Here is a 72,089-nt window from a genome sequence, read left to right on the forward strand (position 1 = left end):
TGACCCTCAACTAAGACCATAAGAGTAGAGGGAAAAGAAAAGGCATGACAAAACACTATTCATGGATTACAGTCATGATTAAGTGCTTAGTTGAGCACTGGAGTTTAGAGAAGAAAATGTATAATAATGCCCAGGTTTCCAGCTTGAGTTATTTAGGAGAAGGGGAAGCTCTCAATAAGTTGATGGCAAGCAAGACGTATGCTATTATTATACTATATTATACTATACCTAAGGACAACCAAGTGAATATAAGTGTCTAAAGCTGAGAGAAAGTATTAGGACTAGAAATATTGGTCTGAGCATCTTCTATAATACAGATAAGAGGTGAAAACATTGAGAATACACAATGGCAACTAGAATGATTATATGTATGTACATATTTTTCTAAGTTCATGGATGTAGTTGAACTCTCAAAAGAGGGTATTGGATCTACTCGACAGGTTCAGAGCCCATTAAGTTATTAACATTCCTGAGAAGGTTATTAAGTTATTAGAGGCAAACCAGAGAGCACTTGGTAGGATTACAGTTTAACTTTCCCACACACACAAAAAAAGCAGACAAGCAAACAAACTGGGAAGGAGAGAAAGAAGGAAGGAAGGAAGGAAGGGAGGAAGGGAGGGAGGGAGGGAGGGAAAAGAGCAGGAGGAGCCCTCTCCCATTCCAACTACATTTCTCTACACCATTTCCAATTCAAAAGATTTCTGTTTATCCCAATGGTCACATTTTCTAAAAAGTACTCACAAGCTTGCTCTAGCTATATTAGGTTGATCTTCTTCTGATAGTAGCTATAGCTACTCATACTTTAGAAACAGCAACACAAAGTGGATTGTTCTAAAGATGGAGTCCCTTCATGTCTGAACTGAATTACTGCCAGATACTCCTTTATGTGACAAATACTTATGAAACACTGCGTGCCAGTTATTGTTCTAAATACTTTGTGAAAACTAACTTATGTAATTATTGTGGTAATTTTTTTAATAACTGGAACTATTCTTTCCGTGCCTATATACACATCCCATTACAAGTGCTTTGATCATCCTCACAATTACAGGTGGTTTCTATCCTCATCTCTTTGAAAGTGGACCACCTTGATTTGCTTTGATCACTTTAATCCAAGAAAAATGATATTTTGTGACATCAAGGTCTGGACTTCCAACAACCTTGCAATTCAACATCTGCTTTTGCCTCTTGTTTCCTGACATTGCTTATGGAAAAATCAAGGAGGTAAGCCTTCTCTCCAGGGGGAGGAGCAGTGCTTGAACTTGAACTTGGGGCTCAGGGCTTTGCACTCTCAATTAACGTTCTTGCTCATGGCTGGTTCTCTACCATTTGAACCATATCTCTAAATTAATTGGTTAATTGGAGACCGAGTCCTATAGATTCTTCTGCCCAGGCTGGCTTTGAACTGTTCTTCCAAGTTTCCACCTCCTGAATACCTAGGGTTACAGGTGTGAGTCTCAGACCCCCAACTGAGGCAGGCTTTCTTAAGAATAAGAAAGCATATGAAGAGGAAGCCAGCCAACAGATAGCATCAACTCTCAGACACAGGAGGGAACCAGTCTGTGGTCACCAGAAATGTACAAGCGAGAATGATTGGTTTCTGTACCCAAAAGGGGGTGGGGAAGTCCAGGAGTGTGGCCTAGTGGTAGAGTGCCTGCCTAGCATACATGAGGTACTGGGTTCAATTCCAAGGTACATACACAGAAAAAGCCGGAAGTAGTGCTGTGGTCCAAGTAGTAGATCAAGAGCCTTGAGAAAGCCCAAGGACAGTGCCAGTAATCATCTAAAGTATCTGGTCCTGGCACAAACTTCTAGCCCACATAATCATATGCTTGTAAATGTTTATTAAAGACTCTAACATTTGAGGTAACATTTTGAAATGTTATAAAACTGATATAATTAGCCATTATTATTTATATGTCAATTTCATATCAATGTTTTATTTCAAACTTCAGAACTATGCTCTAAATTAGACTAATATACTTTTCTTTATTATATCTTTCTTTAGTTTGGTACTACAGCTTAGTACACTCATAAAGACAATGAGATTCTTTCCAATTTCTTCTACACCATAAAACAATTTAAATAGAATTACCCATTTCTTTTTTTTGTGCCAGGCCTGGAATTTAAGGCCTAAGCACTGTCCTTGGGCTTTCTTAAGGCTAGAGCTCTACCACTTGAGCCACAGCACCATTTTTGGCTTTTTCTATGTATGTGGTACTAAGGAATCAAACCCAGGTCTTCATACATGCTAGGCAAGCACTCTACAAGTAGGCCAAACCACTGGCCCAGAATTATCCAGTTCTTAAAGATTCATTAGTACATATCCATAAAATTAGCTAGGCTTTAAGGCCTCATTTACTATAGTTGTCTTACTCACTTTCAATCTATTATCTTTGTCTGCTAATCAATCCATTTTACTACTATTTAGCTATTTGCATTTTAATCTGTTGAAATGTCGCACATATTGATATTTGCACTGACAGAAAATCTGAAGCTATGACCTTTGTCTTGTTTGATAACTGTCATAACAGCCACAAAAATAATTCAAGGTACAGTCATATTTCAAATTACTTTGCTGACAATAAGAGCTTAATCTTGATGTCGGTGGCATGCTATTTTACAATCTACCAGTAGGTGGAACTCTGATATTAAACCCAAAGTAATCTGTTTAATATTACCTCATTTCCCTAATTGCTTCTCATCTCCTATGTTGAAAGGATAAATTCTACCTAAAATCCAACCACTTGAATAAAAAGAAAATAAGTCAAAAAATATATTCATGTATTTCAAGTGAAAATATTTTTGTATGTAGAAGACTTATTTATCTACCATAAAGTAAACACAGCGTAATACTGCAGATTAAAATATAATGCCCATGTCAAGACAAGACAACTAAAAGCATAGTCAGAATATGGTTGTGCAGGAACATAACTAAATCTTGTACATTTCTGAATAGAAATTTAGACCACTAACTACTTAAATTCAGTAGTCTGAAACTTCCCCTGATTTTTAGGAAATTTACCTCCAGTGGGATATTCTAAAAATTCAAGTTAAAATATTTTAAACACATACATATGAATACAGAAAAAGATAGAATACTATTAATACTTTGATATTGACTCTGAATTGTGAGAACAATGGCTTTATATTTTGTGTCTTCTTTTTAAAACATTCAAATTTATATTTCAAATTCCTTCAAGAATCCTGATTTGTTTTCATCATCAAAGGAATAATATTTTTCAGAATATCATTGGCACTATTCTTATTATGTAGTTAGATAATAATAAATGAACATTAAATTAATGAATGATAATGCAATGACCTTTTATTTAAAATCTTCCAGGAGCTGGGTTCCCGTGGATCACAGCTGTAACCCTAGCTACTCAGGAGGCTAAGATCTGAAGAAGATGGTTCAAAGCCAGCCCAAACAGACAAATCCAAGACCATTGCCTCCAAATAACCAACAAAAAGCCAGAAGTGGGGGTATAGAGATGTAGCTAAAGTGATAGCGTGCGGCCATGAGCAAAAAAAAAAACAAGTCAAGTGTGTGAGGCCCTGAGTTCAAGTCCCACTATCAGAACATACAAAAACAAACTTGCCATGGCATCCAGTGACTTTTTTTGTCACTTGGACAAAATACTGGAAAGCAGAACTTCCTATCTGCATGGCAGACAGGAAAGAGAGTGGAATAGTAACATAATGGAAGTAGGACAAGCTATAGCCTCCACAACAGGCCCCAGGTAACCTGTGTCCTCCAAACAGGCCCCATCTCCCATTGTTTCACTGGATTCCAACAGTCTGTTGAAATGTTACATCTGTTAGTGGATTAAACCATTCATGAGGTTAGGATCCTCACATGTCATCACTTTGATAATGCCCTCACACACACACACACACACACACACACACACACACACACACACACACACACTCAGATGTGCTTTGCTAATCTCCCAAGTGTGTCTCAGGTCCATGAAGCTGGTCATTAAGATTAATCAAGATTAATTATGAGATATATTTTTCATCAAAATATATAATTGCAGGCCTCAAGGGAGAAAAGAGACATTGAAAGAAGAGCAGGATGCTAAGGAAAAGGATAATGACCAGAGGTTCAGTATTGGAACGGTAGTAAATCGTCTTTGTCTCTTTTTTTCTTAATATGGTGATTCATCCATTGGAAGGCTGAATGAATTTGTTCATTCCTACTGCCTTCTGGATGGAAGGAGATTTCTGTGGGTGGGAAGAAGGAAGGCTCTAGAATCAGGGGAGTAGCTGACTCTTGAGAGAGAACCAGAAGGTATGCCAGCATGAATCTGTGAGCCGTGATAGCCCTTTAGACAGCAGAATTTGTAGTTGCTCACTTAGCCAGACTGAAAAGACTAAAATGGATGAGGATAGCTTTTATCCCTTTGATGAACATTTTATTAAGACATGTTACTATTTACAAGCCCTTGGTCAGAGTTACCATCAAATTGAATTTTATGTCACCATTTTTTTTTGTTTCTTTGTGCATACACTCTGGTTTCTTGTGAGAAACAAGATGTCTTGGGGCCTGGGCTCTAAGCCCTGGGCTAATGGGAATAAAATGAGATTTTACAGGCCAGTGGGTCAGTTCTAAGAAAAGATGAAAAGTAAAAAAATTCAGAGGACACAAATCAAGGAAGGACAATCAATTCACACAACTTCAGTAGAGAGGTTGCTGGGCAATGAACGGCACCGTAATTAGCATGATGCTTTTAGTTCCATGATTTTATTTACTTCTTTCGGAGGGTAACTTGCATAAAATTCACAAGGGTTTTTTTGTTTTTGTTTTTGGGGGATTTTTTGCCAGTCCTGGACCTTGAACTCAGGACCTGAGCACTGTCCTTGGCCTTGCTCAAGGCCAGAGCTCTACTACTTGAGCCACAGCACCACTTCTGGCTTTTTTTCTGTGTATATGGTACTAAGAATTGAACCTGGGTCTTTGTGCATGCTAGGCAAGGACTCTACCACTAGGTCAAACTCCCAGCCCAGAATTCACAAGGTGTAAGCAGAGATGTTGACAATTTTTGAATATAGCCGCCTAGTGCTGCATTACCACAATCCTGTCATACAACAACTATATCATCTATATCTACATCTATACCATCTCTGAAGAGTGGGTGACACCATTGTTAGTACCTTCCCCTGGAGCTCATGATTCAGACAGTGACAGAACATGTTCCCTACAGAAAGCTGTGACAAACAAAGGGTGCCAGAGAAATGATACAGGATTTGAACTTGAGACTATTCTGATAACCTAGGCTATCAGGTTATCATACACACAGAGTCCAGGGAAGTTGAAGCTCAGAATCAAGAAACAAGATGGGAGGACAAAGTAAAAACAAACAAAACAAAAAACTTGGACAACACAGAAGAAATGGGAATGCGCAAGAAAAAAGGAAGGCCAAGTGTAAGTATGCACTGGTATTTTTTTTTATTTTTCTAAAATAATCCAAATAGAGAGAATGATAAGGGGAGATTATACAGCAAAAGCAACTAGGATTATCAGGGTGCAAAGGAAGATAAATGAAAGGGGGCAGATCTCTCACTTACTCTTAGTGAAGCCCTAAGTTTTTCTATCGCCCATGTGATATTTTAAAAATACCGAACATTTGTATTAGAAACCTAGTAGTTCTCAATCTTTGGGATATGTGTATTTGTGTGTGTGTGGCATGTGTGTGTGTGTGTGTAGATGCACACACCCCTGACACCCTTTCAAATACCAAAATTTTAATCATACTTGAAAGAACTAATCTTCTCCACGGGGTTCATCAGGTTCAGTCGACATACAGCGAGCAGGGGTGGAGTGGAGAAAGGTCTGCTGCCTGGCTTCTCCAGCACTGGCATGTCACAGACTCCAAGGCGAAGGACAGCACAGCCCAGTTCCTTCCTTTGACATCAGCATGCCTCAAACCACTGCAGCCTGTTCCACCTGGTGCTTCCTCCTCCTGACCAGGTGATCACAGCAGATCTGAACTTCGTTACTTCATCCACAATCATTTGTTCCCTGAGAAAGCTTACAGTCCAGGGAGACCTGGGCATGGAAGTGACTCCTCACTTCTGGTCATGCCAATTTTCCCTCTTTTGACATCTCGTTTCTCCCACATGGAATTTCTGGGCAACATGAGAATCACCCATCACCTCTGTCCTCTCCTAGCAGCTTCCTAACTCCACTCATCAGTTTGATTCCTATCTTGGCCCTGTTCTTACATGAGAAAATCAGGTGAGTCATGGGTGCAAAGGTATTTCTGGAGTTATCCATCTTCCTCTAGAGTGCTTAGAGTACCTACAATTCTGCTGAACAGTGGCCTTTAGCCAGGGTAAGTTTGCTCCCAAGAACATTTAACAATGGGTAGAGTCATACTTGGTTGTTTACAACTCAGAGATGAGGAGAAGCTTCTGGTATCTTGAGGATAAAGGCCTGAGATGCCATTAAGTACCTTACAATGCCAAAACAGTCCCCTACAATGAAGAACTACTGAGCTCAAATTAACAGCAATGACAAGGCTGAAAACAATGAGATAAAAGATACTATGCCAGGCAGGCAAAGGGAAATATTTTGAGGCAGTTGGCATATTCTAGTTTATTTCTGTGGGCCTACCGTAGCTCCCACAACAACAGCACAGTCAAGAATCCACCATTGTTGCTTTTTGGTATAAACAGGTCACCTTTGAATTACTGACAGTGTCTCAAGTCCCCCTTTCCTGAATGTCAGAGTCATCCAGACATGGACAATACCACATCCCAGCTGCTTCTACTCCTCTGAGACACAGGCACACAAGCTCCTCGTGATAGCTCATGTTTTAGCAGACAGGACCAACACCTGCCTCTAGTGCCAAGCTATGTCTCGAGGATGCCAGTTTTCTAAGTGTATGGTTCAAATCACATTATGTGTGCCTGTTTCAAGGGAGCATGATGTGTTTCTATTCTAGAAACAGAAAAGGTATACTATTACAATAAATATCCTTAATAGATATGGCCCTAAAACGGAAAGTGATGTATTTTGCAAATATATTCATACTAAAACTGAGAAAGAATGGCAAGTCAGTTCTTGACCCTGAGCTAATGATACACATTTGCACTACAAACCTGTGGCAAAAAATCCTGACAGCACCATTTGCTGTTTACATGAAAATGGACTTCAAAGACAGCACTCTGTTCCAGTTCATTCTATGGAAAGAGATTTCTAGCAGAAGGTGATTATACCTCTGATTACCTGTGCCTATTGTAATGGCAGTTCCAGCTAAAGCTTTTATAGAATTTAATAATTGTCTTTTGTTAATCAGGATAATAGTGCAGAGGGCTGGCGGCACACGTGAAGCAGCCGGCACAATACCCACAAGTAAGTGGCCAGGATAATTGAAACACAGACTAAATCCACTGGACTTTTGTAATGAAATAAACTATGAATAGAAGAATAAAATCTCATCAATGGCTGGATGTGTATTGTTACTTGGAAGCTTTTCGCAGCTACCACCACCATCAGATCAGAGTAGATGCTAACATGCACTACTTTAAATAATTATTGGATGATTTTTTTCTCATTGTTTATCATTCAGACCATTCTGAACACCACCCCACTTGATGTCATAATTAGTTCTCTGATAAACCTTTTGCAAAGTGAATGATTCTGCTTTTGTAGTGGCATAGGTGTGGAAATGAGGTACTAAAAGAAGGGGAAACAAGTCAGTCTCCATATTACATGCCTGGAAATTAAGTTGTCTTTGAGTATTGATTATGAATGTCACAAATCATATTTTTCACATGTCCTTGAAAATTATGAAATTGATAACAGATACAGGCATGGGACATTACCATTAAACAGATTTAGAACCATTATAGATTGGGGATCCCATTAAAACTTCCATTAATAAGAGCACCACAGATGGTAACTGAGAAAAGCATAGATAAGTAAATAAATTTACCTCTTTTTATCATGAGATGCAGATTTATTCTTGACAGAACTATTTTCAAAGACAAGATAAATAAAAAAAATTCATTAAATATGAGTGGTACTGATTGAAACATTAACCCTGAGACAAGGCTAGAGAAGTAATATATTCTGTCAGCTTGTATCACAGAGTGAAGGCTAAATGTCAGAGAAAGTAAAGAATGTTCTTGAGTTCATACAACTAAGAAACAGAAAGTTATTTTCAAATAGTTAAGAGGAATGGGATGAACTTTTAGTAAATTGGTGTTAAAGAACTTGGAACATACAGTAAGAAGCACCACAAAAGGCATTCAAAATGAACTCAAATTTATCATTTATTTGGTCCTCAAGTAAAGTGTTCTTACCACTTCAAGGTCTTCTTTTCTGATCTTGAAACTTCATTCATCCTGCCTGCCCCTATTTTGAACATATTATATTTTTCTCCTATTTAAAAATCTTAATTGCTTCATCTAGCTTACTGATCATAGATTAACTTCTTAGGTTCCATCCAGCCCTGACCCACGCCTGCTTACTTGTCATCAGCCACTCCATCCTTTGAGATCCTTGCTGAATCCAGAAAGCACCAAATATCATTTCAATACCACCTATGCGAACACTTGCCCATCATCTCTCTATCCCTCCATCCCAAGGACAAATTCCAATACAGGCCTCTGGCCTGCTCTCCACTCTCTCTCATCCACAGAAGACATTACTAGTTTTCTATCACATTCTTCCAAATGAAACCAGACTCACCTCCGAAGGGGAAGTCTCAACAAAGACGGACAGACTGCCTTGAAACAGCTGGGTCATTTCACTACAGGCCCAGTGATCACCTCCAATATTTTGTGGTCATCTCCTCTGTCCATTTTCCCTGTGGTTCATATCATTTTGCCTTTTAATATCATGATTGGGAAGATATAGAGAGAAATTCAGGTGTTTATCCACTACACTTGCCCGAGCCACAGTGTCGTGATCAGATTACAGTCTCTTCAAAATGTCTTTCTTCCTCTTTGTACAGTCAGGGCTGTGGTTGTTTTGTATAAACATCTAGTCATAAGCCTTCCCTCTCCAAAGAAGGAAAATAACAAAATAAAATAACTTTCTGACCTATCTTTTGGTCAGAATATGTGTGTGCCCTCCAAAAATTGATGTTAAAATTTAATCTCCAATACAACAATAATGAGAGGTAGGGCCTTTAGAAAAAAAGCGAAAAAGTTGTGAGAGTTCCTCCCTCATGGAGGTCATTTAGTGTCTGATAAAAGGGCTGGAGGGGCAAGTTGTCTCCTTGTGTTCTTTTCTGCTCTATAGAAACATAGCAACAAGTGCACTCGGAAGATGAGAACAGAATCACTGTCACTTTTATCTTCCCTGACTCTATGAGGTGTCATTTTCTCAGAAATAAATTTTAGTTGTTTATAAATCACCCAGCATAGGACACCTTGTTACAGCAGAACAAATGAACTAAGACAATCTCCATCTCTTTTTAAATCCGGTAGATTTCACTCCATTTGAAATTTCGTTTTCAGGGAAAATGCCTTTTCCCCCACTTTGAAAGATCTAGAGTTAAGATCTGAATCTAATATAGAACAAGCTATTGATGTTGTTCCATCTTTTATCTCTGTTCTGCATTAACAAAAATAAAAATTAGAAAACACTACTTTATTCTAGGCTATTTTAATCATAGCTGGAGAGTTATAAAACAGTAAGAAAGATGGAGATAAAGGAAATCCATAGATAAAATTGCCAAATTGTATTCTACTAAAAGTAAATGTGTTTGAATTGTGTGGGGGTATCCAACTGATTTCTTTACACAAGCAGATACATTAATGGTCCTGACAAGATTCTAAATCAAAATAATGACCAAAAACATCAGACAAAGACAGCAGGGTTCCTGAACGAAGCCAGGTAGAACAGACCAGTCATGCAATTTGGAAAGAAAGTACATAGAAGCAAGCCACCCTCAATGCTTCTTCCTCAGATCTTAGGCAGACCAGTACACTCCAGACTGCCCACTCAGCAAACAAACATAAAGAGGCCAGCTAGCCAACTGACTGACTCAGTCAACTGATGCTGGCATTCTACTAGGACTTGTTGCTCAGGGAAGAACTTAAGATTGTCTAATGAATAACAAGTCAGTGGGCTATGATTTATTTTCATGAGACTATGAATGGGTGTTTCTCTCTTGTGAGAATCTCGGGAGGGTGGGGGCTGTTTTTGTTTGTTTGTTTGTTTGTTTGTTTTAAGTTCCTGGCTACTTCATACAGAACATACAACATTGGACAGTTTCATTCACCTTGTCATGTGTGGAGACTTATCTTGAAAATGGCCTCCTCAAAGGCCCATGAGGATGAAACAAATACCCATGAAAGCACCTTACATAGCTTCTATCCCGAATGGTACTATTTTCTCTTCTACTAGAAGAGGGTTTGAATGAATAAAACAATGCAATCTAAAATTAGTATTCCCCTCACATTCAGCTCCATCCCTAGTATGTCCCCATTTGCTATTCCATGCGCTAGTTCCTCACAATACTAATTAGGTCACATTAAATGTTCTGTAATTGACCATGGCGCTTGTTCAGGTTTACATTTTCACCCAGAAAAAGCTGAAAAGTACATTATGAACCAGTCACTTGACAATTCAATTGTCATTGTAACATCTGACATAAACCAATAAAATATTATTATAATTATTATTAGTGAACAACTCTAAAATTCTCATACTTTTTATATGGAAATGAAATGTATATATGACATTATATGATTATATTATCTGAATTATTAATATTCCTCTTGTTCTGGGAAAGTCCTATCAGCTCTGAATAAGAAATTAGATAATATTTTATCTATATTTTATTTAAAATTATTCATGATATTCTTTTCTATTTAATAGAAATGAGATACAAAAACATGAATAAAAAGGCAAGCATAAAAGCACTTGGAACAAATGTGGCACTGAGATATCCTATTTACTGGAAAATGTCAACAACCCAGCAGGAAAAATCAGACAAGAAATTAACAAATAGTTAACAAAAGTATACATAAAGTTTGATTTAAAAGAACTGAAACTTGTCCATTCAGTCAAAAAAAGAGACAGATTTAAAACTAAAAGGTGTAAGTTGGATGCCAGTAGCTCACATATGTCATTCTAGCTACTCAGGAGGCTGAGATCTGAGAATCTCTGTTTCAAACCAGCTTTGACAAGAAAATCTGTGAGACTCTTATCTCCAGTTAACAACAAAATCCCAAGTAGCAGGATGGCTCACATGGTAGACAGAGCACCAGCCTATTTTTCCGTAGCTAAAAAGCTAAGGGACATACGCATATAACTGTAACTCCTCTGTACTTTGCCTTGCCAATAAAATTAAATTTAAAGGATTCAACCACTAAGGAAAGAAGTATGGCAGTTCCTCAAAAACTAAACATAGAGCTCTCCTATGACCCATCAATTTCCCTTGCCATTTACCCAAATGTCCAGAAACAAGTACATACTAAACCTACTAGCACAGCGATGTTCATTGCAGCACTAATTATGGAACCAACCCAGATGCTCCTCAGTAGATGATTGGATCAAGAAGATGTGGTACTTATACACAAGGGAATTCTATGATGCCATCAGAAAGAATGAAATTGCCCCATTTGTAAGAAAATGGAAAGACTTGGGAAAAATCTTAGTAAACCGGACCCAAAGGAGCATAAGTTTCATGGCTTCTCTCATTTGCAATAATTAGTACATTTCTAGGACTCTCCTAGCAGAGGATTACAATAGCGCAAAACTGATATACATAGGGTCATATAGGATGAAACTAAATGAAAGGATCTCCAGGATATGAAAACAAGAGCTTTATCTTGTGTGGTTGTTGTTCTTAATGTACTATGTTAGTTCTCTTCTCTTTTGTTGCCTTTAGGTCAATCTCATATTGTTACTGTATCTGACCTTGTTACCTGGTATATTGTAGATACATTTATTTGTTTATTTGAAATAGGGAAGGGAAGGGGGAAAACAAGATGATTGGGAGGGGGTGGGGGATATAAATGGGAACAAAAAAACATAAGAGGGAGTATCAATGTGTGAGAAGTAATGCACCTACTATGTGGTAAATTTAACTGTAACTCCTCTATGCATTATCCCGGCAATAAAATTATTTTTAAAAATCCAAGGGACAGTGCTCAGGCATTTAAATTCAAGCCCATGACTGGCACAAAAATAATTTGGAAGTTAATATTTCTGAACAACCGAGATAACAATAATTTTATTTACGTGTTTTGATTTTCTGGTGAGACTGGAAGTGTCAAGCATACTTCCCTGAATATAAAGTCACACAACTCTGATAAATTGGCTTATCAATATATATAACTACTTCAAATGCATCCTAAAACAATAATCCAAGCTATGGAAAAGGCTACTTGCATTTACATGAGATTCCCACTATTGTTTAAAATAATACAGAATGAGAAATAACTTAAATATTAAATAATAGACAATATAACAACTGGCTCTTACATTATTACTAACATTTAATTTTGCCAGAAATTAGAAAATCTAATGCAGTTGCTTAATCTTGTAATCCTAGCCACTGGTGAGATGACAATCAGAGGATCACCTTCAAGCCATAATGGACATAAAAGGTTTGGCAAGCTCCATTTGAATGGCAAGACTTTTTTTTCCAACTGCAAGAGAAACACAAAGAGGAAGACTGGAGTCCAGAGTAACAGATTATATATTCTATGCTGAAAAGATCCAACACATACAAAAATAAAGATTGGCAGAATGGCTCCAATAATAAGAGCACCAGGAAGTACCATGACCTGAATCCAAACCTCAGAACTGCTACTCACTAGGCACTATGTTGAAAATGAATTCTACACCTTCTGGGGGAAAGGGTTTAGGAGGAAAAATCTGGGAGAAAAGGAGGGAACATGTGACACTGTTCAAAAAGAATGTAACTGTAACCCCTCTGTACATGACCTTTACATTAAAAATTTAAAGAAAACAAATTAACAGAGAAAGATGAAAGATGATAACCCATAAAGGATTAATGAGAAAAGAAAACCTTTTGGCTATATATTTGCTTTCATTAGCAACAAATTTCTAAGGTATTTACACAGTAAAAATATGACATTAATTAAATTGTGGTTATAAATTAGCATATATAGCATGTTAATTTATTATTTTAATATATATTATTTATTATTTTAGGCTTTACTTTCCAACTTTACTATAATTAATTGGTATTCTTTTTGAAATCCACATCTAATAAATTATCTTGAAGTATAGACAGGAAAAATGGTAGCTAGCCATAGTATGCCAATGATTATTTTAGAGTGTTGAGAGATACCTTCTTGGTATTTTTTAAAATATCAATCAAAGAATCATCAGTGATTATGCTGAAGCATAGACAAGGGTGCCAACAGTCCGACAGTCTCCTGAAAGTAGCCAACGGCCCCTCCAGCCCTGGCCAGCCCCACTTGTGCACGCTTACTGGGAGGGCCCACTTCCTTTCCCAGAGGGGAAAGGCAAATAACTGCATTAGCCCACTCTATTCTTAGAGCAGAAGCAATGTCTTTTGTACATTCCTAAAAGCAAGAAGCAAGAGGATCTAATGTTTCCAAATAAACTAGCCAGTCAAAACTTGAGGTTATTTATTGGAATATCAAAATGTCCAAAAGCCAGCAATGAAAATGCTTCAGTATTTGGTACTCAATCAAAAATTGCCATATATGAATATAAGGGTTAAATTCAATTAATTGAAACTCAGAACTGTAATAGATAGTAAAATGTGCAGACAAGGACACTTACAGTTACTATAATCTAAACAGAACCAGTTTTATGAACTTGATACCTGCACAGTGAGATAAAACACCATGCTTAGATGGTCTCTGCTCCTGATTAAGTGCCACAAAGATACCACCTTGAAATATTTTTTAAGTTTTTGAATGACAGAGCTCATATTGCCAATTTGAACTACCTGTAAATTGTGTCGCTGAGCCTTTTTTGGCATGTCCAAACTACTTAGAGGCATGGAAGCTAATTTCCAACTCACAAATTAAACTTTTTTTTTTTGCCAGTCCTGGGCTTGAGCTCAGGGCCTGAGCACTGTCCTTGGACTTTCTCAAGGTTAGAGCTCTACCACTTGAGCCTCAGCACCACTTCTGGCTTTTTTGTATGTATGTGGTACCAAGGAATCGAACCTGGGTCTTCGTGCATGCTAGGCAAGCACTTTAACCCACTAGGCCAAACTCCTGGCCCCAAATTAAACTTTTTTAAATTGAAACTTAATGTGTGAGATTAAAAATAAGACAGGTATAAATAACATTAGAGTCAATCATGTAAAATAATAAAGAAGTTAATAATATGACAATGAAAAAAATCAGAAAAATAGCTGTAGGATGATTGCATAAAATTAAAAGGAGAAAACTTTAAAAGTGTAATGAAAACAATATTCACACAGACCCAAGGACAACAAACTCCAAGTTCAAAAACATAAGAAAAACTGCAAAAAAAAGTCATAATTGAATTTCTCAAAGCAAGCAATAAAGAGCAAATCATAAAATCAAATGAAGACACATTCAATACAGTGAAGCACGGATAAGAATAATAGTAGATTTCTCTACTAGAGACATCATTTTCTTCTAGAAACAACATCAGCAAAATGATAATAGCACAACTTGGGATTTAAAGGACTGTAGTTCAAAGCCTGCCCAGGCAGAAACTCTATGATACTCCATCTCCGATTTTTAAAGAACTGAAAGAAGATAAGCTGTTAACTTAGAATTCAATATTCTCTGAAAATACTTTTCAAAAATTAAAGTAAAATAAAGGATTTTTCAGACATTATTGTACTGAAAGAACTCGAAACCAATACACCTGAATTACAAGTAATATTAAGGGAATTTCTTTGATAAGAAGGAAAATGATACCATATGGGAACATGGATTTAAACAAAGTAATGAAGCATAGCAGGAATAGAAATATAGAGGTAAATATATAGTATTTTATTCCAGTTATTCTAATGTTCGTTAAAAGTTAATTGCTAAACCAAAACACAGAATGGAAGAAAGACTGACTCTTCAATAAATGGTGCTAGCAGAATTGTTCATACACTTGCAGAAAACTGAAGTTAGATCCTGCACCAGAATCAATTCCAAATGGATCAAAGACCTCAACATAAGACCAAATAACCTGAAAATATTCAGGAAGATATAGGAGAAACACTAGGGCTCCTTGGTACATGTCAAAACTTCCTAAGACCCAGAAACACAATGGGTTATATCAAACTGAAGAGTTTAGCATGGCAAAGGATAAAGGTAGCACTATGAATAGGTAGCCCACAGACCGGGAGAAGATCTTTGCTAGCTATAAATCAAACAAGGACCTCATATCTAAAATATATTCAAAAATAGCTCAAAAGATTAAAACCCCCAAATTCTCAAAAAACCATCAACCCAGTCCGAGAACATAGCCTAGTGGTAGATTGTTTGCCTAGCATTCAGGAAGCCCTGTGTTCAATTCCTCAGTACCACATACACAAGCTGGAAGTAGTGCTGTGGCTCAAGTGGTAGAACACTAGACTTGAGAAAGCTCAAGGAGAGTGCCCAGTCCGTAAGTTCAAACCTCAATTCTGGCAAAGAAAGAAAGAAAAACAGAAAGAGAGAAAGAGAGAGAGACAGAAAAAAGGAAGGAAGGAAAGAAAGAGAGAAAGAGAGAGAAAGGAAGAGAAAGAAGGAAGGAAGGAAGGAAGGAAGGAAGGAAGGAAGGAAGGAAGGAAGGAAGGAAGGAAGGAAGGGAAAGAAAGAAAGAGAGAGAGAGAGAGAGAGAGAGAGAGAAAGGAAGGAAGGAAGGAAGGAAGGAAGGAAGGAAGGAAGGAAGGAAGAAAGAAAGAAAGAAAGAAAGAAAGAAAGAAAGAAAGAAAGAAAGAGAAACAACAGCCACATTAATAAGTGGGCTAACTGTTCACCAATGGACTCATGAAGAAATATTCAAATCCCTAGCCATATAAGAAATGCAAATCAAAACGACTTTGAGATTTCACCTCACCTCAGTTAGAATAGCCATTATCTAGAAATCTAATAATAACAGATGCTGGCAGCAATGTGGCCAAAGGGAAATGCTACTACACTGTTGGTGAGAATGTAAACTTGTTCAACTACTCTGGAAAGCAGTATGGTGGTTCCTCAAAAAACTAAACATAGGCCTCCCCTTGAGCCAGCAATTCCACTTCTGGGCATTTACCCAAATGGTCATAAACGAGCCTTCATTAAAGCCACCAGCACAACCAAGTTCATTGTAGCTTTTTTTTTTTTTTTACCAGAGCTAAGATATAGAATCAGCCCAGATGCTGTTTAATGAATGAATGGACCAAGAAGATGTGTTATATATACACAATGGAATTCTATGCTTCCATCAGAAAGAATGACATTGCTTATTCATAAGGAAATGGGAAGAGTTGGAAAAATATATATTAAGTGAATAAGCCAGATCCAAAGAAACAAAGGCTACATGGTTTCCCTCACTTGTAATCATTAGAATATGTCTAGGATATTTTTAGGAGAAGATCATAATTGCTCAATAGTGCATATGATCATATAAAATATATGCATATGACCATATAAAATGATGCTTATTGAAATGAACTCCAAGAAATGGAAACAAGAGGGAATATTGTTTCCAGTTATGTCTTTTTGTATCTTTTCCTTTATTCCCCAATGTTGTGGTTATTTATTTTTTTGCCAGTCCTGGAGTTTGAACTCCAGGCCTCAGCACTATCCTGGGGCTTTTCTCAAGGCTAGAGCTCTACCACTTGAGCCACAGCACCACTTTTGGCTTTTTCTATGTATGTGGTAGCAAGGAATCAAACGTGGGCCTCTGTGCATGCTAGGTAAACACTCTATCACTAGGCTAAATTCCCAGCCCCAATTTTTTTATTTCTTTTTTTAAGCTACTATAAGACTTCATTACATCTGATACTTTCTTGACACAGAAACCTTCTACAAACACATGTGCTTCAAAGAGTAGTTAAGGTTACTCAAATCTTCCCTTTTACCCAGAGGCAAAAGTACTCTAGCCAAAATTGTGCCCTCTTAAAATTAGCTCATGTCTCAAAAACAATATTTTATAAGCCCCATTGACTTTGATAAAAATGAAGGATGAACAATTTGTACCTAAGAAAAAGCAGGCAAATAACCATGTCTTTTACCCCCTTGTTGGGTTTTTACAAATGTTAAGTGGAAAAACAAATCCCTCCTAGTTATTTTGTAACACTTTGTTAAAGAGGTTTCTTCTTACTTCTATGACATCACCATCATCATAATCCATAATAGTTAAAATAAAATCTTGAGCTACTATGGGAAAATAAAAAGTTCTGTTCAAGCACAAATGTCACTCTCCTTAGGTAAACAGTGAGTAATTTTAATTCTTTTCAACTTATTAAATTAACTTCAGCTGTTATATAAACATGATTGATGGAAACCCATGAAACTAAATTGTTTAAAAAGAATGTGAGCCCTAAAACCTAATCTCAGTCATAAGCCCAGGTAATGATGATAAATAATATAAAAAATGCTCCAGACTAATGAGAATATTAATAATGGTAGTCAAGCTGTTTTATAAGTGAGTTGTATGGCTAGGAGTATAGCTCAGTGAAAAAAGCACATGCTCATATATAGAAAAGTTGAAAGTGGTGCTGTGGCTCAAGTGACAGAGCACTAGCCTTGAGGAAAAAGTCCAAGGACAGTGCTCAGGCCCTGAGTTCAAGCCCCAGGACTGGCAAAAATTTAAAAAACAATGTTATTGGTTTCCCAGGTGACAGAACAAACAGGAGCAACTCTGTTCTAATTATAACATGGTTTTTTTAAATTATTTTTATTTTTAAGATTAGTTATCCAGAAACACAATCCTTGCTGACAGTTAAAAGGGGTTCCTTAATTTTCAATGTAAGGTTGCAAAATACATGTTCACAAAGTATAGCTGAATTCTTCTGTCCTCTTTTTCAAAAATATCGACCAAGTGGCTACTTTATAAACCATGAGGAAAGACAATTTTCCAAAAAGCCAACCAAACCAGAAAACAAGGTATCAAGCTAAAATGATCACCCAAAATACAGTGGATGCAAAAAACAGTAAGAAGCCAAATTCCCATGAGTTATTAGAGAAGACCTTTAAAAAAAAACATTCAGAAAGGACTAGAACTATAGTGCTGTGTACAGATTCAAACCCAGGTACTGAAAGAACATATAGCATTTTCAGCTTGGTTCAGAATTTCTAGGCTTTCTCCTATTTCAGCAAAAACATGCAGCTGGAATTAAAACTGTCCTTAACAAGGCAATGAGAGAAAGGGAGAAAGTGTGGAATAAGAAAAAGACAAATTTTAAGTCTAAGCTCTATATTGGCTCAGAAGAATTTTAACCCTTTCCCACTTTACTCAGGAAAGTGGGAAAGGGTTAAAATTCTTCTGAGCCAATATCATTAAGTAGTAGAATTGGCTCACAAACCATGGATTATGTACACCACTCATGAATAATCAAGTGAGATAGTGTCGTGGTATTAAAAACATTTTTAAAACCATTACAAATATCTATTCCGAAAAAGTTGAAATGACACCGGCCATCCAATCAGTTACAGAGTAGATGGCTCCTTCCAAACAGAGCATTGCAGAAACTAAGGCTGGAAGAAATGTGAGTGGCATGAAAGAGATGGAGCTCTTGGTACAATGTTCTCAAGGCTTTCATCCACCTCAGCTGTGAATAATGAGCACCAAACAGAATGTCTCAGAGAGATACCTTTCTGACACTGCTCTAAGTTTGACCCTTCTCCCTACCTAAGGCTTGGAAAAGAAAATAAATACTTTTCAACTATTCAGAGCTCTGGGCACATTTAATATCCTGTAGTTTTTCCCTTTCTGAATCTTTGGTTTATAATTTTATCAATTTATGTTACATGGAAGAATATATGAATGTGCCTTAATCAGTAGTCCCAATGAAAATATAAACCTTGTTCTTTCTTATCTTCTTCACAGCAGGAGTAAATGCATGTCACTCTAATATCCTGCAAGGTTACTCTGTGTACTTGACAGAAGATTAGGGCAAACCATTCCACTTCCATATGCAGAAGTGAACTAGTCTTCAATCTCATCTTCCCATACACCTCCATTAACATCCACAGCATGGAAAAACCTGTTGAAGCATGGGGAATCAGGATCTGTGAAATGTTTGTATGGATTTGCCCTGAACAGAGAACCCATACAAATCCAACAGAAATACTGCATACAGCCAGTACACATCATCTTGTTACATCCATCTAGTTTCTCTATGGGAGTCCTACAGCAGGGGCAGCTCTTTGAGTTCTTTTCCAGCCACTCCTTACTTTCCATTTCTTCCAGAGCCTTCTGAATCACCCTCTTACCATACCTCTGTTCCAAAAATCTTTTATTGGCTTCATCTGCTTGCAGGTATTCATTTCTTAAGTCTATTAATTGCTCTGTAGTCACCGTACATGGAGAGATATCATGGTAGGTCAATCTACACAAGATACAGAAGGCAAAATTGCAGCTGGAGCAGATAGCCATAGTTCAGCCAGGCTCCTGCATCACAGGAAGCTGGCAACAAGGGCAGGGACAAAAATATGGAATGCTTCACGAATTTGATGTCATCCTTGCACAGGGGCCATGCTAATCTTCTCTGTATCGTTCCAATTTTTAGTATATGTGCTGCCGAAGCGAGCACCCAATTTTTTTATTTCTATACACTTTGTCTTGTGTATAAGTTTACCTGATTTGGGGAATGAGGGGGAATTACAGAAAGGATGGGACAGAGGTTAAACCAATTCAACAGTGATACCCACTAGACACCATATTGGAAATGTACTTTACAACTTGATGGGGAGAGGAGTCAGGGGGAGGGAAGTGGGAGAAAATGGAGGAGGTAACACTTCACAAAGTAATATACTCATTACCTGATTTATGTAACTGTCCTCCCTCTGTACATCACCTTTACAATAAAATTTAAGTTAAAAAACTTAGAATAACTGAACGAAAACTAAACAAAATAACGTAATTAATTGCTGCCAGAAGTTGGTACTCGTTCCATAATCCTTCCTACTCAGTAAGCTGAGATACGAGGATTATGATTTGAAGGCAATGTGGGCAGAAAAGTTCCTGAGGCACTTATCTTCAATTAGCAGATGTGGAGGTTTGAACAAGAAGGCTAAGGGAGAGCATAAGGCCTTGAATTCAAGCCCCAGATCTAACATAAAAAACAATAGATAATTTTTTAAAAAATAACTATGTAGCATTGAGTTTTGTTAACATTCATAGGTACATGCTGTCTTACAACAATAGCACAAGATTAGGAAGGAGGAAATGAAAGTATGCTATTGTCAGATTCTTGTGCTACATGTGAGGTTGCATAGGTCACTTGAAGGTTGATAGTGATAAGAAAAAAAAAGAGCTCTAGAGCAATTATTAACATTACACAGGATGATACCAAATAAGTCACAAAGAAGATAAAGCTGATGCATTAAAAATAATCATTTAATACAAAGGAAAAGAGTTAAAAAAGGAGTGAAAAAGTAGCAAGAAATACCTGGAACAAATAGAAAACAAATACCAGGCTGAGTGTTGGTGTCTCATGCCTGTAATCTGATATTTCCAAGGGGCTAGGAAAGAAAAGTGTATGGGAGTCCATCTCCATTTAACCAGCACCAAAGCTAGGCTGGACATGTGGCTCAAGTGATACAGTGAAGATAGGCCCTGAGATCAAACTCCAACACTAGAGAAAAAAAGAATTTTAAGTTTATTTATCATATAAATAATTACATGAAATTTAAATAAATAGTCTAAATTCCAATTAAAAGTAGAAATTATCAAATTTGATTTTAAGACATAATTACATGCTTCCTATAAAAAAAACTCCAACACAATGATACAATTAAGTTAAAAGAAAAACCATGAAAAATTATACATCATGATGATTATAACCCAAGTCAATATCAATCAAGGTAAGTTCCAGAATAAAGAATATTTCCAAGACTAAGGAGGGTTCTTTCATGATGATAAAATAATCAACTGATTTTAAGAAGATATATAAATTTCAGATATTTAGGCAGCTGACAATAGTTTCAAAGCGCATGCAGCACAAACATACAATTACTTTTTCTCATTACTTGATAGAATAAAATAATCAGTAAAAGAAGAAAACTCTTATCAAACAACTTGACCTGACTTACATTCATAAAACAACTACCAAACAATAGCAGAATACACATTCTTTTCTAGTGCATTCAGAAATTTTGCTATGATAAGCCTTATTCAGGGTCATAATACCAATCTCCTAAAACATAAAAAAGTTCAAATAAAATAAAATATGTCCTCTACTAACAATAGAATTGAATTACGAAGTTATAATAAGAGAATATTTACAAACCCACAAACATTTAGAAGCTAAATAATATACTTCTAAGTAACCCCTTGCATCAAAGAAAAATAAAAAGGAAACTTAGAAAATATTTTAAACTAAACAGCAATGAAAACACAATGAATCAGACTTGATAGAAACCACTGAAGTAAATATAGAGGAAATTTTAGGACAAAACCACCTACAATAGAAAGAAAAGTCTCATCTCCTATCTTAAGCAACTACAAGAGTAAGAACATACTAAAATCAAATAAGGGGGCAATTGTTAAGTCAGAGCAGAAATCAGTGACACCTAAAACAAAATACAATATAGAAAAATAATAAAGCCAATAGCTGCTTCCTGAGAAATATATTTTTAAAAATTAATAAACTTACTCCAGACTTATCAGCAACAAAAGAGAGAAAACATAAATGAGAGAGATGAAATCACTACAACTTCTATGAGTTTCACAAAAAAAAAAAAAAAGAATAAAACAATAGAATTGTCCCTCAGCTGGGCACAGTGGCTTACGTCTGTAATCCTGTCTATTCAGGAGGCTGAGATCTGAGGATCAAGGTTAAAAGCCAGCCTGGAACAAAAGAACCTGAGACTCTTATCTCCAGTTAACCTCTAGAAAATGGGAAGAAGGACTTGGCTCAAGGGCAGGGCAGTAGCCTTGAGCTGAAGAGCTCAGGGGCAGCGCCCAGGCCCAGAGTTCAAGCCCCATGACCCCCCAAAAAGAAAAATTGTCCCTCAATCCATGGACAACGGACACAAAAATGTGAAGGTGCCTGATGCTCTCATATAAAAGCTATGGCCAATGTGTAAGAAATAATGCTCCTATTATCTGGCAAATGTAACATTACAGTTTTTTAAAAGCTATGGCATTTGCATTACTATATGCAAATTACACTGAATACATTAAATAAGTCTGTTCGTGTTTAGTACAAACACAGGAATGTGTGTGTGTGTGTGTGTGTGTGTGTGTGTACAATTCTGCTTGTATACACTTCTAAATTACTTATAAGACCTAATTTAGAATAATCACTATGTGGAACGGTTTTGATAATACGTTTTATGAGAAACAACAAGGAAACAAGTCAGAGGGTTCACATGTGTCATCCTAGCTACTCAAGAGATGGAGCGGAAATCAGGGAGACTGGAGTTTTAGCCAGACCTGATAAATAGTAAAACCTCACACCAATCGGTAATTGGATATGGCTCATGTCCATCAGACCATGTAGAAAGGAAGCATAAATAGTAGGACTTCAGTTCAGGCCAGGCCAGGAAAAATGTGAGACCCTGTCCCAAAAAATAATGAGGAATGGAGCCAAGCCTCAAGTGGTTGAGCACTTATCTAATATGGACAAGTTCCTTAACTCAAACTTCAGTATCACCAATAATAATAATAATAAAATACCTTTGTTTTAATTTTTCCTTGCTATCCATATTATTTATGAAGCATTTAAATACTTTGCCTATTTTTTAATTAGGTTGTTATATTCTTAATGAGTTTGGAAAGTTTTTTATTTTAGATATAAGTCTTTCATTAGATCCATGATTTTCAAACATATTCATTCATTCTGTTTTGTTTTAGAGTTGATAGTTTTATACTTAGGTCAATCATTCAATCTGAGTTAATCACATGATATTAAGTATGTACAGATACGGATTGAAGTTCATTTTTTGCATGCTGATACCCAGTTGTTCTATTTTTTTTTCATTGAGAGGACTATTCTTTCACAATCTTAGAATAGGAGATTTTTTAGATATGGCCCTCAAAGCGTGATCCAAAAGAGAACAAAAAAAATGGGTGACTAAACTTGATCAAAATTAAGAGCATCTGCTCTTTAAAGATTCTGTCAAGATAATAAAAAGAAAAACCATGAAACGGGAGGATCTCTTAAGCACATCAAGCTTTTTTATATATAAATTTAATTTTATTGTCAGGGTTATGTACAGAGGGGTTACCATTGCATATGTGACGTTATAAGTACATTTCTTCTCAAACATTGTGGCCCCTTCTTGCTCACAGGCTTTGCTCACATTCATAACTGAGCCAATCTTTGTCCAGCAAGCTCCTTCTTATAATGGTTAAAGATGGCTAAGTGCCATCTTTCCAAAAAGATAGTGCTTCCCCTTTTGAACTTTCAATTCAAATGGCCCCCGTCATTCTCTACCATAGAATTCCACTATATTTTATTAGTAATACCATTCACTAACAGACTTTCGTTTTTACAAGTTTCTACGTAATATTTGCTATTTCTGTCTCCCTCACGGTCTCTTTTTTACTAAGGTCAGTGAAAACAAAACAGTATCTCTCTTAACTACCATTTTGGCAGATGTGTCAGTGACCAATGTCCTCTCAATTAAATAAATTCATAATGTGAATAAATAATCTAAGCTAGAAGCATATATAGAGACATATACCCACAATTGAAGTCATCAGCGGATACCTGACAACTGAAGTACACACACACACACACACACACACACACACACACACACACACATATACACACACACCATATTTGAAGGTTATCAGCAGATGCCTGCTAATTGAATATGAGTTAGAATTCTCAAAAAAAGTGTAAATTGAGAATAAATGCTAAGAAAAAATACAAAATTGCCAACATTGGTATCAGGGGCAAGAGATGAAAAAGAGCCAGTGGAGGAACTTGTGAGGGAAAGGAAGGAAGGAAGGAAGGAAGGAAGGAAAGAAGGAAGGAAGGAAGGAAGGAGAAAAATAGCTCCTCCCCCCACTAAAAAAAACACACCAGGAAGTTGGGTTCCAGAAACCAGAATGTAGAAAACCAAGGTATGATCTAAAATGTCAAATTCCATGGAGCAAATAGGACAGAGCCTCTTTGAAGAAAATGCGCTGCTAGATATAGACAGGGATCCCCTGGGAAGAATGCCAACTATTTCAGGGAGATAATAGTAATCTGAATACGTGATAAAGTTTCACTTTCAGTACAATGGAGAGAAGGGATGGAAACATTTACTCAAAGCAGCCATCTAGTCATTGCGGGAGAAGAAAACATCAAAAATAGGTGACAGTTGTTTTCGGTACTGCTGTTACTCTATAATTTTAAGTTATTTCATTTTCTCCCATAAAATAAACAGCACCTAAAGCAATCATGAACTCGGGGGCCATCAAAGATTTTGGGTGACTCCATGTATAGTTGTATAGCCTAATTAGCCACTCTTAGACCCTCCTGGGGATATTACGACAGCCAAAGGAGATAACATGTATGGAAGCGTGCTGCCTGCTATAAAGGAAATATAAATGGAAAGTGTTATTAAGGCTCTGCTTGGTTCAGTGATTCCTTCAGGGATCTAGAAGCCTGGGTCTGACTGTCTTCGCTGAATAGAGTTGCTTGGCACATAGAGCAGGCAGAGTCGGGAGCTTCTTGTTATCAGTGCCCTAAATAAAATCACAATCTCTAGTGAAGAATTCAAAATAGCTATGCCTGCCAGGCTTGTCTGCTTTGCTGCTTCTCTTGAGATTTGGAGTGAGAGTTGTTTTATTGGCCACAGGGCATACTAAGGTAATAAAAAAAAAAAAAGTCAAAGGAAAAGTCACCCATCAGTTAATTACATCGTCTTTGTTCAAGCACTAATTCGAGTTAATTCTGTGGTCTAGCACATTTTTATGATGGAAAGAATATGTTTGCTCCTGTCTTACAAAGTTCAAATTACCTTCACCTAGTGCTGCATGCTGGCACACCTCTGCCATCCGCTACTGTGGAGACTGAAATCAGAAGGATCCCAGTTCAGAGCCATCTGGGACTCTTTCTTAACCAATTGCGGATCATAGTGCTGCACATCTGCCATCCAAGCCACGTGAAAGGCTGGAATCAGGAAGATCACAGCTCTGAGCCAGCTTAGTCCTTAGCATCCAAAGAAACTAAGAACCATATTGCACTCCAGTCATCCCAGCTGCAGCAGGAATTCTAAAATAGGAGAATTTATTCCAGGTATTAGTCCCAGGCAAAAATCAAGATGTTATCTCAAAAAAATAACCACTGCAAAAAAAAAAAAAAAAAAAAAGGAATGGAGGCAGAGAAGTACAAGGCCCAGAGTTCAAACACCAGTACTACCAATATATATGCCTGAACCTTCGATCGGGTAAATCTTCACCAAATCACTTCACCTTTCCCTTTTCTGTTTCTTCAACTACAAAGCAGTGTTGATAGCACCTTCACACAGGACTGCATTCTTTTATTAGCAGTTACATTCATCAGGTAGTAGGTGCATTAGTTCTTGCACATTGATACCCCCGACTGTTATCAGAAGTGAATGTCAGATTGAAATGGTGCAACTCCGTGCTCAGTAAATTCATCTCTGTAATAAGAGCAGGAAACACCATGGCAAAGTCTGTGGACATAACTGAGATCCTAAAATGAAGACAAATCCCCCAAGCACTCTATTAGTTTACGGGAAGGCCAAATTGCATTGCACCTACAATGGTGAAAAAGTAGCTTTCAAGAAACACTTGACCAGGGAGAAAACGGACTTGAAAGACAAAAATTGCTTTCTCATAAAGAGGACGCAAACCCCCGTGCTATATACAAGGCTACTATGAGAGAGGATGGATGTAAAAATGAGGTACAAAGGTAAGTGAGACGAGAAAGGCAAAATGATTTTTGTCCTTTGCTGCTAATGCTAGGAGCGTGGTATCTGGACATTTTGGCAGCATGTCCAGCTTTCTGTGGAACAGTTGGGTTGGTTGGCTAGTTGGTGGTAATCTTGCAAATATTGGTGGCAGTAGAAATCGTATTTGGAAAAGTATAAATTCATTCTACTTGATTATTTAGACCAAAGTTAAAAGGAGATCTAGCATGAATGTGAGCATGTTTCTGGAATTCTATGTGGAATTGGAGGGACTGTACACCAATGGAATTCTGAAATGAGGTCAACTTCTGGCAGGTCACACGGCTAACTCTATTAAGTCACTGTTCTGTGATCATCTCCATATGTGCCATCCTTCTGCTGGGTAAATTTGTGCTTGGTCCAAAGATGTTATGAAAACGTAAAAATTTGGTCTATTAACAATCACATAACGTTGTAAAAATGAAGGTAACCACAGTTTAGTTAAAAACCTGAGAACAAATTACCACTGTTCCTAGAGTTTATTGTAAAAATTAGCTTAGTTCTCCTAACAAAAATCATTTAAGGGGTGGAGGAACATCTGACATTGGAATGCTTGAGCCTTGATTGCATCCTGAGTCAGGAAAAACAATGAAATAACCCAAAGATGATCTGAAGACAATGGAGGATATTAAAATACCAAATAGATTATTTCATGGAATTATTCTTCATTTCTTAAGGATGCCCATTTATTTTAAGTTATTCAGATGAATTTCCTTAGTAAGAGGAATGTCACTGAGTCTGCAAGAAGTTCACAAAATAGTCTAGAAAAATGTATGAGGGAAGGTTTACATAGAAAAAGATCCAGAGAGATACAGAGAGAGAAGAGATACAGAGGGAAACCAGGAAGACACAAAGAAGGAAAGAAACAAAGAGAAAGAGAAACAAAGAGAATGGCAATTGTTTTTAAGTTATGGGCCTGACATGGAGTTCTGTGGTAGAGCACTTTCTCACTATGTTCAAGGCCCCAGATTCCATCCCTAGCATTGTAAAAGAAAATATTAACAATTGTTGAATTCAAGTTAGTGTAGGTATTCTTTCTATTCCTTGAACTTTATGTATTTACAATTTTCTCAAAAATTGGTTGAGCAAATAATTATTCTTCCTTCATTCAGTCTAACTTTAACCCGAAATAGAATGATAAGGATTATAAGAAATCTGACTTAAAGACAAATAGAAAGCAATAACAATAATAACAAAAACTTTTGACATGAATTCTAAGTACCACTATGCTGCCATCAGAAAGAATGACATCGTCCCTTTTGTAAGGAAATGAAAAGACTTGGAAAATATTATATTAAATGAAGTAAGCCAGACTCAAAGAAACATAGGCTCCATGGTTACCCTCTTTTGTAATAATTAGTACATATCTAGGATTCTCCTAGCAGAGGATTACAGTAGCGCAAAAGCTATGAACATATGGTCATACAGGATGAGACTAAATGAAATGAACTCTACATATGGAGACAGGTGGTTTATCTTTGTGATTGTTATTCTCATTATACTATATGAAGTTGTTTCTTTTCTCAATTTTTCCCCTTGTGGTTTATCTGATGTGGTTACTATATCTAACTTTGTTACCTGGTATATTGTATATACATTTATTTTTTTATTTGAAATAGATAAGGGAAGTAGAAAAATAAGATGATTAGAAGGGGGGAGGGAAAATGTGACAAAAGCATGAGAAGGGGTATCAATGTTCGAGAAGTAATGTACCCACTATTTGATGAATGTAACTGTAACCCCTCTATATACTACCCTTACAATAAAATGCAATTAAAAAAAAAAAAGAATTCTGGGCCAGGAGTTTGGCCTAGTGGTAGAATGTTTCCCTAGCATGCACAAAGTCTGGGGTTCAATTCCTCGGTACCACATACATAGGGGAAAAAAAGCCGGAAGTGGTGCTGTGGCTCAAGTGTAGAGCTCTAGCCTTGAGAAAGTCCAAGGACAGTCCTCAAGGCCTGAGCTCAAACCCAGGACTGGCACACAAAAAAAGAATTCTAACTATCAGACAACATCTGGAATTTGATATTGTGAATCACTTATCTTCCCTGGGCTATACTGACATCTGTCTGCGATACACTTGTCATTGACAAGAGTTTGATAATGAATCCTAAAGTCAATATAGCCATGTATCTGTGTGCACCTGCATGGGTTTTCTGCTAGTAGTTTACTGGTAGTTTTTCTATAAAATCACCATTAGCTAGTTAGAACATTCCATCAGCATTAAACCAACAGACAGTGGTCTCTTTTTCAAAGAAAAAATTTAGTCACATATAACTATTGTTTAGTAAGAAAGCAAAATTCATCAGCTTTCCAATGAAAGTTGGAACTCAATCAAACCATATAATGAAGAAATTTGTGAACAACGAAGCATAAAGTGGAAAGAAAAGAAAGAAAACAGTGTTCACCACTGAATACTTTTGTTCTGGCACATACACTCAGAGGTATAGCAGTGTAATAGCCGGGATGTAGATCATAATGTGTTGGTTTCTGCTCATTTTCCTTTAAACATGTAATCCTTCTCTGCCTAGCAATCAATGCTCTGTGTATAGATGTACTGGTTTTATACACTACCCATAAAATTATATTTCAAACTACTCCAAGTTAGCTAAAGCCACAAAGATCCGTTCTCTGAATTCTCTTCACTGTAGAAAATGAATTTCTACAGATATAAAGAGTTTTTTTCCCCAAATAAAACCTGCTGGTCTGTTAAAGAAAAAAGAAAGAAACAGAGTAGGTCTTTGGAGTGAGGCCACAGAAAGTCAAAAAAGAGTGATACTTCATGATAATTTTGCAAGCTTCTCTACCTTCACAATGAAATGTGTAAATTTGTACAATTGTCTTATATAAATTGTCATGCTGTGAAATAATTCAAATTTTGTTTTAGATTTCCACAGTGAGCAAGCAAAGTTACCATACTCTCTTTTTAAAATACAAGTAATTGAAACAGGGTAACATGATCTTTAATAAGTTAATATTTGCAAACAATTTTTAAGTAATCAAAGATAAATCTCATGGATAAAAGCACAACCATAGCATAGCAAAAACATCTGGAACTTCTATAGGTCTGCTCATAAAAATAGCACGTTGTGTATAGAAATGAACCAATGAGATATCAGAGTAAAAATTCACATGAGTGAATGAGACAGAGGGAACAGTGGGCACTGAATGAAAGGAAATGTATGCGTTACCTGATTCGTGTAACTATCACCCCTCTCTTTACACTACCTTTGTAACAATAAAGTAACTTTTTAAAAAATATATTATGAAAATGACAGTAGGATACAATCCAGGCTTTAAAGGCACCTGGAAATAGACATCATGCCTGGAACCCCAATTTTCCTGTGTCTACATAAATATGCACGCTGCACATTAACTCACTCAGGACCACTATTGCCCAGGAAATATCAGCATCTTAATAACACATGCTTAATATTTCAATAATACTCCTAATAAGTCCAAAAAAATCATAATGATGAGAAGGGCCACAGAATGGAATGATCTGATCAAAAAGTTGTGAATTCCCTTTCAGATATTGTTCAAAAAAATTCAACAACTTCTTAATTTTTTCATATCTTTTATTGTAATTAATAGAAGAATTACATGATATTTGCCAGATAGATGGTGCATTAATTCCCATACATTGATACTCTTTCACATGTCTTGGTCCCCATTTCCCTCCCCCCCCACCTCCACCCCTCATCTTGTTTTCCCCCTTCCCTATCCAATTTCAAATAACCAAATACAAATATATCCGATATATCAGGTAACAAAGTGAGATACTGTAACAATATGAGATAAACAAGGGACAGCAAAAGAGATGAGAGATAACATAGTACATTAAGGACAACAATCATTCATTATATGGCTTATGTTTCTATATCCTAGAGATCCTTTCATTCAGCGTCCTACTATATGGCCTTTTGTATCAAGGTTTTGCTCTATTGCAAATCTCTGCTAGTAGAGCCCAAGGTTTCTACTGATTATGACAAATGAGGGAAACCATTGAGCCTAAGTTCCTTTCAGTCTGGCTTACTTCACTTAATATGATCTTTTCTAAGTCTTTCCATTTCCTAACAAATGGGGCAATGTCATTCTTTCTGACAGCAGCATAGAATTCCATAGTGTACAAATACCACATCTGTTGATCCACTCATCAACTGAGGGACATCTGGGTTGGTTCCATATCTTTGCTATGGTAAATAGTGCTGCAGTGAACATTGTTGTGCTGGTGGATTTAGTATGTCCTTGTTTCTGGATGATTGGATAAATGCCAAGTAGTGGAATTGCTGGGTCATAGGGGAAAGAACAGCGCAGGAGGAATTTCAATACCAAACTGTAGACTCTATTACAGAGCTATAATTCTCAAAACAGCTTGGTATTGGCACAAGAACAGGCCTGAAGACCAATGGAATAGAACTGAAGACCCAGATATTAAACCACAGACCTATGGCCACCTAATCTTTGACAAGGGAGCCAAAAAAAAAATAGAATGGAAGAAAGATAGCCTCTTCAACAAATGGTGCTGGCAGAACTGGTTAAGCACATGCAGAAAACTAAAGTTGGATCCTTCTTTGTCACCCTGTACTAGAATTCACTCCAAATGGATCAAAGACCTGGAGGTAAAAGCCGACACTCTGAAAACTTTACAAGAAGGAATAGGAGATACACTAGACCTCCTTGGCACAGGTCGAAACTTTCTTTATAAGGATCAAGAATCACAACAAATCAGAGAAAGGCTGGATAAGTGGGACTGCATTAAACTGCAGAGCTTTTGTATGGCAAAGACATAGCTAGTAAATTAATCAGGAAGCCTACAGAGTAGGAGAAGATATTCACCAACCATACAACAAAGGCCTCATATCTAAAATATATCAACAGCTCAAAAAATTGAATCAATCCAAAACTAATCTCCAAAGTATCAACCATCCCATTAAAAAATGGGCCAAAGACCTAAAGAGAGTCTTCTCTGAAGAAGAAACAAAAATGGCCTATAGACACATGAAGAAATGCTCAACATCTCTGATCATAAAAGAAATGCAAATCAAAACAACTCTAAGATTCCACCTCACTCCAGTTAGAATGGCCAGGATCAAGAAAACTAACAACAACAGATGCTGGAGGGGATGTGGCCAGGAGGGATCACTACTACACTGTTGGTGGAAGTGCAAACTCATTCAACCACTGTGGAAAGCAGTACGGCAGTTCCTCAAAAGACTAAACAACTTCTTAATTTTAAAGTCCTACTGTATTGATAAGCACCATCCACAGTTGATCAGATCCCTTAAAATTCTGAAGGTCAATTACTCTATGTTCTAATACACTTGAAGATATGAACAGATGGATTTTTGTGGCCTTGAGAAGATATTTACATTTCACTTTTAGGAGATACAAGGATACAAGTTATTTCAATTTTTAACTTTTGGCTTTCTTCTGGAAAAAATATATCTTCTATTAAAAGCCCTTCGTACTAATTGTACACATTTGGGGAAAATATATTTTCTTATTTCACAATTATAACATATAATGGTAATATAAGAAGTACCAAATTTGATGAATTATAATGTGATTGGCAGATGATGATCTAAGTGGATGTAAACAGGCTCACAGTTGAATTAAACAAATGGAACAAAAACAGCAGGGCTGCTGTTTGTGCAAGGTGACTATTCACCTTCGGATCTATTAGATCTCCTCCCAAATACTGCAAGACAGTGCCTACATCCCAACCTAATAACTATTTCCAAAGTTGCTTTGCCTGGGTAGTATCAGCATTGTTCATGTTAATATTTCCAGAATTCTCATTTTCCAGATTAAAAGTTTCACAAGAGGCCTGCAGAGAGTCAAGAAGGATAAAGATACGTACACTAGTTTTTAATAAGTGTCTTAGCATAATCTGAGGTCAGCCTGTATTCAGACTCCACAGAGATCAATTGCTTGAAAATAAAGATTTTTGCTTTCCATTTTATTTTGCCTACCATCAGGGTGAAGAACAAACCACTCAACCCATATAAATTATTGGCCCACAAGACAAGGATTCTACTGACCATTCTGGTATAATTCTGCTTCCATCTGGGTTTTTTTTCTCTTTTTGTTTTGTTTTGTTTTGCTTTTTCCAGCTGGGTTTTGATAGCCACAATATGCTCCAGCAATTTTTCCTCATGTGAATAATGATTTAGAATTTAATATCTCAAGTCTTGTAAGTTTTCTTTCTGTTTAACCTTTCTTTCCATTTTTTCATAGAACTCATTTATTCGTTAAAGTTGAAATAACATAATTATTCAAAATTGCCATTTTTTCATGACTTTAATATAGCAAGATTAAAAATACATGAACTCTTAACAAACCATAATATTTTACCATAAAATTTTACACTTAACAACTCAGTGACATTATCTCAAAAACAAATTTTATGCATATTATTACTGTCATAGCTCTTCATTTCAAACTTCTATACTAAAGTTAAAACCAAGAATTTCCATGTGTCACTGTTAATGAAGGGTTTGAAAAAAAAGTATTTATTTGTATTTTAACTTCATGAGTTGGTTGTCACATGTTATGTGTATAAACAAATATTGAATATTAATTTCTTATCTCTTTCATAACCATTACTCCTGTCTTAAGAATTCTTAATAGACTTATTACTATCTGGAAGCTATATTTTCAAGTAATTTAAGACATTAAATAGTGTGCACTAACCATATCTAAAAGTCACTTTAAATGATAACATGATATCATTCAAATCATACACATACATGCATAAAATTCATTTACACAATAACCATATGTTGCTTGAGAATGATTTAATTCCTTACTAGCACTAGAAAAGGATTTTTGAGTGTCTGTTACTCAAGGGTAGAAAACAGTAATAAAAATTGTAGAGCATAGTGACATTCAGACATTAACTACCAGACAATAACAAGGCTGACTGTGGAGCCAAACTGTTGTTGAACAATTATCCCCTTAAGCTGAGTCACAGGTTAAGAATTTATATTCTAGTTTTAACAACAGAAGATACAGAATTTTTGCTTCTTCCCTGAGAAATTTGAACACCGGTATAAGTGTTGAAATATCAGAAAGTAATAATTTTTAAAATAATTTCATGTTTAACATATGTGTGTTTTAAGGTATCAATAAACATAAAAGACATAGGTGAGTTTAATGTCACCTGTTATTATTTTTCACCTGTTATTTCAATCTCTATCTCTCAAATATCCCATAAGAAATTATTTCTAGTAGATGCCCTCAGAATCATATAAAGACAGGAATATATAAAACTCAAAACTAAAATTATTATCATGAAAACATCTGACATACATTATGAAATCCTGACTATTCAATTATTTAAAAGATCATATATTTAGACCTATAGATAATTTGTAGTTTTTTTAATAACTTACTTTTGAATTGCAGGTTTAAAGCAACATTGAACTTATTTTGATAAAAGAGTCTAAGTATAAATAATCTCATTCACTCATATAAATATTATTTCAACATAAAAGCACAAAATTACATTAGATTTTTAGAAACCAATCATTTATTCAATCAAAATTCTGTCTGTGTCCTGCAGATTTGTTTAAGGAGATAGTATTTATTGCAATGATCTGCCACCACTCAAGATATTTTGGAATAAGCTTTGCTCATCTGATAACAGCAAGTCTCAGACTCCTGAGAGGATTTCAGCAGGAAAAATACATTTAGTTTTGACATTCAAATGGGACAAAAATGTTAACAAATCCATATTCATTTTAATATTAAGAAAGGTATCATTGATTAGGCATTTCCTATAGTTTCTAAAGATGCTTCTATGAATATTTTCACATATTTGCATAATTAGAATAAGTTTTCAGCTTTACACCTTGTATATCAAATGTGGAGCCCCTTTTTCAAACAATTACTTCCCATTCAAATAAATGCCTAAAAACATTCATATACTAAGATTTATTTATTGGTTTATTCCATAACTGTGACATTGTCTAAATATTAAAACATTTTTTCATAATAAAGATGAGCTAATCAAAAAGTGGATAATTAGATGAAATTAGAATTTCTCAATTTTAACACCATGAATGTTTGTGGCTGGTTTTGTAATGAGGACTGCTCTGCAGAAATTGGAAATTTCCTTCCAACCTCAAGAGCACAAAACATAATAAAATACAAATTTTACAATTAAATAAATATAAAGAATTAATGGCATAATTTCTCCATTTACGCTAATCTACAAAGAAAACTTGGTAATTAAATGATATGGTGAACATGCTTAAAATTTATCAGAAGGCACAGCCTCATAACATAGGCTGCTGTTAATACACCTATACACAGGTACAAATACAATGTTTGTATAAGTCTGTAAATCTATTCATCCTCTTAGCAAATAATGTCTTAAAGTATAACCATTTTGCATCTATTCAGCAACCTTTAAACTTCAAAAAATGGAGTGCTTTGCCATGTTGACAGATTAATTTTTAGATGATCTCCATGATGGGAAAATATGCAAACATATATAGTGATATTTACATAGAATCCTTTTGTGACTTTAAACTCATCAATCACCTTAAGCTATTTTCTTTCTTTGCAACATCCAAGTTTCTATATAAGTATTATCTATTCATATCTATCACTATGTCAGGAACTTGACTCAATCAAGTAAAACTCACATTTCTCAACCAATTTTACCTAAATATAACATACCAAACACAAAAATAACTTGTGACCAATTAACATTAAACCACTATTCAATACCCAACTATAGTATTATGGAGGAATAAAGAAAAAAAAGTAAAATCACTACTGTTAACAAATACCTCAACAATTTTTCTTTCTTTCTTTTAAATCAACTTACCTCATTTTTGAATTAGCCAATATAATATGTCCATAAGTTACCTTGCAGTTAACTACTAAGTTAAGACTAACCACAGGCTCAGGGTAGACTTTCAGATTATTAAGAAAACATTACTACTAAAAACTCTTATCACGAATGAACGGAAGATTCACAATGGTTAGAATTTTCTATTAACTGAAGAACATCATAAAGCATAAGTTATTAGTAGTATAATATTATGAATCATAACTGTCCCTAAATAAACCTGAAGGCCTGTCATTAAATTGAAATGATATCCTCCTAAATTGATAAAATTAATGTACTATTTTAAGTCACAAATGTTTAACCATAAAGAGGCCTCTTGGCTGTGCTCTTTTTCTTTTAATTAAATTAAAAAGTCTCTTCTGTAGTTACTGATGTGTGAACAAATCTCCATAGAGAATTATTTAAATGAAGAGCAAAGCATCTAGACACAGTCAGATGTGCCTATTTAAAGATACTATACATTCATTCATTAGGGAAGTATTCTAATATACAATCAAAAGTAAAGCATGCCATAGGTAATTATTAGTGGCTCAGCTGTCAGTTAGCCAAATCAACTAAAAGACCAATTATTCTAAGAATACCAGGAAGGCTCATGCTAACCTTAGGTTGTTTTGAGAAAGTTATGGCTCCTTTGCAATATAATAATTTCCCAGCAAGATCATTAGGAACATAGCCTCGTGTGTTACAAATTATTGCCAAATTTTTCACATTTAAAGAGAAATATAATAACTTTAAAATGCACGATGTTGAAAGAAAAAGAATTTTCAGAATATTTATTTTCCTCCAGTCTTATCACCAACCTAACTCCAGAAATTCAACTTAAAAATCATATCCATGGTTGACTTGTGAGTATGAAAATGAAATTTCAATTATAGACTGGAATAATAAATTAAGAAAACTAAAATAGCTAGTCATTAGTGGCTCATACCCATAATCCTAACAACTCAGGAGGCTGAGACCTGGAGAAATTCAATTTAGAGTTAATCCGGGAAGGCAAATCTAGGAGGCTCCTCCATCTAAATCCATCCTGAACTAACCAGGAAAATGGCAAACTGGAAGTGTAGCTCAAATGGTAGAGCATGAGGTAGAAGCAAAAAAAAAAGATGCATGGAAGAATGAGGCTCTGAGTTCAAGCCCTGGTACTGACCCCCCAAAAATTATCTTAAGAACCGTTTTCTTTAATTTGGAAAAACAATGAACAAATCATATATAGAGAAGGCCTCAGAATTGATTTAGAAGTAGGAAATGTGCCTACAAACTAAGATAATGTATTTGTAAATATAATCTCTTCAATTCAAGATGCCAAAATTGTACAGCATTAGTGATATATCAAATGTTTCCTTAGTCTCTGGTATATTGTATTTCTAGCTACTCTCTGCCAGTACTCAGCACCAAGTTGTCCAGAAAATCCACCTGGGGTTTCTGGCCACCACTGCCCTTGGTACTTCTCACCATCCGTAACCAAGCTGCCCCTGTGGAAGGGCCCTAACTGCAAGCACGGTGGCCTAATCGTTGTTCTGGCCCCAGAACAAAGCTCTTAATAAGTACATTGTGACTCAACTCAAATAAATACTCCAAAATGCGTAATGTTCTACTCTTCTGAGACCTCACTGTGCCTGAGAGTTATCTGAAATCTAAAACATTTACGCCCAGCATGTGTCAGTCAGAAGTCCTATGCTTCACAGGCTGGGATATGTATTATTTAAAGTCTTTCCAAATGCTGGGTAAGGGGGAATTTTAAATTGTACAATTCAAAAACAGTTAATCTGAACATTTTAATGGCAAGGTTTTTTTGTTTGATTTTACTTTTGCATTAGATGTAAATGCATTTTTATTGTATTTTATTGTTGGGACAACAAATAGAGGGGTTACAGTTACATTCGTCAGGTAGTGGGTACATTACTTCTTGAACATCGATACCCCTTCTCATGTTTTTATACCACTTTCCCTTCCCTCCCACCCCCAATCGGTTTGCTTTTCCCCTTCCCTTCCCTATTTAAAATAAACAAATAAATGCATATACAATATACCAGGTGATAAAGTCAGATACAGTAACCACATGAGGTAAACCATAAGGGGAAAAAAAGAAAAGAAATAACTTCACATAGTGCATTATGAACAACAATCACAAAGATAAACCTCTTGTTTCTATATCCTAGAGTTCATTTCACTTAGCCTCATCCTATGTGACTATAGTACATAGCTTTTGAACTATTATGATCCTCTGCTAGGAGAATCCTGAACATACTAATTATTACAAATAAGGAAGCAATAGAGCCTATGTTTCTTTGGGTCTGGTTTATTTTACTTAAAATGATATTTTCCAAGTCTTTTCATTCCCTTACAAATGAGGTGATGTCATTCTTTCTGATGGCAGCATAGAATTCCATTGTGTATAAATACCACATCTTTTTGATACATTCATCTACTGATGAGTTTTTAATACTATAAAATGTTTTTCTTTAATCTTCCAATGTAATTGTACTATGTAGTAAGGGTGGAGGGTGGCTAGGGACAGTATGTGAATAATCAATGTTATGGCTTCTCCTACAATCTATTTTTGTTTAATGAACAGAAAGGAGAGGAAAGAGGAAACTTCACAGTCATTTCTAACAGGATTCCCAAACTGTGTACCTATTCTTTCTTCCTTGCTCCCCCTCCCAAAAAAAGGTAAATTAATTTCTGGAAGATCTAAATATTAAAGTATTTAAGTATCTTAAGAATATTATAAATAATTAGCAATACAGAAGCCCTTTTAACTTGTTTCCAAGAATTATTTGACTACTTTGTTATAAAAGAATGCTTCCTCCTCAGAAGAGTTTCAATGCTGGCCTAGCATTCATGAAGCCCTGGGTTCAATTCCTTGGTCCATCAGTACTTCATTGGGAATGTTTCTGCAACAATTCCCTTGACTCTGTGTGTGTATTAACTGTCACTAACGAAATAGTGTTTATACACTAAACCAAAGTAATGTCAACATGAAAGTTTTCACACTTTATATAGTTTATCACCTTAAATCAAGCCATTCATATAGAAGTTTTTCCATTTTTTTATTTTGTCCAGGTGTCGATTAGATGAAAACCTCAAGGTTGAATGATAGTGTGATAAAACCTGGACATCCTTGAATTCTGTGCTGCATTTGAGAATTGCAGAATTGTGTTCCCTTAATCCAGGTTGCTGACCATTGTATTCTTTCTTTCATTCTGAATCGCATGTCAATAGTTACCAAAAGAGGAAAACTGGAAACCTCATGATAACCCCATTTTTCTCCAGCTTTTATTCTGAAACTTGCTTGATAGTGCCATCAATGTTAGTGTGGTTATTTATTGGAAGAAAAATTATAACATTGCAACATTAAAGGATCCTGCCTAGTGTTTTGGTTAACTGCAATGGACCAACTCAATCCTAAAACTTTTAAGTCACTTGAAATCTGTATTTCCTCCCAATTTCATCATAAGCAATTATGAACACATATTCATAACATTAAGTAGGGAACCAGTACCAGGTAATTTTAGTGCTAAATGATTATTAGATAAGTCTTACTGAGAAAATATTTAGATGCAACTCTGCTATTTTGATAGGTTCTACTATATGGATAGATGAATTTTACTGAGTAGACAATATAGTTAAGAGAAAGATATTATGTGCTCACCTATTTACATACATACATATGCACATACATACACACACTATATATATGCATATATGTATACATATATCTATATTAAGGTAACTAACAAAATTTTTCAATTTTTAATATACTAATATTAGTGTCATTTTAAATGTCCTAGTGCTGTTTATGTATATAATGTTAACATCTTTCTTTTTTAGAATGTTAGGCAAATCCTAGGTCATCATTTTAACTACAATTGGTTGATTTACAAAAGGTAGAGGATACCAGAAAAGATAACCACTGCTCAACTCATTACTGAATTAAAAAACCTCAGTGAGTTTGACTTGATTTTTAAATGTTGTAGATCTTAGATCTCACCTCATTTAAATAAAATACACACTATGAGAAATCAGCTCTGAGCCTCATATCTTACCATATTCCCAGTGCCTACTTGAGGAATTTGATTCCATTGGCATCTTGACTACTGAACCCCAACAGAGTCTGAGGATACTATTTCTACCAATAAAAGAACAGGAAACTCAAGCAATGTGTGTGTTCTCTAAAGTAATGAGTTTGTTCTTATTAAAATTATGTTCAATAATATTAAACTAGAGTATCTGCATGTGGATAGGAAAGGAAAAACAACAGTCATAATTTTTTTCACAATATTTTATACTTACCCCCACCACACACACACCACAAAAACAGGTAAGTAGAATTTTTTTATGTAATAGTAGTAAAGTCCTTGAACACACTCAGCTATTCTATCTTAAATATTATTTTAGTACATGAGACCTAATCGACCCAAGTAAAAAGATAAATATCCTTATGATTATCATATGAATGGGAATTTTTCAAGTGGCAAACCTTTTATACAACTTTCAATATTTCACATACATAGTTACAAAGGCCATCAGCCTACAAGAGAGAAATATTTTTTTCTTAAAGTGATACACATTTCACAATGTCTGGCTCCAAATACGAAGGCACAAGTCCAGCTTGCTCCCAAAAGGCCATGTCATTCTTATACAATTTAATCAGCAGCTATGCCGAGGAAAGCAACACTGTGTTTCCCTGATCATTTTAATGAGGACCCCTGGCTATTCAGTCATTGAAATATAATTGACTTGCTCTCCTCTCATTTTCCTAATAGACACTCCAACCTAGACCACGTTGATTCGGCTACAAGAAATGTCAGGAAGAATTGGAACTTTGCTGAATGGCCCCATTAAAACTGAAAACATGCCACCCTGTCTTTTACATGAGCTGCAATCATTTTGTGTTGGTCTCATTATGGAATGCAAGATGCAAATGTTCCAGTAGCCTCCTCACCAAACTTGCAAGAACCAAGAAAATGAGCACATCAAAAATACCTCTGCCATCCATTTTCTTTTTCTTACAATCCCATTTTATTTGCCCAATGTTTTATAAAACAAACAATAGGAATAATAAGTATAGATGTTACAAGTTGTTACTGACTTTAGTAAAATCACAATGAGAGACTGGTCTTTCCACCTAACAGTTTATTTTCATAAATTTTTCTTTCACTGAAACATTAAGGATTATATAAATGTCATTCATAATCTTGGGAACAAATGACCCCTGGAAATTGTGGATTTTATTTTCTGGAGCTTTCAAATTTGTTAATTAAATTTGAATAGTCAAAAACTATTTGCTAATGTGAAACTTTAAAATATGAACTTAAAACATATCTGCCATTAGAAGTTAATAATTTTATAAAGCTAAAGAAATCTAAGTATCATGTTATTAGGTGTGTTTCTTCTTGACAGGAACTATTCAGCTTTAAAGTGTTGTTTACTTGGTTAAATGATCATCATTCCTTTCATTCTATATCAGACAAGGTGAACTTCTACTCTTTATCATAAGGAGAAAGGGATTCTCTTACAACACTGTATATTTGGGGGAATTTGGGGGAAGGTTTCAGGATATTTACTAGTTTAATGGGCATTCCTTTTGAAGCAGCACGTCCTCATCCATAAATACAGCCTCTAGTTGAACAAAGGCATATAGACTCCTATACATACATATGAGTATGTGTAGATGTGTGTGCTACACATACTCATATGTATGTAGCACACACATCTACACAAATGTCGGTATACACAAATATATACACATGCTTGTTAAGCTCCAGTTCACATTTGTAAAAAGAAATCACGCAGAAAATGAAATAGAGTTGCCAGTTTGTGCTCAGTCTAAAGTCAGGTGCCGGGACCCAAGTCTGTAATGTTGGCTATTCAGGAGCTAATCTCTGAGGATCATGGTTCAAAGCCACTCTAGGCAAAAAAAAAGCCCATGAAACACTTACTGTCAATTAACCACCAAAGGACCAGAAGTAAAGCTGTGGCTGAGAAAATCATAAGAACAACGTTCAGGACAGCAAACACACACACACACATACACACACACACACACACAAGCACACACAAATCAGAAGAAAAGAAAACAATAATAACCGTTCATAAAACTATACTTGTAGAGATTGAATTTGTCTTTCTGTTGCTTAAACGTCATGGGACTTGACCTCTGGACCTGGATGCTGTCCCTGAGCTATTCAGCTCAAGGCTTCAAGGCTACCACCCTATGCCTAGAGCCACAGCAACACTTCCAGTTTTCTGGTGGCTAATGGAAGATGAGTCTCACGGACTTTTGTGCCCAGGTTGGCTTTGAACCATGATCCTCAGTTCTCAGCCTCCTGAGTAGCTAGGATTACAGGCATAAGCCACTGCGCCCAGCTTTAAAATCTCTTGAAGCTGGATGTGGTTACTTACCCCTTCAATACTAGCTACTCAGAGGGCTGAAAGTTGAGAGGATCACAGTTCATAGCCAGCCTAAACAAAAAGTTCATGAAGCTAAACCAATCCAAAAAAAAATTTGGGGGTGTGTGGTAGCACACACCTGTTTCCCAGACTACACAGGAAGCATAAATATGAAGATCACAGTTCAGGTGCATAATGTGCATAAATATAAGATCATAAAGAAAACAAAATGTCTGGGGATGTAGCTCAAGTGGTAGAGTACCCGCCTAGCAAGTGTATACAAGGCTGAAAACCCCAGTGGCTCAAAAAATCTCAAACCTTTGAATATTAAACTGATCACAAATCTTTTTTTTTTTTGCCAGTCTGGGGCTAGAGCTCTGTGCCTGAGCACTGTCCTTGGACTTTCTCAAGTCTTGTGCTCTACCACTTGAGCCACAGCACCATTTCTGGCATTTTTCTATGTATGTGGTACCAAGGAATCAAACCGGGTCTTCATGCATGCTAGGAAAGCACTCTACCACTAGGCTAGGCCAAACTCCTGGTCCTCACAAATCTTTTTCCATACTATCATTGAAACATTCTTTATTAGGTCCAACAGTTTTGTGGAAAAAATGCTTGGTAGTTTATCATTCAAGACTTAGTATTTCAGGCTGGGAGTGTGGCCTACTTAGTGGTAAAAGGCTCACCTATCATACACAATTACTCGGTACCACATACACAGAAAACATTGAAAGTGATGCTGTAGCTCAAGTGGTAGGGAGCTATCCTTGACAGTGCCAGGCCCTGAACTCAAGTCCCAGGACTAGCGCGCATACGTGCGCACACAAGAGCACACATGCAAACTTAGATTTCCTACCAAATATCTGAATACACAATTACATAAAAGTAGAAATATGCAAGTAATAAAATGGCTTCAAATACATAAATATCACCATGTGTCTATACATACTGCATTTTCATAGAATATACATAATAAAAGTGAAATAAGCCAGACTCAAAGGAACATAGGCCCAATAGTCTCCCTCATTTGTCGTAATCAGTAGAAACCTTGGGCTCTCCTAGCAGAGATTTACAATAGAACAAAACCTAGATACATAAGGCCATATAGTATGACACTAAATGAAAGGACCTCCAGGACACAGAAACAAAAGCCATAAAATGAGTGATTGTTGTCCTTAATGTACTATGTTAACTCTCATCTCTTTTGCTGTCCCTTGGTTATTTCATATTGTTACAGTATTTCACCTTGTTATCTGATATATTGTATATATGCTTATTTGGTTATTTGAACTAGGATAGGGAAGGGGGAAACAAGATGAGGGGCAGGGGTGAGGGGAGGGAAATGGGGGCCAAGACATGAGAAAGGGTATCAGTGTTTGTGAAGTAATGCACCTTCTATCTGGTGAATACAATATAACCCTTCTATTAATCACAATAAAATATATGAAAAAAGAATATACATAATAACTGTAGTCATTCTCATTTACATATGCATAAGATAATATTAAGTTAATGGATCTGAAATGTTTGAACTCCTTACTCAGCACTAACACTTATCAAGAATTGTAGGACTGACATTAATGTTATAAAGTTATAATCAATTTTATAAAATATACTCTGGTCTAAGGCTACATAATACTCTGTTCATTAAGCTACATAAAGGTTATATGAATTCATATATTTTAATTTTACTATAATCTAGTAGATATCCTATCAAAATTTTCATCATAAGATTTTTTTCTCTTTCCCTCTTTAAGTTAAGGAATATTTTCCCTTTAAATTCAGGATGTTTTAAAAAAAATCAATCATAGGATTTATTTAATTTCAGTTTAAAACCTACCGTATCTATTAAAAGTAAAATGTTTAGAAAGTTAATATGCTCTTCTTACTGTACACATAACATTCCTAGCAAATTATAGTCAATTATATCAGAACAGCCTACGGTATGTAAAATACTTAAGGAGGAATAAACAACAAATCATCACCAAAAATCCATCAAGAAACCTTGTTACATAATGCCACTGTCCCCAAATGGTGGCACTAATCGTAAGCAACTTCTATTCGGGAAGTGAATTCATTGAAATCAGATCTGAATTGCCTAGCCAGGAGCTCAAGATTCTTGTACTTTGAGGAATTTTCACTAGATGGCAGTGTAAGTTGAATAGCCGAATGTACACATTTCCAAATTTCATACCAGCCTTGGGTTTTTACACAACTGAACTCCCATTGATGACAGACCTCTGTGGCCCAGCCCCATTAGCTCACACTTAAAATCCTAGCTTCTCCGAAGCTTGAGATCTGGGGATGGTGGTTCAAAGTCAACCCAAGGCAAGACTCACCTCCAGTTAACTACCAAAAAAAAAAAAAAAAAAAAAAAAAAAAGGAAGGAAGTCAGGCAAGGTGGCTCAGGCCTGTAATCCTAGCTACTCAGGAGGCTGCAGTTCAAATCCAACCCAGACAACAAAGTCAGTGAGACTCTTATCTCCAGTTAACCACCAGAAAACTGGAAGTGGCCCTGTTATGGCTTAGTCAAAGTCTCCTGATGCCTTTATCAATATGAGATAACCTTTGTCTCTTCTGACCTATTTTAGTTTAATGCATGCTTTTCTCATACTTGAGTAGCTACTCTTCTTGCTCTTGCTTTCAAGCTGCATTTGCTTGGAAAATCCTTTCTTATACTTTTACTTTTATCCTGTATTTTTCTTTGCCAGTGAGATGTACTTAATTTATTACAGATTTTTAAAAAAGGTTACATCTTGTTTTTTTTATCAAATTTGTCAGCCCTGACTTTTGATTGGAGAATACAAACCATTAACCATTCAGAAATATTGTTCAAAGTTATATAATCATCTCTATCATTTGTTTTTGTAGTGTTTGATTATTTTCTCCCTTCTCTCCATTAGTTATCTGATCATCTAGTGAAGTCTGTTCTTTCTCCTATTTTCATAGGAACATTTTATCTTCCTCTTTTCTGGGTAGAGTTCCTTTAAGTACCTTCTGGGTTGGATAAACATTCATCAGCCCCATTTGTTTTTGTTTCTCATGGAAGGTTTTTAATTTCTCTTTTCCTTATGAAATATAGTTTTGCTGGTACAGAAATCTTGATCAGTATTGTTTTCTTTCAGAATTGACATCTTCATTCCATGTCTTCTTGTTTTCATAGTTTCTATTGAGAAATGTCTTTTTTTTAGATTAGTTTGCCTATACACTCATATATTGGTACTTCATTCTTGTGATTTTCAATAGTCTTCGTTTCTATATTCCTAATATTTTTGCTGTTACCTGACTTGAAATGATTCTTTTCTGGCCTTGTCTGAAAGGCTCCTGGATGGCCACCCCTTTCTTGAGATTTGGATTTTTTTCTATTACTTTGCTGAATATATGTTCTATGACTATAGTTTGTATCTATCTCTTTATTGCTGTTGTTGGGTTGTTCATGCTAAACCAAGATTAATATAAACATTTGGCAGATTTAAAACATTCACAAATTGGTTTCCAAATTAAATTTGATGTTTCAGACAATTTCTAACCATCTCACTTTCCCACAACCCCACAGAGCATGTTTTGTAATTTTTTAGAGTTGTTGTGAGCTGAGTGCCAGTGGCTCACACCTGTAATCCAGGCTAGAGAGGAGGCTGAGATCTTTGGCTCCCAGCTTGAAGCCAGCTGTGGTGTTGTGGTTTAATTAGTAGAGCACTAGCCTTAGCAAAAAGGCTCAAGTACAGTGCCTAAGCCCTGAATCCAAGCCCTAGAACCTGTAAACCTTCCTCCACATACACAAAACAAAACAAAAAAAAAAAAAGATGGGGATTATCTTTTGTATCAAGTAACCTCATTGTAACCTCATTATATAGGTTCTAAATTGATTTAATATCTGTTGAAATGCAACCAGAAACAAAGTTTTGTGGAATTCATCATTTTTGGGGTTCAGATGACTATTTAACCAGAGAATCCCAATGATTTTATATGGGATATCTGTTAAAACCTTAAAGGAGTCCTTGAACACAAAACAGAAAACAAGTATGTCTCAATTAAATCTTAATTCCACATAGTCAAAGTCCTTTATTCTGTAAAACTAACTAATGGTGGGCATGTGAGTTTTGATTCAATGAATAATAAATTAAGATTAAATTATTCTTTGGCGCTTAGAATAAGTTTAACAAAAAGAGAGCTAATAGACGCCCTCACCCTTGATTAAAATCTTTGTTATGACCCAATGCAAATTTAAACCAGGCTTTGGAGGATTGAAGCTCGTTATTTCAAACCTACTCAATGAAAAGAGAGATTACTCCACTGCTCTCCATTTAATAACCTAAGGGTTGTTTTGGAAACTGTAAAGACATTAATCATCATAGGAAATTAACACCTCATCGCATGGACCAACTTACTGAAGCTTTGATATCCAATATTATTGGAATCTCTGACTCAAGAGTATTTACCAGTACTGACAAAAAGTACTAGTAACTACTTAATTAGTTGAAGATAGCTAAGCTGTTTTGTTCTATGCCTATTTGATCCATCCCTGAGAGAGAACATGCCTGCTAGGGGCTGGCTCAGGGGACCTGCAGTAGGATGGTCATCACACAAGAACCTTTCTTACTACCCTCAGAAATTCTTATTACATGATCAATCAACCTATTCTCTTTTTTAACCTCTTTAATACATGAGAAACATCATTAGTCTCAATATCCAAGCCAAATTTGGAGGGAAGTGGGGCTATGATACTTCCCCAGAGAGACCTTCCAAGAAAAAATTATGAGAATTTGTAGGCAAGGTAAATAGAAAAAATGCTGACTTGAAAATCAACTTCCCAGGTAGAGTTGGGAGAGATAGGGAAAACAATGGAAAAAATGAAATTGATCAAGATGTACTGTATTTATAAACTGACATGTTGAAATTGAAGCCCCTTAGTTCAAATGCTTAAAGATAATAGAAGATAAGAAAAACAAATAAAAATAACAAATAACAGTCATTCAAAAATGAAAATGCCCAAATATGCCTTTACAATATTTAAAATATGCTATCTTATATATGTATTGTATGATGTTACCTAGAAAAATCTATGACAGAGATGAAAAATTATACTTTATCCAATTAGTCTATGAATAAATATAAAGTTAGTTCTTTAAAATGAACATATATATTCCTAGATAAGGAGGTAATATTATTTAAACTTTCAAATAGTTACCAATTTTATAAATTTTTGAACTAGAAAAATTATTTTTAAGAACATATGAAAAAACAAATGTCTGCAAAACATTTCTGAAATAATTTTGCAAACAAACTGATGAAGCAGTACTTTTTCTGGTGATGCTAAGGTGCTTTTGGTTCAGCTACTTTTTTTTATTGTCAGGATAATTTATAGAGGGGTTAGAGTTACATTCATCACATAGTAGGTACATTACTTCTCACATATTGATACCCCTTCTCATGTTTTTGTCCCCACTTTCTCCCCCACCCCTTCCCAATCATCTTATTTTCCCCTTCCCTTTCCTATTTCAAATATACATATATACAATATACCAGGTGACAAAGTCAGATACAGTAACAATATGAGATTAACCTAAGGGCTACAAAAGAGAAGAGAAATAACATAGTACATTAAGAACAACAATAAAAAAGATAAAGCTCTTGTTTCCATATCCTAGAGTTCCTTTCATTTAGTCTCATCCTATATGACCTTATGTACCTAGGTTTTGGGCTGTTGTAATCCTCTGCTAGGAGAGTCCTAGAAGTGAGTACATTTTTTTATCATATACAAAATCAGATCATAAAATTACCACAACCAAAACAGTGTTCATAAGTCAGACCCAAAGGAAAGAAAGTTGCATGGTTTCCTTCATTGGTAAGAACTCAAATATGTCTATGATATTCTTAACAGGGGCTCTCAATAATCCAATTGCTAAGTGCATAGGACCATATATAATGAAGCATATCAATAGGAGCTTTAAGAATTGGAAACAAGAGGTGCTTATTATGTCCTTTATGTAATTCTTTTGTTTTATTTGCTCTTAATTTTCTGTATCTTATGTCTTGTATATCAGTTTATTTGATCTGTGGAAGGGAAAGGGAAACAGAGAAACAGCAGGACAAAGAATGAAGTAATACAACATTCATACTCACTTGACACTGTTGCATATGAACCCTACTACTTGAGGGGGAGACAAATAGGGAGCGATAAGAGGAAGAAAATGAAGGATGGGGTAGCTGTTTTAAGACAAATGTACTCATTACCTTACTTATGTAACAGTAACCCTCCCTGCTCATCCCCTTTTCAATAAAGATTTTAAAAGAAAAAGGAAATAGTGTTCCACTGGTATAAGAATGTACAATTAGAGGCCAGCACTTTGGCCTAGCATGCACAAAGACCCAGGTTAAATTCCTCGGTACCACATACATACAAAAAAGCCGGAAGTGTTGCTAAGGCTCAAGTGGTAGAGTGCTAGCCTTGAGAAAGCCTAAGGACAGTGCTCAGGCCCTGAGTTCAAGCTCCAGAACTGGAAAAAAAAAAAGGAAAATCAACTTTGTGTGCCTTTGTGTATTAACTCCAGAAGCAAGTTATTTGTGTACTACTTGCTAATGTTTTAAATTGAACTAAAACTACCAGCATAAAATCCATGAGGACATTGTTAACTACTGTGGAAGAAAAGTAGAGCACATTAAGGAAATTTTATGTACAATACTTTAAATAAGTCTATTCTGAACATATCCTCTAAATTGAATTTAAAAGCCAGCTAGCTCTACTACATGCCAAGGCAACAGACAGAAGCTTTGTTTTATTAAAATGGGTTAGACACTAAATTTGATTATGTGTATCAGAATCAAACAAATGTTCAATAAATATCACTAAACTATTCCCCAGTTACAACAACAGTCCCTTTTTTTTCAGTAGCTCCATTTCTGTATTTTACTCTGCTTCCAAAGGTGATGGTTCTGCCATTCATAGCAGTGTTAAGACCACTCATCTGAATTGTGGCTGTGAAGCTTTAGAAATTTTACCCATCTGACTTAAAAGTCTTTGTTTGTTATAGTTTTAATTTCTATTAGCACAAGCTAATGGTATAAAATGGTTTCATTGGGATTTTCCAAATATGCATGTAATGTACTTAGATCAACGTTACCCCTTCTATTGCTATTTCTTGGCCTCCTTCTCTCCCACTTCCCTTTTGAAAATTTTTTTTAGGAGTTTATTATGGTATTTTGACACTTAATGTATTTCAAGCTCTGTTCATCCTCCACCAAAGCTACCCTGTCCTCCTGGCTCCCCCACAAAGCTACTGTTTATTTTAAATACTATTTTGATAGTGATAACCAAAGCCACTAATAAAGTGCAGAATCTATTTCTCTATTTCTCCTTGTAGTCCCAAGGTATTTTTACTAACTTTCTTACAGCATTTTCATATGCTGCTTTATATATACCTGAATAAGATTTTTCTTCCTTACTAAGTATAATAAAATTTGAATTCCAATATCATATTTTAATTGCCTCTATCTTTCTTTGAAGCAAATGTAAACCTATTTTACAACATGTGAGTAGACTTAAAAAAAATCATTTTTTTTAATAATGACCCAGAAACACAACAAATTAAAGAAAGTTTGGACAAATGGGACTGCATCAAACTGTAGAGCTTCTGTATAGCAAATGATGTAGCTAGCCCACAGAGTGGGAGAAGATCTTCACTAGTCATACAATAGACAAGGCACTTCTAGCTAAAATATGTCTATAGCTCAAAAAATGTAATCTCTCCAAAACAAATCTCCAAAGAAACAACCATTTCATTAAAATGTGGGCTAAAGACTGAAAGAGAGACTTCGCTGAGGAAGCAATAAGAATGGCCTATAGACATATGACAAAAACGCTCCATATCTCTGGTCATAAAGGAAATGTAAATCAAAACAACTTTGCGATTCCCCCTCACTCCAGTTAGATTGGCCATTATCAAGAAATCTAATAACAACAGGTGTGGGTAGGGATGTGGCCAGGAGGGATCACTACTACACTGTTGGTGGGAGTGTAAACTCATTCAGCCACTATGGAAAGCAGTATGGAGACTCCTCAAAAGACTAAACATAAATCTCCCCTATGACCCAGCAATTCCACTACTTGGCATTTACCCAATCATCCAGAAACAAGGCCATACTAAAGCCACTAGCACAACAATGTTCATTGCAGCACTATTTACCATAGCAAAGATATGGAACCAACCCAGATGCCCCTCAATATATCATTAGATCAAGAAGATGTGGTACTTGTACACAATGGAATTCTATTCTGCCATCAGAAAGAATGACATCGCCCCATTTGTAAGGAAATGGAAAGACTTGGAAAAACTCATATTAAGTGAAGTAAGCCAGACCCAAAGGAACAAAGACTAAATGGTTTTTGTAATAATTAGTGCACATCTCTCCTAGCAGAGGATTACAATAGCACAAAACCTAGATACATAAGGTCATATAGGATGAGACTAAATGAAAGGATCTCTAGGATGTGGAAACTCTAGGATATATGATTGTTGTTCTAGATGTACTATGTTATTTCTCTTCTCTTTTGTTGCCCTATGATTAATCTCATATTGTTACTGTATCTGACTTTGTTAACTGGTATATTGTATATATGTTTATTTGTTTACTCAAAATAGGAAAGGGAAGGGGGAAACAAGATAATTGAAAGGGGTGGGGGGAGGGAAAATGGGGACAAAAACATGAGAAGGGATATCAATGTGTGAGAAGTAATGCACCTACTATGTGGTGAATGTAACTGTAAATCCTCTATAAATTATCCCGACAATTTAAAAAAAAATCTTGTTGGCACCAAACAACAGACAAAGGCCTCATATCTAAAATATATCAACAACTCAAAAAATTGAATCACTCCAAAACTAATCTCCAAAGTAACAACCATCCCATTAAAAGATGGGCCAAAGACTTAAAGAGAGTCTTCTCTGAAGAAGAAACAAAAATGGCCTATAGACACATGAAGAAATGCTCAACATCTCTGGTCATAAAAGAAATGCAAATCAAAACAACTCTAAGATTCCACCTCACTCCAGTTAGAATGGCCAGGATCAGGAAAACGAATAATAACAGATGCTGGAGGGGATGTGGCCAAGAGGGATCACTACTGCACTGTTGGTGGGAGTGCAAACTCGTTCAACCACTATGGAAAGCAGTGTGGCAATGCCTCAAAAGGCTAAACATAGAACTCCCCTATGACCCAGCAATTCCACTACTTGGCATTTACCCAACCATCCAGAAACAAGGGCATACTAAATCCAATAGCACAACAATGTTCATTGCAGCACTATTCACCATAGCAAAGATATGGAACCAACCTAGATGTCCCTCAGTTGATGAGTGGATTAACAAGTTGTGGCATTTGTACACAATGGAATTCTATGCTGCTGTCAGAAAGAATGACATCGCCCCATTTGTTAGGAAATGGAGGAAATGGAAAGACTTAGAAAAAATCATATTAAGTGAAGTAAGCCAGACTCAAAGGAACTTAGGCTCAATGGTTTCCCTCATTCGTCATAATCAGTAGAAACCTTGGGCCCTACTAGCAGAGATCTGCAATAGAGCAAAATCTTGATACATAAGGCCATATAGTATGAAGCTAATTGAAAGGACCTCCAGGACATCGAAACAAAAGCCATATAATGAATGATTGTTGTCCCTAATGTACTATGTTGTCTCTCATCTCCTTTGCTGTCTCTTGGTTATCTCATATTGTTATAGTATCTCACTTTGTTATCTGATATATTGTATTTATTTGTATTTGGTTATTTGAAATTTGATAGGGAAGGGGGGAAAACCAAGACGGGTGGGGGGGGAGGGTAATGGGTACCAAGACATGTAAAAGGGTATCAATGTATGTGAACTAATGCACCTTCTATCTGGCAAATATCATGTAACCCTTTTACTAATTACAATAAAAAAAATAAAAAAATAAAAAATAAAAAAAATCTTGTTGGCAAACAAATGAACGAATGGCCATCCATCATTAAATGAAGTTAAACGGAAAACATCCATTAGTAGCATCACTAATCTCCTAAATATTGGACATCCAAAGAAGTTAAAAGGAAAACATTTTCCAAAATACACCACATTTTAGGTCATAAAACAAACATGGACAGATTCAGAAACACTGAAATTATTCTCTGCACTCTCTCAGACCACAAGGGCATCACATTGGAACTGAACATACAACTCTACCAACGAAAACCCTGTAACTCATGGGGATTGAACAACACATTGTTAAACCACCAATGGGTCATCAAAGAGATCAGAATAGAAATCCAACAGTTTATGAAATTTAACAAAAAGGAGCACACGAAATACCAGCTCCATTGGGACATGGCAAAGGCAGTACTCAGAGGAAAATTTATAGTTCTGAGTGCCTACAATAACAAATTGGAAAAATCACAAACCTACAATTTAATGTGTCATCTTAAGCTCCTGGAAAAAGAGCAACAAGCCAACCCTAATCCCACTAGAAGGAAGCAAATTACTAAATTCAAAGCAGAATTAAATGAATTGGAATCCAAAAAAAAACTATAGAAAGAATCAACAAAACAAGGAGTTGATTCTTTGAAAGAATTAACAAAATTGACAAAACCTTAGCAAATCTTACCAGAAAAAGAAGGGAGCATACCAAAATAAACAAAATCACAGACGAAAATGGTAATACCATGACAGAAATTACCAAGATCCAGAGTATCATGAGGGAATACTTCTCAAACCTTTACACCAACAAATTTGAGAATCTAGAAGAAATGGATGAATTCCTAGACAATATTAACATACCCACACTGAACCAAGAAGAACTAACCTAACTAAACAGGCCTATTTCAAGCACTAAAATAGAAATGGCAATAAGAGAACTTCCACCTAAGAAAAGCCCAGGGCCAGATGGATTCACAGCTGAATTCTATAAGGTCTTCAAAGCAGAGCTCTCACCAATACTCCTCAAGCTCTTCAACGAAATTGAAAATGAAGGTTCTTTACCAAACTCATTCTATGAAGCCAGTATAACCCTCATCCCCAAACCAGACAGAGATTCATCAAAGAAAGAGAACTATAGACCTATTTCTTTCATGAACATCAATGCAAAACTTCTCAACAAAATACTGGCCAACCTTCTACAACAACTCATCAAAAAAATTATACATTATGATCAAACAGGATTCATCACAGGGAGGCAAAGCTGGTTCAACATACGCAAATCAATTAATATAATTCAACACATCAACAGGAGCAAGGACAAAAATCACATGATTGTCTCAATAGATGCAGAAAAGGCATTTGACAAGATCCAACACCCCTTTATGTTAAAAGTTCTGGAGAAACTAGGAATCCATGGAACATTCCTCAATATAATAAAGGCTGTGTATGACAAACCCATAGCTAGTACTATACTTATTGGCAAAAAGCTAAAGCCATTCCCTCTAAAATCAGGAACGAGACAAGGATATCCACTCTCTCCACTCCTCTTTAACATAGTATTAGAATTCCTAGCCAGTGCAATGAGGCAAGAAGCAAGCATAAAGGGGATCCAAATAGGGAAAGAGGAAGTGAAACTTTCCTTCTTTGCAGATGACATGATCCTGTATGTAAAGAATCCTATAGACTCTACTCCCAAGCTCCTTGAGGTGATTCAAAACTTTGGAAGGGCAGCAGGCTATAAAATTAACCCTCAAAAATCAACTGCCTTCCTCAACGCCAACAGTGAGAGGAATGAGGCAACAGTCAGGAAAGCAACTCCTTTTGCAATAGCCTCAAAGAAAATAAAGTACCTAGGAATTACCTTAACTAAGAATGTAAAGGATCTTTTTGATGAAAACTTTAAAACCCTGAAAAAGGAAATTAAAGCAGAACTGAGGAAATGGAAAAACCTCCCATGCTCCTGGACTGGAAGAATCAATATCGTGAAAATGACAATCTTGCCAAGGGCTATCTACAAATTCAATGCAATACCCATCAATATCCCAATGTCATTCTTTAAAGAAATAGAAGAGGCAATCAAAAATTTTATACGAAATAATAAAAGACCCCATTTAGCAAAAGCACTTCTTAGCAGAAAGAACAGCACTGGAGGAATTTCAATACCAAACTTTAGACTCTATTACAGAGCTATAATTATGAAAACAGCTTGATACTGGCACAAGAACAGGCCTGAAGACCAATGGAATAGAACTGAAGACCCAGATATTAAACCATAGACCTATGGCCACCTAATCTTTGACAAGGGAGCCAAAACAAATAGAATGGAAGAAAGATAGCCTCTTCAACAAGAGGTGCTGGCAGAACTGGTTAAGCACATGCAGAAAACTAAAGTTGGATCCTTCTTTGTAACCCTGTACTAGAATTAACTCCAAATGGATCAAAGACCTGGAGGTAAAAGCCAACACTCTGAAAACTTTACAAGAAGGAATAGGAGATACACTAGACCTCCTTGGCACAGGTCGAAACTTTCTTAATAAGGACCAAGAATCACAACAAATCAGAGAAAGGCTGGATAAGTGGGACTGCATTAAACTGCAGAACTTTTGTATGGCAAAGGACATAGCTAGTAAATTAATTAGGAAGCCTACAGAGTGGGAGAAGATCCTCACCAACCATACAACAGACAAAGGCCTCATATCTAAAATATATCAACAGCTCAAAAAATTGACTCAATCCAAAACTAATCTCCAAAGTAACAACCATCCCATTAAAAGATGGGCCAAAGACTTAAAGAGAGTCTTTTCTGAAGAAGAAACAAAAATGGCCTATAGACACATGAAGAAATGCTCAACATCTCTGATCATAAAAGAAATGCAAATCAAAACAACTCTAAGATTCCACCTCACTCCAGTTAGAATGGCCAGGATCAAGAAAACTAATAACAACAGATGCTGGAGGGGATGTGGCCAGGAAGGATCACTACTACACTGTTGGTGGGAGTATAAATTTGTTCAACCACTATGGAAAGCAGTATGGCAGTGCCTCAAAAGACTAAACATAGAACTCCCCTATGACCCAGCAATTCCACTATTTGGCATTGACTCAACCATCCAGAATCTAGGGCATACTAAATCCACTAGCACAACAATGTTCATTGCAGCATTATTCACCATAGCAAAGATATGGAACCAACCTAGATGATGAGTGGAACAACAAGATGTGGTATTTATACACAATGGAATTCTATGCTGCTGTCAGAAAGAATGACATTGCCCCATTTGTTAGGAAATGGAAAGACTTAGAAAAGATCATATTAAGTGATGTAAGCCAGACTCAAGGAACTTAGGCTCAATGGTTTCCCTCATTTGTCATAATCAGTAGAAACCTTGGGCTCTACTAGCAGAGATTTGCAATAGAGCAAAACCTTGATACAAAAGGCCATATAGTAGGACGCTAAATGCAAGGATCTCTAGGACATAGAAACATAAGCCATATAATGAGTGATTGTTGTTCTTAAGGTACTATGTTATCTCTCATCTCTTTTGCTGTCCCTTGGTTATCTCATATTGTTACAGTATCTCACTTTGTTACCTGATATATCGGATATATTTGTATTTGGTTATTTGAAATTGGATAGGGAAGGGGGGAAAACAAGATGAGGGATGGGGGTGGGGGGAGGGAAATGGGGACCAAGACATGTGAAAGGGTATCAATGCATGGGAATTAATGCACCATCTATCTGACAAATACCATGTAATCCTTCTATTAATTACAATAAAAAATATATGAAAAAAGGAAAACATCCATTAGTAGTATCACCAGTCTCCTAAATGTTGGACATCCAAAGATGTTACATGAGGCTCAGACTTTCTGGAAGAACAATGAATAGTAGGGATTTTGTCAAGGGAATTCTGGCATAGCCAGGGAAAGGGAAGAAGGCTTTGGTAATGACACATTTACTACTGGGGTCTCCTTGAGCCTTCCAGTCTCACTGTTGGCTAATTTGCTGTAACTCCTGTTTTTAGACAGGTAAACCATAGATATTGGCCGACTCTTGCCTCAGGTGCTTTCTAGAATCATCATAATTTGCCAAGTGATGAGCTTGGAATACAGCTTCAGTGCATGGACTATAAACATCCATGTTGTCTCATTTCACAGCAAGCTATTGTCAACCAAAGGGAATTAAAAGCTTCCCATGGAGGACCTTATTCTCAAGCAATAATATTCTTAAGTGAATATCTTCTTCACCTCCCCCAAAGACCCTCCTTACGTGATGTGGCTCATAACTCTTCTTTGTTCCCAGTTCAAATGAGAAATCTGTTGTTGCCTTATTCTTTCAGGCCTTTTTTTATCCTTATAAAAATAAGACTTCAGTTCGAAGGGCATTTGGACCTTTCTGGCGGGGACGCCTGGCCTGGGCAAGCACACTTGATGATCATATGGTATACGAGCCTCACTCTCTTGACCATCTGCTAGAGTGGCTCTCTGCCCACTCACGAGCTCACTGGATTGTTTCACCAGGACACAGGTGCCAAGCTACCATGGATTTAGATGAGCAGCCCACATAATACAGCAAAATACACCTCTTCCCTTCAGGACGATCCTTCCTCCATGGCAGCCTCCAAGTCGTGCCTATAAGTGGTTTCTGAAGCTTGGGTAAAGCCAGGGGTATGATTGAACCACAGATAATGGTGTACCGACATGGAAGTGGTGCTGAGGCTCAAGTGGTAGAGTTTTAGCCTTGAGAAAGTCCAAGGACAGTGCTCAGGCCCTGAGCTCATGTCCAGGACTGGTGACAGGAAGAAGAAGGAAAGAAAGAAAGAAAGAAAGAAAGAAAGAAAGAAAGAAAGAAAGAAAGAAAGAAAGAAAGAAAGAAAGAAAGAAAGAAAGGAAGGAAGGAAGGAAGGAAGGAAGGAAGGAAGGAAGGAAGGAAGGAAGGAAGGAAGAAAGGAAGAAAGGAAGAAAAGAAAGGTAATGGTGTACCAATCAAACCCTGAGAGATGAGTTGTCATTGAACTGAGCAAGTGCCCAAACTACAATACAGGTGGAGACATGGATGAACAGCCATCAAAAGAATCTAGCAGGAAAGAAGCCATGCCAATACATTTATTCAGTTGGGCCTTTGGAAATCAAGAATGGAATACCAATTGTAGGTATGGCTGTATCTTAGCCCACAACAGGAGTAGAGTGAGAGGTAGAACCAAAAACAGTCAGCATACAGCATTTCCACTTTAGGAGATTTTCAGCCAGCTTCTAAATCTCAATGTTTCTGACAGTTGAGCAGGGATGATAATAATAATAAAACTGTGTGTCACTGCCACTATAGCAATTAGCAACCATTCCAAAATTTAGTGGCTTAAAACAATAATAATGATTGTCTGTCTGAAGGTGAAAGTTAGAGCAGCAAAGATGGAGCTGAGATGGACAGTTCACAGTTTCCCTGTGAGCTTGCAGTCAGGAGTAGCTGCGTTGCAGTCAGCTCAAAGGCCTCTCCATTCATGCATCTTGGATGGTAAGGAGGACAATCTAGAAGCTGTATCCATTAGGACTCTTCAGACATTGTACTGCTGGCTGCCCCAGCAGTGGCCAGTAGTAGACAGCAGAGAGTTGGCCAGTCAGTTAAAGGAATCTTCTTGCTATCAGTCTTTGTATTGTTTTTTTATCCTTGGCTTCAAAACAGCATTAAATATTTCTAAAGAACTTGACAGGCAAAAGCCTCACCAACTTGTTTGTATACATAAAGAACATTACTGGAAAGGCCTCCAATTCAGAGGATCCCTGTGCAGAAGGACTAGTGGTCAGGGGAAATGTTTACCATATGTCTTGTGGATCTTGAATTTTGAGCCAGATGATTTTATTCTTTACCTATTTTCAAATAAGATTTGTATTAAAGCTAAGCACCATAAGCATATAAAATGAAAGGATGGGGTAAAGGTAGGGAAGAGGTGACATTGTCCATAACGAAATGTACCCTTTACCCAACATATGTAACTGCAACTCATCTGTACACTGACTTTATAATAACAATTTTCAATTTGTCTTAAAACTTAAAGATGATATTAGATTGGTTATCAGAAGGAAATGTGACAAAAATGGAAGCAAAATAGGCCCCACAACATACTTTTTCCTAAAAGATGTTTAGAATAAACAAAACACCATCAGAGCAAGCATAGGCAAATGACATCAACAACTGTGCTTACCTCTAGCGTGTGGGAACCCGACGTTACATAATGGAGAGACACAATTAAGGCATCACTAACTTGGAAAGGAGACTACTGCCTTTCCACCTAACATGAGCCAGATCCAGTCATAAGGCCACAGGAAGAAGCAGTGAAAGGGGCACAGGAGGTCATGAAACCAGCCCTATGTTTTTTAAAACACAAACTAAAGATCCCAGGTGATCTGTCCAGTGTCTTTCCCAGCCAGAAGCAGAGCTCAGGTCTGAATCTGAATGTCTCCTTCAGCACACTTTCCCTCTGAAAAATAAATACACCTCCACCTCTGTGTATGTGGCAAAGAGAAGTGATAGAACAGCCTTTGGAGTCTACATAGCAGAAGTTTCTAACATTGCTAATGACAAATGTTTGCCTAGTAATAAGGCCAAAGACTGGCAAGGAAACTGAGTTCTCTGAGGTCTAATAACATGCTGCATTCTTCCTCCTACAGGAGGAAGGTTCAGTGAAAGCTTTCTGTTGTCAAAGTCGCCACTGTTTTCAGACAGGCTCTCCACCGACCCCATGGAATGGATTCCGGCTCAAATCCCTTCCCCAGAAGAGTTAAGCACAGAATCAGCATGGCCACAGAGCAGGCAGCTTGCAGAATGGCTGCAATAGTTGGTTCCCTAGTAAATAGATGGAACATTATGGCTCTACTTCATACCCTCAATGGAACTCCCTCTCATGAATGGAACGGTATATTATAACTGGCATAAAATAGGCCACCACTTTAGTTACAACACGGGATTGTCCAAATAAACAAGCATTAATCATGCACATTATGTAGAGCATAATGCTTCAGAAAGCTTCTGTAAGCAGCTCCAAATGAACTCGACCAAATTATACCATCTGACAGCTGTTCTGTGACCTGTGGGAAATGTGTTGGTGGTCTCAGTCCAGTTCCTAGTGGACAGGTGTCCAAAGCACAAAAACTACCCTCACAATCGGGCCTAATTAGCAACCTGGTTGTTACAGCCGCAGTAAAACCTGGAGTCCATGTCACCGCCATGCTGCTGGAGGCTTGTCTCCGCATCAGGTGGCCACGTGCTGAAAGCTGAGTACAGAGACACTCACACCGGCGCCAGCACGAAATGTCACTGCTTCAGGAGAAACAGAGACTGTGTCCAGGACTGGCTCTGCCTCTCTCCTGACTCCTTATAGCCTGCTTACAAAGATATCAGATGGAGTTTTAGGTACTATTGTCATCTGTGCCAAGGATTGACTTGCAACACCTGAAGCATCTTAAATGTTGACCTCTCCAAAGTGCAATAGAAACGTTATCGCACGAAATCGTATGTTCTTCTGGTTGTCCAACCATTACCAGAAATCATTACTTTCACAATTTGCCTGCTTCTGCAGACATTCCCTCCCCTGTAAGCCTCCCAAGGGTACATGTAGTTATTCTCCAAGGCTTCTCATACCTCAGCATGACAATGGAGAAACATTTTGTTCCAAAATGTCACTTCTAGATCATTCATTCCCTTATTTTACTAGATCATTCGTGTGCTTATAAACTCCTTCTTAGATTCCAAAAGTATTTAGCTCTGTCCCTGGTCAATGTCATCATTGAGAAAGGTGTAGAATCCCCCCTTATCCTTCCTATGGTACCATTACTGGTGATTTCAACACACCTGGAGTGAACCCTAAACATTGCGGCTCGATTTCTTTTCACACTAATTCCCACAGCAACACTGCAATCATTGTCATCAGCAACTTCCACCTCCACAAATGTCATCCCCACTCATTTTGTTACAGCTCCCATATTTACAACTCTCCCATCCAATACAGACCAATCCCCTGACTCAAAGCAATGCACCCACTTCCTTTGTCTTGTCTCACTGTCATTCTTCTCATTCACTCATGTCCCCTCCCCTTCCCCTCTCCTCTCCTCTTATTTAATATCAATTAAAGTTCCTTCATCTCCATAGTCATTTATCTTTCTCACTATTTTATCCTATTTGGGGTATAGGAATATATAGACGGCATGATATTTGCTGAATGAGTGGTATATTAGAAGTAGATGGGTTTTGTATATTAGAAATGATGGGTTTTGTTTTTGCTTAGAATATAGAAACACAAGAGAAGGCCACACTGAAAATGGATGATCTACCAAATTATAAATTTTCGTCAACTCAACAGTGATGAGGTTGTAAGAAAACAAAGGAAACAAATTCCCAACAGGACCAGTAGAAATGGAAAATATCAACCATTTCACTATTGAAAGAGTAAAGGAAAGACAAATGGGTGCCACATGCATGGCAGGGAACAGTTTGGAATAAACTTTTTCCTTCCTGCCTGAATACTACATAACGTTCCCTTTTGATCAGCCTAACTTAATTTAATCCTTATATATACAAATTCCCTTGATCAGACTCACCTCTTCTGTCACTATCCTCATATCCCCCCATACCCAAACAAACCTCAGCAAGCTTCATGATTCTATTTCCACACATGTACAGAAAGTATTTTGCCTATATTTACCTTCCCTGTTCACGCTTCCCCTCCTACTAGTACCCACTCCCCAGACAGAACCTATGTTACAGGTATTAGTGTGTGCTAATTGTTCTGAATGATATCACCTTGGAATTTCACAGCTATACACATATTATTTAATTCATTCTGACCCTCAGGCTCGCTCTCATTTTCCTCATTGTCACTAATGTTTATTATCCAATAGCTTAGAATGAGTTTTCTCTGTACAGAAAGTTTTTAGTCTGTTGTAATCACACTTTTTGATATAAGCTCATCTATTACTGCTATTGGAGTTCTACTCAGGAAATGATTGCCTATGCCAATATGTTCTAATTTTCCCTATTTTTTCTCTTAGCAGTTTCCAAGTTTCAGGTCATATATTAAGATTGTTAGTCCACTTTGAATTGATATTAGTGCAGGACAAGAGATAGAGGCATACTTGTAAACACACACACACACACACACACACACACACACACACACACACACTTTAATGACCAATGAATTAAAATGGAAAATTTGGAAATGCTTGCCAACTAATGAAAACAAAAGCTAGCAGAAGTAAAGAAACAAGAATTAGAAGAAACAAATTAAATAGTAAAACAATAGAGAGATGAGCATGGTGGTACATGCCTGTATTTCTAATGAGTCAAAGATAAAGATATGGGATTGGAGGCTTGGCTCAGTTGGTAGAGCACCAGTTAATGAGTTAAGTATCAGGTACCAATGTTGAGTCCCCTTCATGAAACAAAAAAGAAGACAAGGACCAAAGGAAAACAAGTTTAAGCCTAGCCCCAGTCTACATAGCAAGTGACAGGCTAGTCTGGGCACTAGTCAAGAATGAGGGGAAAAAAATGGAGGAAGGGAGAGAGAAAGGAAGGGAAGGAGGAGAGAAGGGAAGGAGGGAGAAAAGGAGTAAAGGAATGCAGGAAAGAAGGGGAAAAGAGGGTTGGGAGTTTGGCCTAGTGGTTAAAGTGCTTGCCTAGCATGCACGAAGACCCAGGTTCGATTCCTTGGTACCACATATATAGAAAAAGCCGGAAGTGGTGCTGAGGCTCAAGTGGTAGAGTTCTAGCCTTGAGAAAGTCCAAGGACAGTGCTCATGCTCTGAGCTCAAGCCCAGGACTGGCAAAAAAAAAAAAGAAGGGAAGGGAAGGGAGGGAGAGAGAGAAGGAGGGAGGAAGAGAGGGAAGGAGGGAGGGAGGGAGGGAGGGAGGGAGGGAGGGAAAGAAAGAAAGAAAGAAAGAAAGAAAGAAAGAAAGAAAGAAAGAAAGAAAGAAAGAAAGAAAGAAAGAAAGGAAGGAGGAGGGAGGAAAGAAAGAAAAGAGAAAGGGAGGGAGGGGGAGGGAGGGAGGAAGAGAGGAAGGGAAGCAGGGAGGGAGAGAAGGGAGAGAGAGAGAAAGAAAAAAGAAAGGAAGGAAGGAAGAAGGAGAAAGAAAGAGAAAGAACGAAAGAAAGAAAGAATAAAGAAAAAAGAGGCATGATAACTTTCAATTCTTCTGTGAGCAAGACAACCATGCTATTCTTAGAAGATAGAGATCGCTATGTATGAAAAAAGGGAGAAGTTCATCAAGAATGAGCTAAGAAGCAAACTGAAGGCATAGAAAATCTATTCGATGACCTTATAGAAGAAAAATTTTCCAATCTAGGGAAAGCTATAATAAGCCAAGTTCGGGAACCCATTAGCAACCCAAATAAACATAACCAAATAAAAATATCTCTATAATACATGATAACTGAAGTGGCAAGACTACAGAATAAAGAAAGAATATTTAAAGCTGCAGGGGGAAAGTGGCAATTTACTTCTGGTGCTGTGGCTCAAGTGGTAGAGCACTAGTCTTGAGGAAGAGCCCAAGGATAGTGTTCATGCCCTGAGTTCAGTCCCCAGGACTGGCAAAAACAAAAACAAAAACAAAAAAATCAAAATGACAAGTAGACTGATTGACTTAAAAAAACAAGATTCAGAGACCAAGACTGTGGCCAAGTGGAAGAGTGCTTGCCTAGAATGCATGAAGCCCTGGGTTTCATTCCTCAGTACCACATACACAAAAAAGGCTGGAAGTGGTGCTGTGGCTCAAGTGGTAGAGCAGTACCCTTGAAAAAGTCCAAGGCCAGTGCTCAAGCCCTGAAGGTTTTTGCTGTTGTTTTGTTTTTGTTTTTTCTTTTTTTCTTTTTGGGATACAGGCCTTGAGTTTTTTGCCAGTCCCAGCAAAAAAAATTCAACTATTTGTTATCTGAAAGAAATGCACCCACAGACTGAAAGAATGGACAGCAATATACCAAGCTAGTGGAAATTGAAAACCATCATGAATAGTTACTCTCATGCCCAACAAAGTAGACTTCAAGATAAAATTACTCCATAGAGACAAAGAAAGTCACCAGGTATTAATACATGAAATGATCCATCAGGAAGATGTACTAAGTGTAAATGCTGCACACTGCATTTTGGAGCAACCAACTTCAGTAAACACTCCTGAATAGAAAAAAGGACCAATAGGTTCAAATAGAATAATAGTGGGGGACATCAATAACAAAGCTTATCAGTAGATTTTTAAAGTTGTTGTTCCATACAAATTTTAGAATGTGCCTGCCAGAGGCTCACACATATAATCCTTGCTGCTGAAGAGGCTGAGTTCTGAGGATCATGGTTCAAAGCTACTCCAGGCAAGTAAGTTTGTGACATTCTCATTTCCCATGACCTACCAACTTAAGCTATGGTTCAAGTGGTAGAATTCTAGCCTTCACCAAAGAAACTCAGTGACAATGCCAGGCCCTGAATTTAAGCCTCAGGAGCAGCACTACTTTCCCTTTCCAAAATACAAACTTTCCCATGACCCTGTGAAAAATATAACACATTCCACCTATATGTGTCAGCAATAAAATATAAAAATTAATTGTTTCTTGGTGATATGCAGTTTACACTCAAAGCCTTGTGCCTGATATGCTTAAATTTAAATTTTAGAGCAGTGATAGAAAGAAAGTAAACAAATGCGTTCCTTCATTCCTCTCCAGAAGAGGAAAAGAGGAAATACAAGAAGTTAAGGTGCAGACTCCAATTCCCACTTCACTGATGTGAAATGACCAGAAAGCAATGAAATCACCCTGGTCTTTGGCCACGCACAAACGGTAGCTGGGAGAATTGTCTACTCTACTGTCTCTGGCAGGCCACAGAAGGAAAAGTGAGGCTTTGCAGAAGATGTTCCTTCAGAAAGAAATGGCATTAAAATCACCAAATTACATCCCAACAAACACATTTTGGATTAAAAAAATAAATTAATAAAATTCAGGGGCTGGGAGTTTGGCCTAGTGGTAGATTGCTTGCCTAGCATGCATGAAGACCCGGGTTCAATTCCTCGGTACCACATACATAGAAAAAAAAAGCCAGAAGTGGTGCTGTGGCTCAAGTGGAAGAGTGCTAACCTTGAAAAAGCCCAAGGACAGTACTCAGACCCTGAGTACAAGCCCCAGGACTAGCAAAACATAAAAAATAAAATAAATTAATTAAATTAAATTAAAATTTTAAAGATCACTTAGTATCACATCAAACAACATAAACTATTTAAATGTAAATCTAAGCTGAGTGTTCATGGCTCATGCCTATAATTCAAACTACTCAGGAGCCTGATCTCTAAGGAGTATAGTTCAAAACCAGTCCAGGAAGACAAATCAATGAAACTTTTATCTCCAATTACTCAGCAAATGGCCAGAAATGGAGGTGTGACTCAAGTGGTTGGGCACCAACCTCGAATGAAAAAGCAAGGCAAGAAAGCTAGGCACACACATTACCACCACCACCACCACCACCACCACCCCACAAAAGAATAAATCCAACAAAATATTCCATACATGATCCCCACATGCGAGTCATTAATGAACATATAAATCAAAGGGAAGATGTCTGCATTCACAGATCAAAAGGCAGTTTTGTTACAATATCACTTCTCCCAAGCTTGACCTGACCAATCTCTCAGTAAACTGTTTGTTAATTTTATTGTCAGAGTAATGTATAGAGGGATTATAGTTACATCCTTAATTCAGAAATGAATTAAATAGCTACATCTCAGGAAAAAAAGGAAAAAGTGTTGATAAATACATGAAGAAATATTCACATCCCTCAGCCACAAAGGAAGTATAAATCCAAGTGACATTGCATTAATCATAAAGAAAACAAATAACAATAAATGCTGGTGGAGATTGAGGGATGGAGAACAATGCATTGTTGGTGGTCTGCAAATTTGTCTAGTTACTATGGAATGGACGTTCTTAAAAAATAAAATTAAAATTAAAGCCAAGTGATAGGGGCTCACACCTGTAATCCTAGATACTCAGGAAGCTGAGATCTGAGGATCATGGTTCAAGGCCAGTCTGGGCACTAAAGTCCGTGAGACTCTTATCTCCAATTAACCATCAGAAAACCAGAAGTGGTGCTGTGTCTCAAGTGGTAGAGCAGTAGCCTTGAGCTGAAGAGCTCAGGAACAGCCCCCAGGCCCAGCGTTCAAGCCCCATGACTGACAAAAAAAAATTTTTTTTAATTATCATGTGATCCAGCACTACTACTATTGGGTATATATCTCCAAAGGAATCAAAGTCAACTATAATAAAGATACCTACACACTTACACTGATTCACTACTATTCACATCACACCAAGCCTAGGAGTCAAGAACTAATGACTGGATTTAAAAAATCCATTATAAAATATGTTCCATAAATGTATGCTAATTTCAAAAGCTAATTTTTTAAAGATAGTTCTATGACTCACATTATTTGGTTTCAAAATTTACTATGAGGCAACAGGAATCAAGATAGCATGACTCTGGCAAAATAATAAACAGAAATTTAGAAATATATCCAACTGGTCAACTGATTTCCACTAAAGGTAACAAAGAAATTTAGAAAGAAAGGGATAATTTTGCAATATATAGTACTTAAAATATTATAGTAGTAAAATAATTTCTTATGCAAAGACTTGTATTACAGAATTCAAAAATAAAAACACGGGCTTAAATGAAAAAATCTCAAATCACAAAACCTCTAGAAGAAGAGATACACAAAATTCTTATATAGCATACGCAACTATGTCAGTAAAGCTGCAATCCATTTTTCCATATATTTTTAATGTAATTAATAGAAGGTTACATTATATTCACCAGATAGAAGGTGCATTATTTCACATACATTGACACCCTTTCTCATGTCTTGGTCCCCATTTCCCTCTCCCCACCCCCGCCCCTCATCTTGTTTTTCCCCCTTCTCTATCCAATTTCAAATAACCAAATATGCATATATACAATATATCAGATAACAAGGTGAAATACTGTAAATAATATACTATGTTATCTCTCATCTCTTTTGCTGTCCCTTGGTTATCTCAATCCATTTTTTTTTAAAACTTGACAAGTTGAATTTCCTTGAAATTAAGGACTTCTGTTCTTTCAGTCAAAGTAAGCCAGAATCAGGTGGCTAAGATCTAAAGATCATGATTCTAAGTCAGGCCAGGCCAGGCAGATAAGTCCAGAGATCTCTTATCTCCGGTAAATAAGTCTGTGATCTCTTATCTCCAGTAAACTACTCAGAAAAGGCTGAAAGTGGTAAAGAGCCTCGAGCACAAAGAGGCTCAAGGACAGCGCCAAGACTTTGAGTTCAAATCCAACGAGAGAGAGAGAGAGAGAGAGAGAGAGAGAGAGAGAGAGAGAGAGAGAGAGAGAGAGAGAGAGAGAGAGAGAGGAAGAAAGAAAGTGAAAGAAAAAGAAAGAAAGAAAGAAAGAAAGAAAGAAAGAAAGAAAGAAAGAAAGAAAGAAAGAAAGAAAGAAAGATGGAGAAAAAGAAAGAGAAAGATAGATCCGGGCTCTGTGGCTTACGCCTGTAATCCTAGCTACTCAGGAGGCTGAGATCTGAGGATTGAGGTTCTAAGCCAGCCCGGGCACTAAAGACCATGAGACTCTTATGTCCAATTAACCACTTGAAAACTGGCAGTAGCTCTGTGACTCAAGGGGTAGGGTGGTAGCCTTAAGTTGAAGAGCTCAGGGACGGCGCCTAGGCCCAGGGGTAGGGCAGTAGCGGAGTACTGAAAAGCTCAGGAACAGCCCCCGAGCCCAGAGTTCAAGCTCCATAACTGACCAAAAACAAAGAAAAAGAAAAGAAAGAAAGGAAGGAAAACAAAAAAATGTCAAGGCAACGGGAGTCATTGTATGGGAAAAAAAAAGAAACACATACCTGATAAAAGACTTGTGCTCTGAATATATAAAGCATTCTTGGAACTCAATTATAAAGCATCAAATAATCCTGTTAAAGGGGACAGTGGGGGAAAAGAGCAGATGTTTTACTGAAGTAGAAATACAAATTGTGAATGCGCTTGTGAGGAAATAATATCATTAGTAATTAGGGAAATGCAAATTAAACCACACTGAGAAAATTTACACCTGTGATAGCTAATTTTTCATTTCTAATGTAAGTAACAAAAACAATGCATGCTAAGGATATAGAGAACAAACTTTTAGGTATTACTAGTAAGAATACAAAATGATACAGCCACTTTAGAAAGGATCAGATTATTTCTTGTAAAATTAAACATACATTTAAGTTTACCCTTATATGACTCAATGGTAATACATATTCTACATGTGTCCTTAGGATTAATAAAACATTTATGCATACAAATATCCTCACACAAACCTCTACAGGGAGCGTTATTCAATATGGCCAAAAGCTGGGAAAAGTACAAATCCATCAACAACTTAATGCATTAATAAATTCTGTAGTAGTCAATGGAAATTATGAACTACTTCAGGCTTAACTGTGAAAGCAAAACTAGAGAGGCACAATTCCTTTGTCACAATTTCTCATCTCTTTTGTTGTCCCTTGGTTATCTCATATTGTGACCGTATCTTACCTTATTATTTGATATGTTGTATATATGTTTATTTATTTGAAATAGGATAGGGAAGTGGGAAAACAAGATGAGGAGAGAGGGTGGGGGATAGAAATAGGGACAAAAACTTGAGAAGGGGTAGCAACGATTGTTAAGTAATGCACCTTCTATCTGGCGAATATAATGTAACCCTTCTATTAATTACAATAAAAAAATTTTAAAAAAGACCCAAAGGCTTCTCGAGGCTGAGAAATAGCAAGAAAGTAAATTAGGACATACTTTGAGCACATTCACTCAGGAATATACCACCAAACATGAATAGATGACAGATTATCTCTACTTTATTCATTTAATTAATGTACAATTTGTATGAGATGAAGTTTGTTATTTGAAAATAACTTTAAAAATTATTAAAATATCTTAAAATTATTTGTCTTAAAAATTATCTCATAAGGAAAAATTCTCTCAATAAGATATATAAACTGAAATAACTCGGAGAATATATTTTATTCACCACTGTATACGCATACCTAAAGAACTACTTAATGCATATTAGTGTTTGAATAAATATATTCATTTTGCTCAATTAAGATTTGGGACTTGCAAGTAAGTAAATGATTCTATACCAAAATAAAATAAAATAAATTCTGTTATATCCATGAAACAGAATATTTCTCAACGATAAAATCGAATGAACTACAGATACATGAATGATTCTCAGAAGTATTATACCAAGTGAAGGAAGCCAGACTCAAAAAGATACATACTGTTTGATTACATTTATATGACATGCTGGAAAAGGCAAAATTACAGTGACAGAAATCAGTTGCCAGACCCTGGGGGAAGTAGAAAAAGATTGACTACAAAAGGCCACAAAGAAACTTTTGAGGATGATGGAATTATTCCATATCTTGAATGCATTATATGACAGTACGTGTTTGTCAAATTTCACCAAAGGGCAAATTTTTACTCCATGTAAATTGTAACTTAATAAACCTGAATTTTTCAATAGATTATCAATAGATTACTTCATTACTTATTTTATACTGTTACCAAAAAAAATTAAGTAATTTGGACTAAGGGAATAGTTCACATGATAGAACACTGCCTATCAAGCATAAGGCATTGAGTTTAAACCCTTTTAATGCAAAAAAGCAAAAATTAAAAATAAAGAATTAGCCAAGCACCAATGGCTTAGGTAATCCTAACTACTTAGGAGACTGAGATCTGAGGATCATAGTTCAAAGCCTGCCCAGGCAGAAAAGTCTGTAAGACTCTTATCTCCAATGAAGTAGAACTCTGGTTCAAATAGCAGTGCACTAACCTTGAGCAAAAAAACACTCAGGGATAGCCCTCAGGCCTGCAGTTCAAACCCCAGGACTGGCACAAAAAAAATGGATAAGTAAAAACAATTCTACAAAACTCATTTGGACCCCACAGCTCTTTAAGTTATGGGAATGATTAAAGAAAATTGGCATACATTAAAACAAATTAAGTGCAAGTGGCTCACACTTGTAATCTTATCTATTCAGGAGACTGAAATCTGAGGATCCAGGTTTGAAACTAGCCCAGACAGGAACCCTATCATATCTCCAATTAACCACCAAAGAGCTAGAATAGTAGAGCTATGGCTCAAGGGATAGGGCTCCAGTATGGAGCAGAAAAGCTAAGGGACAGTGGTTTGGGTCTTGAGTTCATGCTCCAGTACTGGCACAGAGGGAAAAAAAATAAGATAGCCTTACTCATGTAGTAAATGCCTTGACTGCAGGAGCTATCTGATAAATACATGCACCATTTTTTATTGACAGTCCTAGTGTTTGAACTCAGAACCTGGGCACTGTCCCTGAGCCTTTGTGCTTCATGCTAGCACTTTACCAGTTAAATCACAGTTCCACTTCCAGTATTTTTGGTGGTTAATTGAAGGTAAGAGTCACAAACTCTCCTGCCCAGCTGGCTTCAAACTAAGATCCTGAGATCTCAGCCTCCTGAATAAGTAAGATTCCAGTTGTGATCCACTGCTGTCCAGTTACCAGGCACCTTTTTTTTAGTCTTTTGTTTGTTTTTTTTACAAAACAATAGGTTTTATTATTATGATATTTCTATACATGCATACCCATCCCCCACCGGTTTTTCTTTTTTTTATTGTCAGGGTAATATATAGAGGGGTTATAGTTACATTGCTCAGGTAATGGATGCATTACTTCTCAAACATTGATAGCCCTTCTCATGTTTTTGTTCCCTACCATGCACCTTCTTAAAGTCATACCCTTATTTCTAAGGGGCAAATCTTAAGGACAACTCCAAGAAACTGCACATTATGTGCCATATAAACTTGTATCTGTGCCAAAAAGAGCCCTATTTCTTGAAGACATGTCACATCTCTAGCTTTATCTTAGTGTAAAATTCATATAATTCTGTCAGTATAATAAATCTGTCAGTGTAAATAAAAGCATGCCCTTTCATAATTGCACTGACCAGGGCCATGTTGTATTGCTCTGTGGACTGCATCTGGAATAAAGGGATGCAGCCCAGGGGTGCGAATGTGCTTTGAAGTCCAGCTCTTCTCTGTCATTGTTACCGAGAAGTGGCATCTTTTTCTTTTTTATTTCACTTTACTTTATTGTAAAAGTGGTGTACAGGAGGTTACAGTTACATAAGTAAGGGAATAAGTACATGTTTTGTGGAACATGACTACCCCCTCCCTCATTTTCTCCCACTTTCTCTCCTCCCTGTACTCCCCTCCCCTGCCACATTGTAAACTTCATTTCCAACACAGTATCTGGTGAGTATGGCCGCTACATTGGTTCACCCTGTGTCCTTTGTCTCACCATTTTGTTGTTTGCCTTCCCTTCCCCAAATCAGAGACATGTATATACAAAAGCAAAAACAGTGAGCATAGGAGATAAAACAAGAGGGGAAAGAAAAAAGAAATAATTTCACACAATATGTTTTCTAAAAACCTCTTGTTTCCATTTCTTGGAGTTCATTTTGGTTAGTATCATTTTATATGGTCATATGTACATAATTATTGAGCTATTGCAATCCTCTGCTAGGACTATCTTAGACATATATTAATTATTCCAAATGAGGGAAACCATGGAACCTATGTTTCTTTGTGTCAGGCTTATTTCACTTAATATGATTCTTCCAAGTCTTTCCATTTCCTTACCTATGGAATAAAGTCTTTCTTTATGATGGAAGCATAGAATCCTTGTGTTTGTGTGTGTGTGTGCGTGCGTGTGTGTGTGTGTGTGTGTGTGTGTGTCACATTTTCTTGATATCATCATGTACTGAGGGGCATCTGGGTTGGTTCCATATCTCAGCTATGGTAAGTAATGCTGCAATGAACATAGTTGTGCTGGTTGCTTTAGTATGGCCTTGTTTATGATCATTTGGGTAAATGTCCAGGAGTGGGATTACTGGACCCATGAGGAAGCTCTGTGTTTACTCTTTTGAGAAATTGCCATACTACTTTCCAGAATGGCTGAGCAAGTTTATATTCCTGCCAACATTCCCTTTTGACCACATCCCAGATGGCATCTGTCTTGATAATGGCATTCTAACTAGGGTAAGGTGCAAATCAATGTAGTTTTGATTTGCATTTCATTTATGGCAGAGATGTTGAACGTGTCTTCATATTTCTATTGACTATTCTTATTTCCTCTCCAGAGAAGTCTCTTTTTAATTCTTTAGCCCTCTTATTAGTGGTATGGTTGTTTCTTTGAGGGTTTGTTATTGGAGGGGTTAATTTTTTTAGCCCTATGTATATTTTTTATATAAGGCCCTTGTCTGTTGTATAGCTAGTGAAATCTTCTCCCAGTTTGTGGGCTATTTATCCTGCCAACTATGTATATCCTTTGCCATAAGTTCTACAGTTTAAAGCAATCCAATTTATCCATGATTTTTCTGACTTGATGTGTTTCTAAATTCTTTATTTAGGAAATTTCTATCTGTCCCAAGGATCCCTACTATATCCCCTATCCCGTCCTATAATATTTCATTTGCAGTTGATTCTGGGTGGCACCTTTTTTTAATGCTCCCATGATATGAGAGACTTTATGTAATTTGTGAAGTCAGAGGTAACACCTTTTATAACACATGATACATTGAAAGCTAGAAGGACTCTAAAAGAGCATAATCTTTTCTTGAAAAGCAAACTCAAGAATAATCACCCACATTCAGACATAAATATTCCCAATTGTGTCCATTCTGCCATTGTATCATCTCCCGAATAGCTCTGAGAAATCTAGATAAAAGAAAGCACAACTTTTGCATAAGTAAGCAGCCATTGGCTTCATTTAGAACTGATGTCAGGTTCCACCACTAGATTTCAGCGGAATCTGTATCGTCCCAGTGATTAACAAATGCATAGTGCCCTGACTAAATACAAAATTCATTTTTTTCAGGAAACATCTAATATAATAACTTCCCATCTTTCTTAAGGACAGCCAAATATTCATTGCACTGTAGGCTGTGAAAAACAGATCAACCCATGTATACAGCAAAGCAATATCTGAAAGTAGTAGCAAAATAAGATTGTATAGGGAATTTACCGTCTATTGTAATTGGCAATTCATTTAGCCTAAGGAAACCACATAAAAAATATCAAAAATACACGCCACCACTCTCATCTTTCCTTCATGAATCATAACAATAACTTCAAAAATCTTTTCTTCCGGATGCATCCATAAACAATTAGCATCTCTTTGTTAAACTCTAATTGCTCTTCCCACACAGCTGTGTCACTGTACAGCTCAAGAAAGAGGGCCCAACTGCCAGGACAGTTATTAATACAATAATGCCATAACAAACTAAAAAGGCCGGGGGAGTTCAAGAAAAGCAGGTTGCCACATGTTCTCACAGAAAACAAAACTATAGGCCATATTTTAAATGCCTAGTTTCTCTAATCTTTGTCTTTTCAATATAAATTCATGCCAGGAGACTCCAAGAGTATAGAGGTACCGAATACAGCTTCTTGATCTACATCATAGGAGCTTAAATTCTAGATATTCCACTAAAAAAGCTGTGTGATGAAAATCACCCAAACTCTCCACACCTCGGTACTCCCATCTATAAAAGGGGCTTAAAATGATTCATGCTGTTGTGAGAACAATATGGTTTCACAGCTATAAAAAGCTTAGAAGTGTCTTGAATTTACTAAATGCTCAATATTTATTTGGACAAACGATATGTATTATCTTTCTTCTTATTGCATACTTGGTCCTTGCCATGTTTGTTTTGTTTTGTTTTTTAACTAGGTAAATGCACCTCTGTAATCTAACCACATTTTCATGGTCTAACAATGCTGAAAACTTGTAGTAAACTCAGTACATCCT

General features: G+C 36.6%; 1 non-coding gene and 1 pseudogene across 1 annotated transcript; both read right to left on the bottom strand.

The window, feature by feature from the left end:
* Positions 1-19,066: 19,066 nt before the first annotated feature.
* Positions 19,067-59,146, bottom strand: LOC150059885 (E3 ubiquitin-protein ligase RNF14 pseudogene; annotated as a pseudogene).
* On the bottom strand, positions 19,567-19,673 carry LOC150059886 (U6 spliceosomal RNA). The gene has a single exon (XR_016536519.1). It is a non-coding gene; the product is annotated as a U6 spliceosomal RNA (small nuclear RNA).
* Positions 59,147-72,089: the final 12,943 nt, after the last annotated feature.

Source organism: Megascapheus bottae, chromosome 8 (assembly GCF_031878675.1).
Source record: "Megascapheus bottae isolate mThoBot1 chromosome 8, mThoBot2.hap1, whole genome shotgun sequence".
Taxonomy (NCBI): domain Eukaryota; kingdom Metazoa; phylum Chordata; class Mammalia; order Rodentia; family Geomyidae; genus Megascapheus; species Megascapheus bottae.